This window comes from Fistularia commersonii, chromosome 17 (assembly GCF_037954325.1).
Source record: "Fistularia commersonii isolate RoL2024-O1a breed Wild chromosome 17, RoL_Fcom_v1.0, whole genome shotgun sequence".
In the NCBI taxonomy this organism is placed as follows: Eukaryota; Metazoa; Chordata; class Actinopteri; order Syngnathiformes; family Fistulariidae; genus Fistularia; species Fistularia commersonii.
Genome location: NC_141300.1, coordinates 5,213,694 through 5,274,553, shown reverse-complemented (window position 1 = coordinate 5,274,553; position 60,860 = coordinate 5,213,694). Strand labels below are relative to the sequence as shown.

Here is a 60,860-nt window from a genome sequence, read left to right as displayed (position 1 = left end):
CTACAACACTTGAAGCATTTGATACCATGAAAAACAGGATATGTTTGTAATATTACACCAATTTGTTAAATGAGTTATCCCTGTGATACAGATGATGTTGGAAAAAATGGTCAAAGCCATTTATAATGTTTCTATTGTTTGAAATTATTATAATGACTAAAGATCCCTACAATCAATAGCTAAAGTCTTATCTTTTAGGATGAATGTGCAGAAAACCAAATCATATTAAGTTAATGTAATAATAACACAGCTTTTCCTTGGCAAAAGAGGGAACCTTTTAACTTATCTTTTTCTTATAAAAGGAACAAAATGGTTTCAATACTGTTTCTTAATTATATAAATTGTTAAGACGTTTTTAATAGTTTTAATGTTTGTTTAACCTTAAATAATATTGTTTCACTGCTTCTTCCCACCCATTTTCTTGAAACAACACGGTATCGTTTATCATGGTTCATCTTCTTTGCACACATTTAGGTCATTTCTTTTCTAAATCTAAAGCTTGTGTCCTGTAGTAATATACAAACTCCCTGATAAAGCTTAAGATTATGTTTATATATATGTCTTGAATATTAAAATACATATTTTTTAATAAGAACAATAATATAATTTTGCTGGCGGAGATTTTTAAATATACAGATTTTATGAAAATAATGATACTTTTTGAAGTAATTTAATTAAGAATGAATCCAAGCTCCTGAAATGAACTTGACTAAACTGGTAATTGCACCGTACTTAGCTCCTTATCAGAATTTGCCATATATGGATAAAATACGATCGGCATGGAGAACACGCTACTCAGCTTCAAGAGTTCCACTTGACTACTGTCCTGCACTTGCAGGCGTCGATGGCTGAAGGTCATTTTGTTCCTTGACCCTAAGCGAAGTGCTCCTCCTTGGGCTGTATTTCCATGGCCTCAGCTGTGGATTCATTCGCTGCCTTCGCCCCATCATCTTCTTGCTCGTCATCTGAGCTGTCTGCCCAGCGCCCAACCCTTCTGACTCCCTCACCCACCACCGGGGCATTAACGCAGGGGTTGTGGTCATAAATGACAAGCTTCAAACCCTGCATGTGAGACAAACCTGGGAAATGGTGAATTTTGTTCCGATCGACATCAATGACAGCGAGAAAGTGCATTTCCAGTAATACTGGCGGGAACTCTGCCAGCTCATTACCAGCGAGCCAGATACTTCGTAGCTCCTCCAACCTGCTAAGTTCCCTTGGTAAACAACGCAGTTGGTTATAACCGAGGTGCAGGGTCTTGAGATTAGGCAGTTCACAGATCACCTTTGGGAAAACTGTAAAGCAGTTAGTCTCAAGCCATAGAGTGTTGAGTTCTTTGAGCTCCCTCAGTTCCTTGGGGAGCTGATAAAGTCGGTTGTTGCCCAGGTAAAGGATGTTGAGCTTGGGCAACCTGCAAACAGCTGCGGGGAGCTCTTCAAAGGAGTTAAAGTCAAGGGCAAGGAGCTGCAGCTTCCTCAGGCTCTGCAAGTCAACTGGTAAGTTACTGAGGTTGTTGTCACTCAGGTAGAGCTTCACCAGCTCATTGAAGACACATGCAGTAACTGGAAAGCGGCGCAACTGATGGCTGCTCAGGTCCAGGGTCCGGTCGAGGGGCATTTCCTTCAGGTCGCCCACTAAGAAGCGCTGGCAGCATTCGGAGGGAATGAACGCGATGACGCTTCGTATAGCGTTCCCCATTGGGCTCTCACACCAGTGGCCCTTCATATGAAATCATTGCAGGACAGTGTTTCCTTAAAGCTCATCCAGAGTAATTTTGGAATTCCTCTGATCTTTTCAATGTGCAAGAACAAGAATAGATTTGTTACAACACAACAACAATCAGATGCTAACTCAGTCAACATAATAATGAGATAAACATTTCCAATAGACATCAGTTGCAAACAAGGAAGGTCCATAATAAGTAATAAAATGATTGTAATACATATTGTCAACCACCTACTTTTCACTGTCCAGCTGCCAATATCCATGGCTTGTCAGTATCTCCTATAGTAAGAAATGTTTTTTTCCAAATTGACAAGCTGAAAACAAATTTTGGTCCCTGTCCGATTATTTCCCAGTGCAACGCTGACTCTCTCAGTTGCTCTGGGATTTGCCCTGACTTTCAACACGACAGTAACCACTGGCTGCTCTCTCCTCCCTGTTTCTGCCTAATGACTTTACCCCACTGCTCTGAGATGACAGCGGTGGGAGAGAGGGAGAGACAGGGAGGGGCAGGGTGCCATGGATGAGCATAAGAAGTGTGTTCTGATGAGAGGGATGAAGCAGAAGTCATTTAGACGTAGGCTGGATGCAGTTTTGTTGTCTGTGCCATCACAGCGAATAGCTTGACCCACACTTGGAGTGGCGTGTCAGTGCTGATGGTTTGCTCTCGCTCAGAAATATATCATATTTAAAGTAATTGATAGGTGTTAAGCATGAGATCAAGTGTTACAGGTCCCATTCAAAGTCAAGTCGGCTTCATTGTCAATTTCTTCACATGTACTAGACATACAGAGGAATCATGAAGACATTCTTTACTATCCCGCGGTGACATGAAATTAACAAAATAATAGTAATAAAGTGCACATTAAACAATAAATAATAGCAACAAATTGCTCAGCAAACATTAAACAATTAACATTAAACTATAAATTATAAAGTACATGCAGATACAATCTGCTGGTACTGAGGTGAAATGATAACAGAGTTTAGATGACATATAAAGTATACTGAAGACTGCTTGGTTGTGAAATTGGGTGTTTACAATCCCAAGTGTGTTGTCACAATCCAAATATTGTAACCAAATCCTTCAGATTCTGTGTACTTTCAGCGATGATGGAAAGAAATGTATAACATTGAGAACTATAATCAACCTTTTGCAGGGATCCAACACAACCCAAGTATGAGTAAATCAACACAGCCTGGAACTTGACCAGTACTTACACTGAGTTCATTCCATTGATCCAGCTATCATTTTTAATAGTTATTAGTAAAAATAGGTAAAAGGAAAATCAGGTCACTAATCAGAAAAAAATGTGTTTTTTTCCATTAAGGAGAAGTGCACAGTTTATCTTCCATAATAATAGCAACATCTTAATTTATTTTGCTCAGGCAAAGATTTTTTCCCGAACTGTCAGAGGTGGCGCTTCACTGCTGATCTACCCATCCTATCGAGCAGAGCTTTATTAGAGCTGCGTTGTATCCCAGATAAATGTGGGAAAGAATTTCATTTTCGTTATCAGGGGAGCCACTGGGCACCTCTTCCTGTTTTAGTTCCCTGACAGATTGTTTTTAGCACTAGTCCCTCCCCTTATCCAACTTACTGACCTTGGGCCTCTTAAAGGCCCTAAAATAAGCAGACCGTTTCACGGGATTTGAATATGCCACAGAGTTAAAAGCACAGATGAAAATATGAGTTTTATGGGGTAATTTGTGAAAACTATGTCAGTTGATGAGTCATGTTTGGACTTATTCCTGCTGTAATTTAAAATACAAGCAGTGAAAATGTCTATAAAGGCTTATTATAGCTTGACAAACATATTATCAACACATTAGGGGTTTACTTCCAGACTTGTTTCGAGACATTAAATATAATGTGATACAACAATGTGTCAGAGAGTGTTAGTACAGCACAGAAAGTACAAAATGAACAGGGAAGTGCTATTGTCAGAATAAGTAGAAAAATAAAATACATTTTGTTTGAGTGGCCAAGGGATTAAAGGTTTGACTGAATGGGGTTAAAAAAAACAGTAAAACACACGCAAAAACAGGAATAAAAAAACACCATTAAAATAAAATACTAGGATCAAGATCACTGGAGTTGGACTACAGTGTAAATTTATGTAACAGCATGTATTTTGGTTGGCAGATTAATGAAAATGCACGCAGTGTTTTTTAGGGTTTCAACAGTGATAAAGCACCTTTCTTTTGACATTTGACAGCTGTGATATTTGCAAATCCCAAAAAAATGGTAACTATCAGTGTGTTAAATGACATGGACATCTGAAACATTGGCGTCATGGTAAATACTGGTTCTTTACAAGACCACCTACTTGGAACTATGTAATGTTGGATACTGAGAGGCTTTCTAAGTAATGCAAGACTCTTAAAACTTGACCTGGGCACAAGTCTGAACAACAGGATCAAAATGAGATCCATCTCAAAACTCTTAGTTTAAGGGTGGAGGCGTAAACTGTGACACCACCCCGTTTCGTTTATTTAATACTCCAGGAGTAACTACAACTAGATTCCAGTGACATTAAAATAATATTCATCATATCCCACTTGAGGCCCATTGAGAAATGAAAGCAGGTGCAGGCTAATGTAGTTCTATTCCAACAGGATTACTGTCATCAGACTCTTTTGTATGAAACGTATATTATTATGACTATTTTCCAAAAAAGAAAAAAATGCTTCTAGTGCTGTGTTATTCCCGCAGGGTACAGAGTTGTATACGGAAGTGGTCGGCACGTTGTTAGGTCAGAGGGTAAAGGCTATTCCTCTTTCGACTGAGAGCACAGCCATCTTGGATCTAACGAAGAGAAGGAAAATTGATGCGGTGAGGGAATTTTATTGCTTTCCCGTCTTACTTTAACGGATACCCGCACATTTAGCTCATCTGAATTAGCGATTAGTCTTGCCATCCTCCAATTTTTTGGATACGGATTGGTTCTTTGGCGTTTAGCTGCAGCGGATTGGCGCTCCTGGTCCGGCTACTGCTGCTGCTACTACTGCTGCTGCTGCAAGCGGAGCGTAAACTGAGCCTACAGAACAGACAGCTGTCTGTGGATACAAGCAGACAGAGAGGGCCCTAATGTTTCCCGATTGTTACTAGTGCCTGGAAGCCCCGTTGGAATTATTTGATGAAGATGGGAAGATTTGACAAAGCGGTTGTAGCCTGTCTTGGCTAGCGGCTCGACCGCAAGCTCAGTGTTAACCTAGCTAAGCTAATAGTGATTACAAGCTCCTAGCCTGCTGACGTTACACGGGCGAGATATTCAGAACTGAAGCAGCTAACCGGCTCATTAGCATTGTTGGTATTACTTTAACATTTTTTATCACTTGAAAATAGTTCTTAAGCTACATAGTGCGTGGTAAAGACACAGTGCGAACTTTAACCTGTCGGCGGTATGTTTAAATATTCATTGTTGATCCCAGCAAAGCTAATTTGAGTGTGGCTCAACTTTATCTTAGTCCTCTAAACTTAATTATAATATCCGGATATGGTGAATATTTATAATCTGTAAAATGTGTCGTAGAGACACATCATTAAATTGCCTCAATTGGAAAGTTGCACTCCAGTGGAGTTTTTGAGATAAAAAAAGGGAAGGCGCTGTACCTCGTCAATGAAGTACTACAACATCCGGATACAGATTGAGCGGCGTCTGACGAATTGTCCTTTTCTCTTTTGCCAGTTCAAAGTCAAATTAGACACGTTGTACTTTGGGTTACCAACTGTCATTATGGGAAATGCGAAGATGCTATGCTCTTGATCAGTTGCTTTGTTTACAAACAAGTTTGATTAACAGCTGCTTTTCTGTTTGTTTGTTTCTTGGTTTTGACAGGTGACAAAAGGCATGTTTGGTTCTAGGAAGAAATTTGTAGAGTTCGTTGAGGCAGTGGATAACGACTTCACCGATGAAAGCATGTACTACAACCAGCCGTCGATGTTCCCACATCGGTCGGACAAAGACGTAAGTGTCGCTACGGTGCTTGCAGTCCTTTTTTTAATCGCCAAAGGGGAGATGTTTACCACCTGCCCTCTGTCTCACTCTCAAAATATTTCTCCTCAGGTGCTGTCCTCACCCTCGCCATCGTCGTCGGGTCAGCTATCGCAGCTCGGTGCAAGTTTGTATGGTCCACAAAGTGAGTGTTGCCTGGTCTCGCACACACAGCAAATCTCTTACATGTAGCCTACATGGCAGTGGGTTGTTTACCATATTAATGTACTAAATGCTCAATTGCCACAATGGATTCGACTTAGGATTTACGTAAGATGTCCAGAAGTAATCGGGGAGACATATGTTATTGATTTTCAGCTTTTTTTTTTTTGGGTAATGCTTAGGGAAATAACTGGTAGTTATTCACTGGTGTCCCTCTTTTGAGATAAAGCAGCCATCTTTTCTTGCTTCTTGTTTGTGGACTCTGGCCTTAAAGACTATCCGATTTTTTAACTTGCTTTCATAGTGTGTTCTGTCGTACATCTGTCCAACAAATCTAGACCTGTAGATCATTTTTTGTATGATATTTTTATCCTGATGAAGCCATACCTTCAATTTAAACAGAAACTACTTCTTCCTCTAGAGTGTCATGACATTGTTAGAAGTTCTGATTTGTTGTTTATTCATCAATGAAAGAATCCTCCACTTGTTGTGATTTTCCTGGTCTTTTAGAGTTCATCAGAGTGTTGATTTGGCAACTCCTAACGGTCGTCAGTGTTTCTCTGATCGGCTTATTTGTGCATTAATTTATCAATTCAGGCTAGCAATAGCTTGTAATATTTGCTTAGATGCCTGCTTGTCCCAGGTAAGAACTCTGGTGACAATAGTTCCAGTGGACAACTACCAACTTATCGCTCGAAGAATCAACACAGACCTTTTTAAGTATAGGATTTGTCATGAGGTAGCATGTCACGATTGAAAATTGAACTGCTTTTCCCTAATGAAGATAAGAGACTGTGAATAACAAAGTACCAACTCCTAATTGATTAATGCAATGTAATAATAACACAACTTACATCAAAGCTGACATAAAAGCCAAACAATTCTTTCACCGCCCAACAAATCACTGACCTGAATATAGAATGCACTGTGCATTTCTTGGACAAAGAAAAGACAAGGGAAAGCCGTAGTATAAATTTTCCTCTTCATCATTGCAGGTGCACTTGGCTTTTCGGTAAGAGGCATGGGGAACAATACACCTCAGCTAAACCGAAATTTAACACAAGGCAGCCAGCTTGCAAGTCATATCACCCCAACAACAGGGGTCCCTGCCATGTCCCTCCATACCCCTCCATCGCCGAGCAGGTACACATAGTTTACTGGCCCCGTTGAATACACATTGCTTTGGTGGCATAATATTTGCCTGCTTAGTAGCAGTTTATTACAACTGGGAGTAAATAGGTTACTTAACATTCAGACAATAGAAATATAAATTCACCTAAACAGATCTGATCATGTTTCAATAGAAGCACCTTGCCGATGAACACAAGGAACATACTAAACCACACTCAGGTTGGTCAAGGCATTAGCATGAGTGGCAGGACCAACAGTATGGGCAGCTCGGGTCTTGGGAGCCCCAACCGCAGCTCTCCCAGCATCATCTGTATGCCCAAACAGCAACCAGCACGGCAGCCCTTCACCGTAAACAGGTACACACACCCAGTCCACCATGTCTGCTGCCTGCAGAGCAAAGTTACCGTGATGATACCAATGTGTTTGCTTTTGGTTTTGCATGATCTTTGTAGCATGTCGGGGTTTGGAATGAACCGAAATCAGGCTTTTGGGATGAACAACTCATTATCAAGTAACATCTTCAATGGCACAGGTTAGTGTGATGGATGTTGGGGTTGTCAAGAAAGTCAAATATACTAAAAAACATTAAAATTTGTAATTTATTGTTTTAATATTCAGAGGGATAATAATCACTTTTTCTCTGTTCACCTGCTTTCACTTAAAATTATATTGAATAGTTCTTCTCTATCAGGAATCTACTGTAAAATGCAGTAAAATGTGTTTGGTTTTTTTTTAATTTTTTTTTGCAACAAATATATCACTCATGACGTATCTTAACATTTCACATTCACTAGTTAAACTGATCTTTGCTACCAACTCAAGTCCTAAACCTGGCTGTTTTTGCAGATGGGAGCAAAAATGTAACGGGACTGGATCTTTCGGACTTCCCTGCGTTAGCTGATAGAAGTCCGAGAGAAGGGACTGGAAACCCAACACCGGTGCTCAACCCTCTGGCTGGGAGGGCTCCTTATGGTAGGACACGAGGCTGGGAAAGGTCTAATTTTCTCTTTCACTAATATGAAACAAGAGGCTGAATTTTCCTGCAGCAAAAAAAATACTGATATCAGCTTCTTAATTGGAGTCTTTATATAAATGGAAGCTTAGTTTCAACGCACAAGTCATCCCGAATTCTGTCTACGTGATGTTAATTCTGAGAGGTTTTGGAGTTTGCAACCAATCACACTGAACTTTTACCGATTGAATGATGGCTACAGTATTTAAAAATAATCTAAAAATGTTCTGAGAAGCTGCTGCTAGAAGATTTGTGTTCAACGTGGACACGTTTACCCATTGCAAAAGGTTAGAGCACTTTTGGGGAACACTCACTCAAACAGCATATTAAATTCTTCCTTTCTTCCTGTGGGGCTTGGTGGTTTACAAAGACCTCAAACTTCTTGGTTCTTGGAGGTAACAACTTTTTTTTTTTGAGAAAATGGACACGTCTCGTATGATTATTACTTAATTTCTTGTCTGTCTTTGATGCTAAAGGCTCGAGAAAACCAAGGTCTACAAAGTGTCCTTCTGGTACAGAAGTGTCTACATTTTTGCGTCTCAGTTTTAAAGTGTTTAAAGTAACCCATTAAAATACGTTTATTTCCTGATGCTTGTTGTCAGCTAATTAAAACTGAGTATTTTGCCGTTGTCATTGCGCAAAAAAGTTAAGCAAATATTTGGTAATCCTTTTAATGAAAATAAAAGATTAAAAAGTTGGGGTGTCTGGCTGCGTGCATTACTGGTCAGACTTTCTATTTAGGATAAAAACAGACATGCCAAAAATTTTGATTACAAAATACTATTATTACAAGGGGTTAATATTGGATATTTATATGTGACGACTGAAATTTTCAATAATAAACATTTGACACTCAATAATCTAAACCGTATCCTTGGCATTTGAAATTGCGACATTTTCAACAGTGAGAGACACATTTCCAGCCCAGTGGCTTTTACTCTCTGAAAGGATCAGTCATATTGATTTACTGAGTTTTGGCTCAAATACAATGATACTGATACATTTATTAAAAGGTTATATCTCCTAGGTTGCCTAAGCTGTTGAACTTTTCATGGGTCTGCACAAAATGAATTTTATCATCCTATAACTACTGTTGTACTGTCAGGGCACCTTTTTTGTAACCGCATTTGAGAAGTAATATTGTTTTTTTTTTTTTTTTTGTTCTGTTTTTTTCCCTCCATCATCCAAGTTGGCATGGTAACGAAGCCATCAAGTGAACAGACACAAGATTTCTCAATCCACAACGAGGACTTCCCCGCACTGCCCGGCCCGAACTACAAGGATCCTACGTTGAACAACGATGACAGCAAGGCTGTAAGTGTGAGCTGCTGGCAGCTCTGCGGCACTGTCTTAACAGGATGGAACACCGTTATTCATTAAATATCCAACACTTCGGTCATTCAAACTGCTTTTCTGCTTGCCGTAGAACTTGAATTCAACAAACAAGAGCACATCCAATGCAGATGGGCCCAAGTTCCCCGGAGACAAGACGGCCTCGGCACAAAACAATAACCAGAAGAAAGGGATCCAGGTGTTGCCCGATGGTGAGACCTCCTAGCCAATCGTATTGCTGAGACAACCCTTCTTAATCACACAACTTGGGTGAGGCAGTCGGGCTCTCTACCCTGCGTTTCGGGTCAGATAAATACTGATAGACTAAAATGAGGATGAGAACATCATTTTTCCATTTGTAAGTTTCTTGACTGCCACTAATGAATACTTGCCTCGCTTGCTGTCAAACCTGTGCACTGTGTAGAAATACTGAGCTTACATGTTATCGGATGGATATTTGAATTTCCTGTAGTGCTCAAACCTGTCGAATTGTGTGTAATCCTGCGACTGCAGGTCGGGTGACGAACATTCCCACAGGAATGGTGACAGACCAATTTGGCATGATTGGCTTGCTGACGTTCATCCGGGCAGCAGAGACCGATCCCGGCATGGTCCATCTGGCGCTAGGAAGTGACCTCACGACACTGGGACTCAACTTGAACTCACCCGAGTAAGACACTCGTCTCACCTTGGAAGATGTATCAGAACCAAATTAGTAATCTATGTGATTTTATGACATGGTAATAAGCTAGTTTTTCTCTTGCGTTAGTCAGCAAACGTATATAAGTGTGCTTAGAACCAATAAGTAGTTAATCCATGATTAGCAGTTTGGCTTTTTGTTTGTAAGTAATAATGACATATTTATGGCCTGTTTTAAGTTTTTTTTTTGTTTGTTTTGTTTGTTTTTAACAGTATTTGTTTAAAGTTGTTACTGTCACAGATGACCGCCTTGACGAGAAGGTGCAAGAGTTATGGAAATCTGGAACTGTATCTGTTACAGCTCCCTCACTTTTAATTTAAATGCAAAAAAATAGTCACCGTACACAGTTCAATCCCGTTTAAACAGGAAAAATAAACTAACCACTAACCAGGTTTCCTTCTTGACCAGTGCATCTAGTGTCTGTGCATCTTTTGATGGTTTTTACTTTCAACCCCCCACTGTAGCCTCATTTCTGACCGCTAACCGTTGTAGCTCTGACTTACCCTCTGCTTTCGCCCTGACAGAAATCTCTACCCCAAGTTCGCGTCCCCGTGGGCTTCAGCACCCTGTCGGCCACAAGACATCGGTAAGACATTAACTTGGAGTGTGTGGTGATAAAATCGATTTCCTCTTCTAATTTGCATGACGGGCAAACATTTGGCAGACAAGAGTCTATTTAATGATTTTGGTCAGTTGCTATTAAGCCGCTTTGACGATGACAGACAGGAGGTGGAAGGACCTCTGCGCTTCTTACAGTAGTTTTTCAAAATAGCTTGAACTATTTAGTGGTGATCGACTATTCATTGCATGGTGTAATTACACTGAGCTGAGCTCATGCAAAAGGCCAACTAGATGTGTGATGGGAGGAGCACCCTAGGAGTGCCCCCACCCACCTCCAACCCCCGCAGAGGTATTAGTCAACAGATATCCAGGCTGCGGAAAGAAGACAAGAGTTTGATCAGTCCGGATTTGTTTGGCTCACATGTCAGGCATGCTTGCGGTCTGGAGGTGTCACTTAATCCCAAAAGATTAGCCGCCATGCTCCGGTGGTTTTCCGGTCTCTCCTTGACGCCGGTCTGACAGCGTTCTAACTCGAGCCGTCCAGTCTCTGACAGCTTTGTCCAAAACGGGTAGTACGGATGTGATGGCGACCCTGCGCCGTTTCGAGGGAGGATTTTGAGATTGGAATAAAGTGGTGTTTCAGTGGTTGGTACATCGATTGCCAAGAGGACCCAGTGTGGAATCTCTTTTATCCGACAGCAATAATATGGGATCTTAGTTTTCCTCAGCGCCTTTCACTGGCATGCCAAACAGGTTTGGGGAAAATCCAAACTGATTTGCCGAATGTCTGAATTTTAAAGACGACCGTTTGATAATTCTTTCACTCTCCTCCTGCTCTTTTTCCAGACTTCCATGTTCCATCGGAGTACTTGACCAATATCCACATAAGGGACAAGGTAAATCTGATTTAGAGGAAAGTGTGTGTGCGTGTGTGTTCTCCTTCGTCACTCCTCTGTGACGTCAAGTTCTCCTCTCCTCTCCCCTCCAGTTGGCTGCCATCAAACTGGCTCGCTACGGTGAAGACCTGTTGTTCTACCTGTACTACATGAATGGCGGAGACTTGCTACAGCTTCTGGCTGCAGTAGAACTGTGAGTTCATCTAGATGAAGAATCACGTTTCTCGATGACAGCCGCATTTTCTAATTCCTAGGGATGATTATTCTGGATTATAGCCATTATGCAGTGACTGATACTAATTAAGTCAAAGTATAAAAGTATGGTTTGAGGCGCTTGTACAAAGCTGGAGTATTTCTTTTTGACAACACTATAGACCGCAACTGCTGTACTTTATTTATATTTTCTGCTATTTACCTCCCTACAGTTTATATCACAGTTAGGTTACTTATTACATAAAGATTTTATGAAATGTATTTTAAAATTCTGTTGTGAGAGTTGTTTTAAAACCACTTTACAGATGTTCCCTGAAAGTGGTTTTAAACACATGCTGCACAAACACGCTTTAGTATTGCTATTTAGCTACCCATATAATATAAAGTATATAAAAACAATAGGATGCAACTTTAACATATTTACTTATACTTTTGATATCTCAGATACATGTTGCAGATAATACTTTTTTACTTCGTTTAAAGTTATCTTTTTCAAGGACCTGTAAGAGTATTTTTAGACTGCGATTTTTGAAGGATCTGAGTTCTTTGCAATTGTAGATCCCACTGATCAATAATCTAATTTAAAAATAAAAGCTGAACTGAGGAGTTCTTATCAAGATGGTGATTCAAAGTAAAAGTTACATCCTGGTCTAGATACTCTATATTTCACAATACTGATCAAATAAGGCAGCGGAAGGAAACATGTTGTTTATAGCTTTGGTAGCTTCTTATGAGGAATGCGGTCGACAAAGAGAAAACCGTCATCGTCACCCTACTATTTTTCTTTTTCTATTTGATTTATTTTCTTATATGTGTGACTTCTCTCTCCAGCTTCAACCGGGACTGGCGGTACCACAAGGAGGAGCGGGTCTGGATCACACGGGCGCCGGGCATGGAGCCCACGCTGAAGACCAACACCTATGAAAGGGGAACCTACTACTTTTTTGATTGTCTTAATTGGAGGAAAGTAGCCAAGGTACGATTGTATTTTTGAATTGAAAGAGACTTTGGGTCGCTCCTGAAAAATCTCTCTTTCCAAAAGAAATTTTGAGTTTTTAAAATCTCGTTCTTGTTTCCCCTCAGAATCAAGAGATTAATCTCATAAGTCTGCCTTTAGAATTCAGAAATCAGTGGCCCTAACCGTCTTCCGTACATCTCTGATCCATTTCCCTGGCGGATTTCCCGTCATGTTCAAATTGCTTCTGCGTCTAGGAGTTTCACCTGGAGTACGACAAGCTGGAAGAGAGGCCTCACGTGCCGACGACGTTCAACTACAACCCAGCCCAGCAGGCCTTCTAAGGCCCGACCGCTGCCATGGGCTGCAGCTGTTCCTGCACACGACGTGTTTGTCCAGGGAGGCGCTGTGCTGCACACAGCCTGGTTTTTAATTCCTCGAGGATTTGGCTGTTTGACTGCAGAGGAAGTGTCGCCGCCATCAGAACTGCCCTGCCTTTCTAAATTCCACACTGCCCGAAAAAAACACCCCCTCCCATCCCCTTAGTTTTTATTCTCTATCCCCCCTCCCCACCCCCGGTTTGTTTTTCTGTCTCGTTCCGAGCAGGGTCTGTTTGTTTACGTCTTTAAATCTGAAGCCCGAGAGCTCCTGGGGAGGAGAAGGAGGAGAAAGAGGAGGAGGAGGAAGAGAAGGAGGAAGAGGAGGACACCCCTCTTGGCACAGGATGGTGACTGAACCAAGACAACAAGTTTGTAAAAGCACCAGAAGAAACAAGGCGAGGAAAGCCAAGTTAACATCTTTGGACGCAAGTGAAAGAAATTGCAATGTTCATGGTTGCACTATATTTAGTAATAAAAGAACACAAAATTTGTTTGTGCTTTTTTTTATGTGAACACTCCCCGATTTTTTTTTTTTTTTTTTTTTTTCCTGCTATTTTTCTTTTTAGGGTCATTCTTTTTGTGCGCATGCAACATTTTCCAAATCCCGTTTCCAAGCCGGTATCAGTTTCCATATCATTCCTCCGCCCAACCAGCTGTTCCGCCTGTCCTCTCAGTCAGAGGCCTTGTGCAAACCGAAAGACGGGACACAAATCTGGGAGACGGCTCATTTCCTATGGACGTGGACAAATCCTCGCAGAGGCGCTAAACACCTGCACGATGTTGCTCCACAGCAAACAAAACACTTTCCAGTCTTTGTTACAATTTTGTATGAAATGTGTACATTTTGTTTCTTTGCATCACATAATTAGTAAATGTATTTACGAATGTGTATATATGATTGCTATATATATATATATGTATGTGTATATATATATATGACATCTATTTTGGAAGAAAATTTTGCCCTGCTTTGTACCTCGTTTTTATGAGGTGAGAGCACGGATGCAATATGTGGAAGTAAACAGGACATTTCTGGATCTGCTGGACAGGGTGTCACGTGGCACTTACATCAAATAAAGCGTATAAAATGTCATGTAATGGAAATGCCTGATTCTCAGCCAAAAATCACAAAAAGCAAACGACATCATCAGCTCGGCATTGGAGTACAAAGAAAAAGAAGGGATGTGTTTCAATTGAAGCTGTTTGAGCAGCAGGATTTCATAGGAAAAGGAAAAAAAAAGACCTTTTGTGGAGAAAAAAATCAAGACCTTTCTTGTATTTTCTGAAGCAAAGTGCTTCTTTTCTTTGTATTAAAGCAGAAAAGGCTTTCCTGAATCGTTGTGTGTATGTCTTGATTTCTGGCTCATCCAGTTTGTCATGGACATGTTTATTATTGACACAGGGATTTATTCAATCTAGCCAACTGAAATATGAATGACAGTAATAGTACAGACTCAAATGCGTACTGGTTTGGTGTTTGTTGGAAATAAGAGGAAAGGCAACATTAGGGAATTAACCTCATTAAAGAAAATAGCTACAAAATTCATAAACGTTTTGTTGAAATTAGCAGTGATTTTTAAACGCATGAATATTCTTTACAAAATGATGGCACTGACAAATTTAACAAATTCCAAGAGAGGGAGAGAGAGACAGAGTAGAAAGTTGAAATGTTTATCCATTTCTGTTAAGACAGGCATCCTGAAAAAGAATCTGCAGGAAAGAACAAGAAGTAGAACATCCTATACAAGTGTCCAACAGTCCTCAAAAACTGAAAACAGGACTTTTCGCAGAGTAAGAAAGCTTTGCAGACAAAGATTATTATATTGAATATTTTCCTCTTTTGAAAGAAATTTTGATTAGGTCTTCTTATCCAGGAGAATAACTGTCCAGGTGTTATTCTGCAGCTATGATCATCTGGACTACTCTGCAAAGTGAAGGCTCACCTTTATTCCCCATTTTTAGTCATAAGAAATACTGAATATCAAAATGTGTACATGATACAGTGCCTCGCCCCCCCGAGAAAATGTGACTCTATTGCACAACAGGTATATAATGCCTGATAAAGCAGTTTGAGCGGATATTTGAGAACTTGATTTAGATATTTTCAGTACGTTGGCCGGACCGTTGCAGTGCATCAATTCCTCCACAAGAGCTCACTGTGGGCCGATTAAGGCGCGCCTTTTTCACATAAACCCTTGTGTAAAAAGAAAAGGAACCACTGCGAGTGAAAGTGGTTTAACCTCCACATTCTTTCTTTGAAACGCTGCTCAAACACGGACTGATCAATGATGTGAGAATGCACTTTCAAATGGAATTTGTCTTTTTTCTAGTCCAGATCTTTAGTATTTGCAGCACACCTTGTTTTCTACCCTTTGTCATATATTTGTTCTTCTGTTCACCCTACAGTGAAAATATTAAAGCAATCAAAGAACTGAGGGATTCCAGAACAAAATGACATGACCAGGTCCTTTCTTTTGAAAGTGCATGTTTATTTTGTCTTTAAAGACGACACATCTCTTCAAGCAGGTTTATGCATGGAATGTCATTGAGACCAGACTGTGGCCGTTTTATTCACATGTAGCCCATGTTACTGAATATAAAATCATGTTAAAAATGTAACAGAAAAACAGGGCGCAGTGGAGTCTGAATGATTGACCAGATTTTCCAGCATGAATTAGGCAATAGAAAGTAGCATTTACAGCTCAGAAAGGCACGTTCACCTTTGTTAATATAATCTTTAAAATGACTGAAATAAGATTTGAAGGACACAGACGGAACAGAGACTGATGACTGGATGCAGAAAACATTCTCAGAAAACTCCACTAGCTTGCTACAGTGTGGAGACATTAAGAACAATCAGAATGTCACTATTAGTAAGTCAGGCAGCGACAAATTTTGATCTCACACTTTTTTACCATCATGCCTTTGCTTAAATGCTACAGATACACAACGCCTCTGTGTGTCGAGTGGAAATGAGCGGAGGAGACACTTCCTGCAGTCGCAACACTCCGACTCTGTGACTGGCTCCATTGTTGATCTCTTTCCACTCCTCTCAGCGCAGACTTAAGACGGTCTCTTCTTGATTTCTGCCGGAGAGTGTTTATTTGGACGCGGGTTCTGTGGGGGTGGAAGAAGAGCCGGCTGTTTTGGACGCTTCTTCTGGTGGGTGGGAAAGAAAAAAAAGGAAGGAGAGGTTTTCTGAGGTTTCACAAGGGATAAAGGATTGTCCAATACTATTGCAGAATGTTTTGGGATGAATTTTTCAGTTGCAATAATCACAACATTCATTGAACACCTTTGTCCTTCTTCTCCTGGGTCTCCTCAGCGGCAGTCTTGTCGGCTCTGAAGAAGATCCGGGCGCTGCTTAGGGAGAAGTGAAGCAGCTCGAACTCCTGCAGAGCAACCAGACATTTATTAAGAAATTTCATGAACTAAAAGACCCGGAGAGGTAGTTTCGGGACTTCGGTTGGGCACCTGAAGGCAGACGTCCAGCCTCTTCTGAGTAAGGTTCATAGTTTGCAGCAGCTTCTCATCCTGACCGGCCGACTGCACGCTCTGCTCCTTCATCACCGCGCTGATCTCTTTCTTGTATTTATCCCTGACGGCCTGGAACCAGTGCAGGGAGTCGAACTCCAGATACTGGTCCAGCAGCTTCAGAATGTATGCCACACCTGCCGAGGCGGGGTAGGTGGCGATCAGAAGTAGTACTGGTGGGCTGGCTGACTTCTACTGTGTATTTAAACTGTCTGCGTACAACCTCCACCTTCACTTTGTGAGTTGCACATTCCAAACTGCACTCAACTTTAACTCGCACATCGAGCCAACACTGTTTTACACTGCTAAAACTGTTCACATTTATGTGTATTTCCTGCAGTTTCATCTGGTTATGACAGTGTGTTTATTATTGCTGACACCAAAGTTGGAATTTAATTGTGCAGGGAAACATTTCCAGACTGTATACGATCGAATCGTGAATCCTGACAGGAAATGGTCGAGTAACTGCTACTTGCCCATTGCAAAGCCATCATCTGTAAAAGCAGCTCCGCTTTTATTCTTCTTGTTCAGTTTTTCTTTGCAACTGATGGAGTGCTCCACAAAGTTCACGGTCTAGGGAGATATTAAAAGATTTATTTGGTCTTGAAAAAAAAAGTACATCATAGACCGTAATGAAAACACAATGATGAATCCTAAGATCCGAGGACAGGGAAATGGCTAATGAAGGCTAATCTCAAAATCAAAATAAATAAAATAATCCAGACTGACTGACTGAGCTGTGGTGCTCTTTACCTGCCCGGCTTTCTGCTTTACCGCAATGGCAACAGTGGGAGTGTAGCTTCTCTTGTGTTACTCAGAAATTATGAAAAAGTAGTTAAAATATTCCCTCAATATTCTTAAAACAGCATTGTTGAGCAGAGCATGAAGGTTGGATTCAACAAAACCTTCCTTCCAGCAGGTTTAGATGAGAATGCTGGACTAGAGAACAGAAGGAGAATAATTCTGGACACTGACCAGCGGGGGGACGATCATGTAGAAGTTCCTCAAGTGCATGTTCTTTGCGCTGCGAAACTCTGGGGCGAAAACAGCCACCAGCATCTTGAAGTACTCCGTCCCTTCGGCAGAGTTGCTGGTCAGATCTCCCAGCACTGAATCCAGAACGCTGGGAAGGACAGACCATGTTAGCGATTCCTCATTAAAGCTAGAGGATCCTGGAGAGGCTAAGCAAAAACAAAAACTGCAGTGGAACATTAGCAGGTTTCCACCAGACACCTTCAAACATTCCACTATCTCTTGGAGACCTGAACAGATTCTCCAGATGTCTGTGGATCACCTGGCCGCTCTCTGGGTCTCCTCCGATAATCCCTCCTCTTTCACCAGCTCTTCAAAGTTGACGATGTCCTCCAGGTCAGGGACGAACCTGACCACAGAAAATACAACATCAGGTAGTTTCTTCAGTGTCTGAGACACTTATAAAACATACCAAAACATTTTTTCCTCAGGTATTTGGTCACTAAGTCAAATTGCTTAGTAATTCTCAAAATGAAATCTAATTAAAAGTTGTTTTTGTTTTAGATAGGTTATCCCTTTTATTTACCTTTCCGTTTTTTTCCCCAAACAACTAACGGGTCACCAATCATGACTTAAAACATGCGAGTAAATATTTTATTGCATTGTGTGAATGTATGCTTAAAAAGATCCTCAATTTACAAAGGAATCCCTTTAAGACCTGTAGGATTTTTCTTTCCCCGATTCTATCACTCTTTACCAGAAGGTTCCTACAGATTTTTCTATGTTCAAGAATCCGAGAGAAGACCTCAAGACCACCTTCTTAATTGCAAGCTTTTTATTCCAAGTCTTTCTTACAGTACAAGTATCAGATATATCTGGAGAGCCCGACGAGCGCACAGGAGCCCGCCTCGTGTGATCGCCCCCGATGCTCTGAAGTTCTGTCTTCTGCTGGCTTCCTTTATACCTAACTTGTTTACTCCGTACTTGCGTACTTGACCCCCACGTGATCGCGTCTTCCTCTTTTGCGTCGGGCGATGTGTCGCATGTTGTTGTCTGTTGTCTCGTGCTCTGTCTTGTAACCTTTTCTTGACACCGTGCCCGCTTTCATAAGCACATTCCGTTCCGCACTGTTGCAAGATTTTGCAGAACTGCAGAACTGCACGCATGTTGTCGCACGTACGCCACTCTTCCTATGTCTGTCTACATTGCTATACTTTACTTGGTGCACATTCATTCTGCTATATGTGTTACTTGTTTATACTGGTTAAGCTGCTTTTATACCCCATCAGACCCGAATCCCGGAAGAACCTGGACCAGCCTTTGAGCTCCCTTACCTGATGGCGCTGCTGCAGCAGTGAAGTCCTCCAGAGCGGATCATTCTCACGTAACCCATGGCGTTACCTGATATGTTAAAGCGGTTAGCCTCCAATCCAAAACCAAATGAATTTCAGGAATGATGCATGATCGCGCGTGCGTGTGTGTTTGTGTGTGTTCCTCACCTATCTGGCTGATGAGCTGCCTGAACTGGTCCAGGTAACTCTGTCCGTCAGGAGTGAGGCCCAGCTTCCGGATGCCACGGTTGAACTTCTCTGCTCGTTCAAATGGGTACTGCATCAAAATAAACAGAAACACTCATCCACTACTTGCAACCTTATGGAGAAAAAAAAAAGATTTCCTCAATAATCGGGCTTGAGATACCACAATTCTAGGTTGTAATCTAGAAAACGAACCAGTACATGATTCCTGGGATATTAAACAACCTTATCAGTGATAAGTATGAAAGAGTATAGAAGTGTAAGTATAGAAATTTCTATAAATTGCTGACATTGTGCAAGGAAATGCATACTTTTAGACTGGATAAAAGACAAGGCCCCATCCAAAACTCAGTGGCACAAAGATATACTCGAGTATTTATCATTACCTGATATGTATGCTACATGCTAAAGCATACATTTGTCACAGATGGTTGTAGGCTCTCCTGTTTTGCATATGATGGCAAAAGAATACTCCAGCAATTAATCATCAATCACTGGAAAGGTAATGTAAAATGCAATCGGTGTGATGTCTGTATTCTTTTATTTTGCTATAACTGAGTGTCTATCTATACTGATAGATTGATCATGATCATCAACTGTTAAATGTTGTTAGTTGTGAAAATGAATAAAAGAAAATACAGTCGAATTTCCAGCTGGATCCTTTTCTTACCTTCTGGTCAGACTGGTCCTTCGTCTCCCTGAAGAAGCGGATGTCCTTAATGAGCCTGGATTTGATGTGCTCGTCGTACATGAACTGACTGAAGATGTAAAACTTCTTGCGCAGGAACTGGTAGGTAAAATTCACCTGAGGAGAATAGACGTGCGCAGCATGTCAGGTGGGATGACTTTGCTGAAGGAGGTAGACACACGCACGCACGCAGGCACGCACGCAGGCACGCACGCACGCACCCGCCCTCCCTTTCAAACTCACCGTGGTGTTCATGATGCCGGTGCCGTGGGTGCGGATGGAGTTAGCCACATGACGGATATTGATGGTGTTCAAGTGCTTGTTGTTGCTTGCCTTTTCTATGAAGATCTATTAGGAGACAGTGGCACTGAAGTAAACAACATTTCATTGAAAGGTTTAAAGCATATGTGTTGAACTCTGCGGGCCACATCTGGCGTGTGAATGAATTATCCTTGGCTCCTATGATAATATTTCACTGCTATTGGAGCTGTACAGCTGGTATATTGCACGCATTACCATTAAACCTTGAGTCCCACAAAACTGAATATTTTTTACAGGCAATAATGTGTAGGTGTTAATTCCAAGCACAATATGTGCAATAAAGTCATTTCAACAAGTTTTCGATAAATATCGAACAAGTCCGATCTTCTACCTGCATCATTTTTTTTTATTTTGACACCTCTATATTAGAGTTTGGCACCCATAGTTTAAAGGATGGGGATCAATCATCAAGCCTGACCTGGTTGTTGAGATTGTAGAGGTAGCGTGAGACAAAAACATGGATGTTTCTCATGATCTCCAGAACATCCAAGCCCTAAATGAGAGCGGGGGAGAGAGAGACATCAATCCCTGCTGTTAAAACCAGCAATAACAGTCTGTCGGGCACTACACACACCTGCTCCAGGGTCTGACTGGGCAGATGTGCCTCGGTCATCGTGAGGCCATAGCGCTGGGTGGCCAGGTTCCTCATCTCGCTGTAGGTCGCCCAGTCGTGGAGCGCGACGGTGGTTAAATTGTAGAATGTTTTATCAAGGTAGTGAGTCACGAAGGCTGCGAGGAAATTCAAATGTCAGTGACACGTCTTTCAGACATACACACATAACCTTGATGAAAGATAAGCCAATCAGCCAATGACAAGTCATTTGACCAATGAACAAATTAAGATTCTATGAAAAACTTCCAAATGATCAAAGAGTCAAAGAGTTGAACACTTTTCTAAAATTTGAAAATCATTGAAATTACATTGTAAATAATAGATAAATGATTCTGCAGATCTTGGCAATAACATTATGTATCCAATAACATGATATATTGTTCCTAAGAAGGCTTCAAATCACTTTCAGTTACATTAAATCATGTGCATCTGATGTGATTTCCCACATTGTGACATGCAAAGAAAAGGGATACTGAACAATAAAACATAATTTTTCCTCAATACTGGACACCCCTTTTGCGAAACTCATAAGTAATCCTTATTTCTAAAACAAAAAAAACAAAACTTTTTATTTTATTTTTTTTTAATCAGGACTACTAATGTGTGAACCCCTGCTTTGGGCACCTTTGATGTGAATGAAGCGGTTGAAAAAACGGATGGGTTTGAGGGAGAAGAAGTGGGCCAAGTCCTTCATGCCAACTTTGAAGGGGTTCCTGTCGTCCAGCTTCAGGTGTGTGTGGACTGAGAGACGCAAGTCCTTCTCAGTCTCCTTACACAGCTTGTCCAGAAGATGCTAGAAGCCATACGAACCAGAAAACACATTAGAAACAAGGATTAGAGGTAGAGGAGTGTTACGCTATCCATTTTCTCGACGAGTATGGCTACATCGTAACACCATTAGGACCACTGTTCCGCTACCCTCACCTCGTTGAAAACATCCATGATCTCCTTGTCGTAGCTCTCCAACAGCTGGTCGCACGACTCATTGTGCTTGGCGTGCAACATGGTGGGCACGCTGTCCCTAAGCGCGCTGAACATGTACTGCTCCATCCCATCCAGGGTGACAGGAAGGCATGTAAACATTGCTTGTCTTATTAGTGACACTGAATTTGACAGCTGAGATTAAATAGTATACCGTAAAATAACATGGATGGCGAATGTTTCCAAAATGGCTGCATGAGCATCGTTTTAAAAATGAAGAACCAGCGTTTTCCTACTTACGTGTATTCGTGCCGCGTCGACTGCGTTGTCGTAAACATCATCCAGATAGATGGGAAAGACGGCTCGATGCCAGTAAAGGAAACTACAGTCACACTGGAGCCTCACCCTGAGGAGCATGTAAAAAAAAGCTCAAACTCTATTTGAATAAAGTCCTTAAAATAGCCATTATTTTGCTTCAACAGGATAAGATGACACAGTTCTCACATACCCCAAAATATCCAAATCCATATCCAAATGTGCAGGCTAAGTATCCATAAAATACTGATCAGCTAAAGGTATGAACAGCAGCACCCTGCTTATTTATTTTCATTGATTGTGTGGCAAGGAAAGTTTCCTCTGACTATTTCTCCATTTAAGTAAGAATAACCTTTAAGAACTCTTGAGAACTTTTGCCTCTGAAAAGATTAAATATTATGTGCTTGAAGAGTATTTTAAGAAGTCCTTCAATTGAGAGGATTTTTTAAAATGTCATTCAAAAGGTAGTTTCTAAAAACACAAACAATGATCTGTTGATTTCAAAACCTGTGTGACTTTAAAAACCACTGAAGCACAAAACAATACAGACAATTCAAAAGTTTGCATTACTGTATCACACTGTACTTATTAAATTATTAATTAGAAATCAAGATCACAAAGTCCCCTACCTCTCACTGAGCTCACTGATCAGATCCAGTTTCTTCAACACAAGCTGAAGTGGAAGCAGCTCCTCATCTTTGAAGGTTTTCTGAGATTATGTATCAAAACACACACAAAAAAAAATCAATTTCAACTCATGAAAAAAAGGGTAAAACAATAAATTCAGAATCATATTACATATCGACACACGATCCCCTTACATACCAACTGAGTGCCGACACAGAGAGCAAGTGAAACCACCAGGCGGCGCTCCTTGGTGCTTGGCCCGCTGAGAACGTTTTCTGCCAGCACCAGAGATGACAGCACGTCCAGCCGCTGCTCGCTGTACTTCTTGTCGGAGATTACCCTTTTCTGCAATCAGGCAAATACACCAGAGCCATGAAAGACGAATATGATACAGATTGCTAGAAAATCTTGTGACAGACAAAAAAAGCACTGCTTATTATTTGTGTGTTTAATGTGGTACCTTGGCAACGCCAATGGCATTGAGGGCCTGTGACTGTAGCTGCTGACTGATGTGAGAAACGGAGTCCGCTACTACCATGGAACGCCTGTGAAAGGTGTGCTCCACAGCCTGCGAGGAGGGGGAGTCACATGGTGTAACTTCACGGTTTTCGCTGACTCACAGAAACAAAGATGCAGACGAAATATGGATATGTCACCTTCAGCAACTCAACCAGTCGACAGAGAGCTTTGACAGATGTCTTGGTCATGGGTCGCTGCATTGACATGTACATGTTCATGGTGGTCTTAATGATGGTGCTGATGCTGTAGGCATACAGGATGCCCTTTACAGGAGGGAACCCACAGAAGCAATGTTAATCAACTATCTTTTCTACTGTTTGGATAAACTTGATTTGATGACAGCTGACATTTTTCCACCTCTTTTTAGCCTGTGTTGGTTATGGCTGTTAAATTGTAAACACTTGTTGATGTGTTTATCCTTTTTTTTTATGGCAGATTATGGCTTAAAAGATGCTAAAGATGTGGAAAAGATGTGGAATACACTGTTTAAAGACAAACACACGTTCTTGACGGCAAACTAAACCAAAGAATGATATAAAAATGTTTTTTCTCCAAATAAAAGCAAATGCATAGCTGGTATATATACCAGCCATGGTAAACGGTAAATATATTATCAACTAAATTTTTACCACCATTTTATTGTGCATGTCTTCATCAGCAGGCGTAAAAAGGATCTATGAACAAAACTGCAGTCTGCACCAACAGAACATTAACACTTTTTTTTGTCATTTTTTTCCTCACGTGTTTATTATCCTTCTACTTCTAGCCGCATCCAATGAGCCTATAAATGAACAATGTCACTTGTAAAAACTTTTTACCTAATTTGTCTTGCACTTATTACGTCATGATATGAGATGTAGTTGTGGTTGCTCAGACAGTAATAGACAATTTCACCTCTTACCTGCACAAACACATTACACCTGCTGTTAAGGTCTTCTGCCAGCTTGTCGCTTTTATGCTCTTTGCACAGGATGGATTCCATCTTCATCATCCAGGAAGTTACAAAAACATAGTAGGACTGAACATCCCTGGAGATGAATTGAGAGGTATTATATTTGAAAGTCATCCCCTTCCCCTTCTCCTCCAGAGAAAAAAATAAGACAGAGTTACAGTCCGACTGACTTGGTGAGTGTTTGCGCTCGCTGCTGCAGGTAGGTGTCTCTGTGTACTCGGAGGGCCTGAACGCTTTTCTTATCCATCAGTTTGGCAGCTGCTGGGACTTTTGTGATGAGGAAAGTGTCAGGGAACCAAATGATATTGGCTGTCAGAGTGACAGCTGGGACCTAAAAGGAAGGCCAGACAAGAACACACACGAGCAGAGATTTTTGAGTAAAATCTGAATTCCTACAGAAGAAATAAGAATGGCGGCCTGCCTGATAGTACCTTTTTACAAACATCTAGTAGAGCCTTGTAGAGCTTTTTGTCGACGCTCCGAAAGATGTGAAAGTGAAGCACGAAAAGACCGCAGACACCTGCGTACTTATCTCGCTGGTCGATCTCTGAGGGCTCACCTGTGAAAACAGACATGGATATAGTTCACCGTGAAGTTGAAACAGAGTTGGTCAATAATAAATGTATTTCCCAAGAAGAGACAGACCGATTTTCGACTCAATACTGGTGAATATGGTTCGTATGTTAAAGGCAAATTCCTCAGCAAAGGCACCGTTTTTGGCAACAAATACTCCTTCCCCGGGATCGTCGAATCTCTGCTCAACGCAGGCCTGTTATACAGGGAAAGGCATGATGGCAGTCAGAAGAGCGCAGATATTCAGTATCCAATTAGACAAAGCCTCTCCTACACATTGCAGAGAATGGGGACATATTTTCTGTCCATATCAATGGCTTCAAATACATTTTAAGGTCAAAAATATTTCCGTCCCTAATTAAACAAGTCAGCTGGGATAATTATTATGGTAACTTACCCCATATGGGGCAAAATTTTTTGTTAAGGTCAAGGATGTTAATAATAATAATAGATTTTATTTAAGCTGCCTTACTCGACACTCAAGGACAACATACAGACATTTACGAAAAATACAGATTTTAAAGAAACAATGACAATAAAAACAATAAAAGTGACAAATTGGTACCCCCCCCCCCCCCCCCCCACACACACACACACGTGTATATATAAAAATACACACACATATATTGATGCTTAAAAAATAAAATGACAGCGCTGTTGGAGGAGGTTGGACAGATATGGGGGAGTGAGGTTGTGGATGGCCTTGAATTCTAACAGGAGGATTTCGAAATAAATATGAAACTGTGCTGGGAGCCAGTGGAGAGGTTGGGGGACAGGAGTGATGTGGTGGAGGGAGGGGGGTTCAAGTGATGACAGACAGATGAATTCTGGACCAGTTGAAGTTTATGGAGGGATTGGCGAGGGAGGCAGAAGAGGGGAGAGTTGCAGTGCTCCACATGGGAAGTGACAAGGCTGTGGACAAGGATGGTGGCAGTGTAGGGGGTTTAGGGAGGGGAGAGACAATTACTCCTCCCCTGAAAAGGGGTAGATTGAAAAGGGTAGATTGGGTAATGATATTGATGTTGGATTGAGAGGACTATGTTACGGACCAAAAGCTATTTAGAAAGTTCAGGGTGCTTTGACATATTTATACGCAAACAAGCAGAGGGTTACAGTATGACTGTTCAAAGCCCTGTTATGTCTATACCTCACTTCAGACTTAAGAATAAGGAACTATGAGCATGTAAGGGAGGGATAGTGTAACTTGGTTTCTTAATCTTTTGTTTGGACACTCAGGGTTTGAAGAGCTGTTTTCTAGGTGAGCCATCTGGTTTCCTGTGGGAAGGGTCTGAGTCACAACAAAATGTCTGCTGCGTGAGCCATAACAGCAGCAGAACGAAAACATGTTCCATAAGCACAAGATGTCCACATGCATTCATTAAAGTTTTCCATTACATTGAAAGCTAATCATGTTTTTCTCCCCTCCTCTGTTCAGACAACATTGTAAAAAGGGAAGCACATGGTTTATAAGAAGATGCTGATAATTCCTGAAAAGACAGTCATACTACAAGCAATCCGCTGCACTTGCAGTGATTTATGTTCTTGCAGTTGCTAAAACTGTTCAGAAATTAAATAATCAACATTAAACCATGGACCCCATTAAATGTTTTGATTACTAAAAGTCTCTAATATCTATGAGCACATTAACTCCCGGTAATCTTTCTGTGAATATAAACCAGACCACCAGTGTGACTGATGAGCTTCGAGGAACCAATCCAATATGACTAGGCACACATAAAAGAAATGAAATGGAAATTATGGAAGAGCTTGATGACGGTGATGAAATACTGAAGTAGATGGTCAGAACCAGGAATAGTAAACTAATGACTAATTATTCCATGGAATAAAGTACAATACAATACTATGAAAATAAAACCGTTAAATATGGCAATCAAAAATTCCATTACAAATAACTATTTGTGATGTAAAGCTAAAAGCTGACTTGTACTAAACTCGATTGATTGGCTGAGACATAATGCCGTATTAGTTTAAAACTGCAAACAGTTTGGTTCTTTCAAATTGATTTCTGAGTCAATTCAGCGTTGTGTTCCATCCAGCTCTGACTGCATGTTGAGCCGCATTTCGTAATAACGGTGCATTTTGTAATAAACGTCCAAAACATAATAACTTTTTCTTTTCATTTTGTAATAAACTGCCACATTTTGTAATAAACTGCCCCAACGCATTTTGTAATAAATGTTGCCGCATTATGTAATAAGTTGTTAAATTTTGAGAAGATTATTACAAAATGCACTTGCAACTTTTTTATTCTCTAGGAAATGTAATAACACGGTGCATTATGTAATAACAATTCTAAAGCATAGTTTATTTGTTTGTTAATTTTATTTTATTTTACTTTAAAGTATTTATAAAAGCTAGGCCTATTATTAGTATCAGTGAATTAGCCGAGAAGCTGTACTTAGCAATTACTATCAGTACACTATTCAAAGGTTGCATTAACAGAGAATATTCTATAAATTCCATGTTATTACATTTCCTAGAGAATAAAAAAGTTGCAAGTGCATTTTGTAATAATCTTCTCAAAATGTAATAACTCATTACATAATGTGGCAAAATTTATTACAAAATGCGTTGGGGCAGTTTATTACAAAATGCGTCTTTATAACAAAATGAAATGAAAAAGTTATAATGTTTTGGACATTTATAACAAAATGCACCGTTATTACAAAATGCGGCTCAACACAGTAGATGAGGCTATGAGAAAAGCCAATAGAGGATACGTTTGGTATTTTTTTGTCCAATATGTACAAACGTACGCCCTTATTAGACATCATTTTTACAGCCCAGAACATACATGTGTAAAAGGATGAGTAGAATTTCAACAGTCGAACAATGTCAAGGGAGTTAAAGGCTCATTGTTGAGTGACTATTGTCTTGGCTCTTAACACAGTGAGGATTTCAGACCCAAAACAAAAAAAAAAAAAAAACATTGTCCCTAATGTTAGTTTTCACTCTATATTCATACCTATGTACTCTGAATGTATTATAATATATTATTTCGATTACTCAAATGATGACAACCAGACAATTTTTTTTATCTTGGAGCACAGTTATCCTTGAACTGGATCATATCATTCTTGAACATAATTTTTATCTTTGAGCACACTTATCCTTGAACAGGAACACATCATCCTTGGACAACATATCACAAATCACACAAGAACTGTATGAAAAAACTATGCACGTGTGCAGCATGAGCTGACCACGCTCCTGTATGACTATGCATGAACTGTATTATCCAATGAAAGCTGTTATGTAAATAAACACACTCTCACATTAAAAGGCTGAGCAAAGAGGAACTCAGTGGGATTCTCTGGATTTGCCTCCAAAGAGCGCACTGAGTCTCCCCTTCTGCAAAGCACAAAATAATAATCACTTGTTTGTATTATTTCTTATGATAACCTCAGTCTCCTCTTTATAGGTTTCAACTTAGACCAGCATAAGTTAGAATTACTCCCTATACCTAAGGTGGTGGAAAACTAAACCTTTGTAGCCCACTGACACTGACTCTTGTCTAGCCGACTTATCTATATGACCTATCTAATCTCCAGTCATCATTTTGACAGATTTTGTGTTTCCTCTCTCTTTCTCAAAATCAGCCTGAAATACAAATTGTGCAAAAAGCATAAGGGTAAAAGATCACCTGCAGTATCATGCCATCCAGTAGTTGGCCCTCCAGCTTTAGCAGCAGCTTCTCAAATGGTTTCAATTTCTCCTCAGGAATGGAGAATTTCCCTGGGTTATGGTGAACAGACTTTAGCAACCTGCAATAGAAGGATGCCTTTAGAGAAAACACACTGACATAAGCTATAGAAGTTCAAACTTAAGATGTAAATTCCACTTTTCACCATCCTAGTTTGAAAAATGGTTTTGCTGCTGCCTCAATATTAATTTTTCCCAGTACTTCCAGCCCTGCATATTAGTACCAGTGTGTATTCACCTTTTATACATCTTCCAGTGATCTTTTAGCGTGCCATGATTTTCCATAATCTCATCCAGCGTGAGCAGCACTACTAACAGCTCCCCGAGGTGTTCATATACTATCTGACATGGGAAAAATACACGTTTAAAGAAATAACAGCAGAAAATCAACTTGAATTCAATCAAATTAGAAACGTTGAAATTAAAACTAATGAAGTGCTAAATCTCACCTGGAAATGGACACCTGAGGACTCAATGATTTTTGTTGCTCCCCTGAAGTAGGAGGAGACAAAATAAATCAGCAATCTGTTGTAAATAATATACAAAATAATCACAGCATGTCAGTGAATTTAAGTTTCCTCTGAACACTGTTCGCGCGTGGGCCAATTACTGTAGATTGTCAAAGATACAATCTGTGGTTACTGAGGAAATATATGGTCTCACTATCTTTAGAGATCCTGTCTCTCTAAGCAATGTTCACATATAAACCTTTATTTTCCCAAATGAGACAATTGAGACTCTTGCACCGATTCTGCTCCAAATGTGCTTGTATTGCTTATGTGACACAAGAACACAATATGATGCTGTGCTGTATGCACAGAACAGCATCAGCAAAATTTGACCACTAATGCAGTGGTCAAATTATAACCCATCATGGATGAACCATGAGCAAAAAGCAACCACTAAGCAGCGGCAGGGAGCAGTTGAGGGTTCAGTGTCTTGCACAACAACACTTCAAGGGGCTAGAAGGAGCACGGGAATCAAACCAGGAATGTTCGATTCTAAGGACGGCCTCTGTATGTATATATACAAATAACATATACATACATAAATACACAGACACCAAAAAAAATGATAAAGTTACATAGCAGTTGGTGTCAGATGGAATAGGCTGCTTTAAACAGATGTGTTTGATTTGAAGTGAGGGAATGAATGGACGTGTCTGAGCCACAGGTGGTGGTGAATTCCAGATATGGGGAGCTGAGCGGTTGAATGCTCTGCGCTGAGAGGAGGGGACAAAGAGGTGTATGAAGAAAGAGGATTTGAGGGAGCGGGAGGGAGAGGAAACATGGTTGAGGTCGGACAGACATTGGGGAGTGAGGATGTGGATGGCCTTGAAGATTAACAGGAGGTTTATGAATTGAATACGGAACTGAACTGGGAGTAAGTGGGAGTGTTGGAGGACAGGGGGTGAAGGAGGGGCGGAGATGATTGTTTCGAAGGCGGATGTAGGCAAACCGGGTAATTTTATATGGGATTGACAGGATAGTGTTCGGTCAAGAATGACAACCAAACTCTAATCCAGATGGGAGGGGAAAACTGAGGAGATATCAATGGTGAGAGAAAAGCTGATGGTTTTGGATAAGGAGGATTAATTACCAAATAGGAAAATCCCGGCATTGTGGGATAGGCGAGAATGGAGTTGGGAGACAACTGATGTGTCAAAGATTTTGGAAATTAAGGGTAGATTGGAGATGGAATGGGAGTTGCTGAAGTTGTATGAGTCGGTACTAGGCTTTTTTTTTTCCAAAATTGGGGTAATGACAGCAGTTTTGAAGGATGTAGGGACAGCTCCAGTCATAAGAGAGGAGTGGATGATGGCAGAGAATGAGGAGGACCAGAGAGGGGAGGCATTGTTTAACAAGTTGTGTGGGGAGGGGATCCAGTTGACAGGTGAAAGTCTGGAAGACTTCTACGAGATCAGAGTGAGTGGGGTGGTGGAAGGAGAATGAATGTGTGGATGGGTAAAAGTCAGCTGAGATGCTGAGGTCTGGGTTTGAGCCAAGGTGCTGGTGAATAACAACTGAGTTGCAGGAGGAGGTTGTGTGCAATTTAAGGGGGTAAGAAACCTTGGATTGGGCGATCTTGTTGAGTAGGGAGAACAGTATCCTTTATTTTCAATGATGATCCTGGAGTAGTAGTAGCTTTTGTTGTTGGTAATGGAGTCCTAATTAAACAGATAATGTTATGACACTACAATGAGAAATTAAATAGTCTTTCAATTATCAGTTTTCATCCCTGAATCAAAAGAAATGCCCTTTGGTTTGTTTGAGTGATTTTTTTTTTTAAGAAAAAACTGTTTTCCTATCACCATTTCAATTACTTTATAAAGTGCAACCGCTAGAGATACACTCCCAAGTGTGCATAAACTGCACTCTGGGAAACCCAAATATGTATTCGATTTGGGAATGTGTTTGTGGCAGTATATCTTTGCTCATTACACTTTTTTTGTGGACTTAAAAGGATATGAACATGAAACTATGCTTTGCTTTGTCAGAAAGAGAAAACAGGTATAATAGGAAAAAACTTAGCCCCTTGACAATCATAACAATTTTATGTCTTATACTAAATTCTTACAAAATACAGCACACAGAAGCTTGGAGTTAATAAAGTCAGAGGGAAAAAGGAAGACACTGGCACCAGGGGAACAGATAGCACTTATGTGTAAGAGTAAATAATGATGGGGCAGAACTTTAATAAAGCTTTGAATATAGTGCAATATCAGAGTTCTGCAAATACCAAGTAAATGCACTCTTAAGGGTGTCCCCTGAGTATGTGGCCAACTCAAATATATTAAGCCAATCCAATAGGGTCAGTATTAGGGGTAAAAAATATAAGGGGAAGATGACGAGGAGGGGTATTCGCAGGAGACTAAGAGGCCGAATTTCGGCCAACGTTGGGAATATACTAAGTTTTGCGAAGGAGACCTCATGTAGGCGTTCATTAATACACCGGACAAGGTTTTACTGTCCCTTGTGCCAAAATCCTTGGTAAAAACGTGTCTTGACGCCCAATTCAGGCTTTAGGGAAGCAATCAAAAACAAACAACAAGCCAGCTACCAGCAGGCTACCACCCCACTAGCCAGATACCACTTACCTATACTAACCAGCAACAGCCTGAAGCATATCATCTGGGTTTTCAAGAGGAAACCTTCCATCGTAATTGTTTCGTCGCGTTAGGCCCACGACACCTCAAGAGGGCTTGACAGTGAAAGCCAGCATCCTGGAACCCCCCTCTCCATGCCACATAGCTGTTCCACAAGCTAACTATCTTTCTTTAGCAACCTCCCAGGCTACCATGCCTCCTCCTCAGCCACAACCATTCACTAGCTCGTTTTGCTGCCCCAGACATGTTACTGACCGCAAGTTTCGGGCTCCGTCCGTGAATACCCAACTCGGTCAGGCAGGCAACGACAGACTTTCCCACAAACCCACGACAGCCCACCTCTACAGGCCGTGTCTGAGCCGTCCAACCTCGCTGCTCTGCCTCTGCTGCCAACTCAGCACACCAATCTTTTTTACGCTCACTAGCCCCGTCAACTCGATCCTCTCAGGTCCATAAGGGGACCATAAGTTTGGTGAAATATACTATCCTCTCTACCACAGAAAACAAATCTGTCTGTAGCCGGGTGCTAACTATATCTGCTGGTACCACCAGCTGCTCGTTAGGATCAGTCATCAGCTCTCAGGCCCCACCTACACTTAGCTGCCCTGCACAGAGCCTGTGTTGGAGAGTAATTCTAATTCATGCTGGTCTAAGTTAAAGCCTGTAAAGAGGAGACTGAGGTTATCATAAGAAATAACACAGACAAGCAACTATTCTTTTGTGCTATGCAGAGGGGGAGACTCAGTGCGCTCTTTGGGCGCAAGATCCAGAGAATCCCACCGAGTTCCTCCTTGCCCGGCTTTTTAATGTGTGAAAGTGTTTATTTACATAACAACATTCATTGGATAGTATAGTTCATCCATATGTTAAGTTGTCCAGGATGATATACAGGGGTGGCAGGTTTCTGTCCAGAAGTGTTTATCCTCGTTAGATTTACGTTTACGGGGGGTAGGTTCTTATCTAAAGATGTTTATGACCATTGGCAGTGTAAGCACAAAAGTCTTTTGTGCTCTAGCATGTCTGGCTAACTTCAAGTGAGTAGTCGAAATAACAGAGTTATAGAAATAGAGAAAACTCTAACAGCCTGGTCCTAAATGATCAAACCTTTTCTCCCTCATGTTCAAATTTAATCTGCCTAACCTTCCTATTACCAACTACAGAAATTATTTCTAAATGTTTTTCTTCCATTGCTGCTACCAAACATTTCAAGACCTGGTTATGATTCCATGTGGGAAAGACTAACCTTATACCCTGTAAATATTTGTCGAAGCGTGCCCACCCCAGACCACAATGGACAGGCAGAGTCCTCATCCAACCATTGCTTTAAGTTCTGGGGTCTGTGGAGATGGCAACATATCATATGTAGCCCCTGTGATGAACCTAATTCTATTAGCCTCCATGCTCCACAACGCTCTCCACTTCAGGGTTCCTCTTTTCACATTCTCCCAATTCACCCACTGTCCTGGCTTTGCCTGCGACACGGCTCTAGTATGTCTTACTACCGCCTCTTGCCAATGTATCTCATCAACCATCAACTTTCTCTTTTCTGAAACCGTTGCCTTACTCCACACCTGTTTTCCTACCCCCAACCCTAAGTCACCACACCCAGGCTGCACCCAGCCTATGATATCCCTATGACTAAGGACTGCCTGTCCTTGCTACACTGCCTCCTTTGGGTTCCACTTCCTCCCTGTTCTGACTATGGGTGTCCCATCCTAACCACTGAGTGAGAGTTATTTCTAGTCTAACCTTTACACACTTGTACTCTTCTGACAAGCTAGAAACTGGCAACTCCAATAGGCCTTTCCCATACAAGGCTGTGCTGATTAGGTAGCGCGGGACCCTGAGCCTCTACCTTTGACAGGGGAACCTCATACATTGTCAGCGGCCACATCAGCCGAAGCAACAGCCCAAATTGCAAACACTACAACTTCAACTTCCCTGGGAGCCCTGACTTATCTACACTTAAAATGCCTTGACTCATTTCCTGCCTTAACTGCTCAAATGGTCCCTTATCACTAAGTCTTGCATCAAACCATCTACCCAAACTCTTCACCAGTTTCTCTAATATTGTAGGCTCCACCTCACCATTTTTCACTAAATTCTTTACACTGCCAGGCACTCTAAAGAAATCAAAAGCCTCTCATGACAGCCTATGTGGATATGTGGCTCAAAGCAATGGCCATGTCTAAAAACACTACATGTAAATCCCTCTCATGCCTAGCTGACTGGATTTGGTGCCAAATCATGCTGCTGTGCACTAAGCTCCCGGAAAAGCCGGGAATTCCAGCCTTTTGCACTGAAGTATCAATTAGTCAATTCTTTCCGAGGTAACTAGACCGCCTCTGTGCCACCACAGCCACCAGCAAGCTGATTGGTTTAAACTGACTTATTTCTACTGAATCCCTCTCCTTTGGAATGAAGATTCCCCCTGCTCTGCACCAAGCCTTGGGAATAACCCGCTTCTTCCAAACTACCTTCATCAGTTTCCACAGAAACCTCAACACATTTGGTGTACTCTTATACAGCCGGCAGGGCACTCCAGTATGTCCCGGGGCTGAAGAGGCCCTTGGTCGGCGCGCTATTTCCTGAACCTCTTTCCGCCTTGATGGACTATCATCACACAAACTATCTACCTCCCCAATATAATACCTCATGTCGGTATTTACTTCTGGCCTGATATATTGTTTCTAATGGTGTAATTGTAAAGCTAGGCTGGATTATTCAATTCAGCCAGCCACACCTTCGTGAGATATATTCTACTAGTGTTTCTTCAGGTGTAATTGAAACATATTTGACATGTGCACAACACAATTCATGTTCCTCCTTGTATCATTGTAGGTTTTACACATTAAGTCTGTTTACAGACAATAGCTCCTGGTATTGACTTTTACCACTGATAGGCTTCTCTATGCTGATTTTTTGTCAGGTTCTGACGGATAATAGGATTGTGATAGTGGTCTACGGATTTACAATGTTATTATCTACTGCAAAAAAGGTGTACATTTTTAAAATGTGATAAATATGAAGTGAAAACAGCTTCATTGGAATTGTGATGTAATTTTATTCATGGATCTTACTTGTTGCTGTTGTAGAGGGCAGCAAGCTGATGAATAATGTTAACCACCACTTCATAACATCTTGACACAAAACAGGATAAATCCTAGGACAATGAGTAGAGTAGAACAGAATAGAATGTGCTTTTAATCAATGAAGTCACTTATCAATATGTTTGGAGTTTATTCAACAACATTGTCAGATGACAGATTTTATTAACAAATTACCTGTAGGAAGGAGATGAATCTGCCCATCTGAATTTGAGATTCTCCCTCAACAACACTGCAGTCTGACACTAGCATAAAAAATGTTTGCACTGTTATCATGAATGTAATTTAACGAATCAATTTACCATGTGAGCAAATAAAAGTAATCCAGGGATAAAAAAATGCTCCTTACCACCCTCTCCATAGTACAAAAGGCCATTGTAGAACTTGGTTTCTGCCTACAGGGAAACATAATGTCTATAGTAAACTCACTGAACAGAGACAGAATATGAGTATCATGGGAAAACATTAACAATAAGTGGAATTTTTCATGTCGAACAATGTACTTCAACAAAAACTGCCGTTGTGACAGTCACTCCTTCTGACCTCTCAATAGTGGAGTATTGACTGTGCTTACCTCATACTTGAGCTTCTTCACCTCACTACAAAGTGCAGCGTATACTGTGATGACTTTGTTCAGAACCTGCCGGCCGAAGCCACAATTTAGATTCATTAATTCAGAGAAAGCAAAAGTAAATGTCAGATTTGTGAAAATGTTCCATCTCCATTCACCTTGTTGTCTGTTTTAATTAACTCCAAAAGAGAAGACTGCTCATATGGAAGAAGCTAGAAGAGGGAAAACAGTATTTGGAAGGAAATGACAAAACATCAAATTATACACAACTGGAGCCAAGGTACCAAATTGTGGTGCAGTTTACCTTGAGGGCGATGGGGTCCAGAGTGAAGTCCCACACATCTCCAATTGAATCATCTAAAGCCTCCTCGATGCCCCTCAGCTGGGAGGTGTACTCCTCCAGAAACTTGCTGTAGCTCTTCAGCTGAACCTCTGTATGTATTTCTGTCAGGTGGATGGGTTGATAGAGTCAGCTAGACAAATGACACTTGAAAAGAACTGTCTGGGGAGGTACAGTGGGTCTATATGTATTCCTGGTGTAAATAATGAGTCAGATTTGCTGATAAGGGGTTGTCATTTTGTGCTAAAGTAAGCTAACTAGTATTAGCTTATCGGGATCTACTTTCTCAGTGTGTGTTCAATTTGTTGTTGACTTGAAAACTTACTTTTCTGCCTGAATTCATAGAAATTGTCCAATAATGTTGTCAAGAATATATTTTACTTTAACATGAGACCAGTAATAAAAATGAGTACTATGGTGTTCTGGTGTTCTCATAACCCTTACTCAATACTTAACAGCACATTGTGTAAATTAACAAGAATGCTTTTTAGGTAAACCTGCTATTTTAAGGTGCCTAGCAAATCAACAACAAAAAAATTAAACAAACAATAAATTGATAACATGTTTAACTATTAACTATGGTTTTAAAGGTTTTTTAAGTAAAATAGACGATTGTGAAGTAGTCATATTCTTGCAAGCCTGAGGTTGATGGACGCTAGTTGAAATAACTGTTGGCACAAACTGCCAGTAGAGCCAGAGAAATAGAAACTAACAAGTTACACTTTCACGAATACAACTAATGACACCCGAAGCGCCAGAATACTACGGGATTTTAATTATTATACCACATTCTGACAGTTGGTATTAACGAGTAGGAGTGATAACAAAGGGAAATCACTTCTTCGGTAGTATGTTGTCAGAGGACAGTCAGCTGATCTGCTCTATCCCATCCGACAAAGGTGGCATTAACAATGGCAAACTTGTCACTCTTATTGATATCTTTTTTACTCATTGTACATGCATATAAACAAGCTGTATGAAGATGAAAAGACTAAATATAGTGGTTAAAGGCGCTCCGTTAACAAACTGTCATTGCAGTTACGTGTAAAAGTTGTTCCATTTCAGCTAATACACTGAGCCTCTTCGGTAGCCTCTAGCTAGTAGCGTTAGCTACTGCTGTTAGCTAAAGCGCTCCATGTCTGCGGTCGGCCGCTGAGACTTACTTTGTGAACCATCGTCAAAGCGATCAAACTCCCAGTCAGGTGCTATGGTTTCGACAGCCATCGTGGCAGTAAATGTGACCCGACACAATCGTGGTAAACACTGGAGTTACGGGAGACTCATGCTTGGCCTCACGATGTTGTGATGGATCGCTGCAAGTGCTCATGGGAGAAGAAGTCCGGAAGCGCAGTTAGTAGTCAAAAACATGTACATTTTGACACTTGTGCTCCAATTAATACAGAGAACGGAGAAGGACGTTGTTTATCTTATTGTAATTGGCATTTAACATCCGATTTAGGCCTCAAAGTAGTGTGAAAATGTCTATTATTGACAGATTTTACAGTTACGACACGCTCTCCTTTCCGAGTCGATGGATAATAAGTATAGGGATTGACTTTATTGGCCCCCAAGACCGGAAACTTAATATTCACCGCAGCATCGAAGAATGTCAGGAAATGGGTACAAAAGCATAACCTAATAGATTATGCACTATATATACAGTCCAGCACTTTGTTTAAAAACAGGTGCCTTGCATGGGAAAATGTGGGAGATGTAACCTTGAGAGAAAATGTATAGTAATATAAATATAGATATTATATAAGTAGAAATATTACAACCTGGTGAGAGGTTACTATAGGAGGTAGAATTGGGTGGTGCAAAAGGTGCAAAAAACTAGTATTTTGGTGATGCTATGGGGCAGCATCTACACTGTGCAATTATTCAAACAAATGCTCATGACTTTATACAGTTAAACAGTCTGATAGCAAATGGAATGAAGAACCTGTGCTAGCATTCTTTCTGGTGGCAGCAGTGTGTAAGAGCCCCCTTGCAGATTGTGAATTTGTGTAATAATCGTTTATCCATTTTAATCCCTGTGGGGAATTAGCCCATCCCAATTATCCCATCATGGATGATGGGTTAATGAGGCTGCTGTCCACCAGCTCCAAGGGAGCAGTTAGGGGTTTGACACCATCCGGCCACCCCTTGTGTGTGTGTGTGTGTGTGTGTGTGTGTGTGTGTGTGTGTGTGTGTGTGTGTGTGTGTGTGTGTGCGTGTGTGTGTGTGTGTGTGTGTGTGTGTGTGTGTGTGCGTGTGTGTGTGTGTGTTGGATAAAGTACTCACTGTGGAAATGCTCCGCTCAGAGTAAGACTGATGCCACCAGGGAGAATGATCATGGTCAGCAGTGGAGTTTGAGATCATACAGCTCTTCTTTTTTCCTTTGTAATTTGCCAATAAGGTAAGGAACTGATATATTTAATATCTTTTCAACAAAGGGTGTCGACCTAACATTTAAGTCATAGAATTTTGAAATACATTCTTGAGGACTGGTTCATCCCAAGTACCAGTGTTTGTGGAGAGGCTAGGGGACTCGCCAGTTGGAATTCAGCAACTCAAATCGATTGGTTTTGTAAATTAAAACTCATTTCAAGGTCTTATTTTAGCCTCAACCATGTGGTTGAGATCTTATATGCCTCTTAGTATCATGGAAGAAAGAAAATGCTATTTAGGTTTCATATAGCTTGTCATTTAAAAGGAATACATTTGCAGGTTTTTATTTCAATTCTTTTGACTTTTTGATATCATAAAACAAGTCGATTCAATATTTCCAAAATTTTATGAATGATTCACAATAGAGGCCGGCATGATGGACCCTGGTTCGATTCCGGATTCTCTGGTTTCCTCCTACAGTCTAGAAACATGCAGTTGGTTAATTGGAAGAAAATTTGGAAAAATTGCCCCCAATGGGTGAGAGAATAATTATTGTCTGTATATGTGGCCCTGTGATTGACTGGCAACCTGTGCAGGGTGTACCCCGTCTCTTGCCGATGAGATAGGATCCAGCATCCCCCGCGACCCTGAGTGTGGGAGAAGCGGCAGATGATTGATAGAGGGATTCATAATAGAGACTTTTTTGTGTGGTTCAGCATTGTGGCATTTTGCTGTAACTGCAGGTCATCTCTCAGGAATTTCCATCGAAGCCCATGGTACCATCAGACAACACAGCTTCAGTGCTTAAGTCAGGAAACAAGCATGAAGAATGATAATGCACCCAGTCTACACTGTCAGATGACTCCAAATTGGTCAATAGCATCACCTACAAGGACCTATTATTTGCCAGATACAGAGGTCATCCTCATGAACCGGCTGCTTTTGCACAGCACTGCTTTCGCTACTCTCATCCATACAAGAATCTTTCCCGTAGTACACCTTGGCTAACTGATTTAGGTCTATTCTTTAGAGAAAAACAAAGTTCCTTAGCCATTTATCTTGAGATATGGCAATATAGCATGGATTCATTGATTTTGTTGTTTTTAACCAGTCCTGTTATCGCAATCATAACCCACTGTATATTTTGATTTCCCTTCAGGCCAGCCGTTCGGGACAAGCGTGGTGTCACTATTTCCAAGGAGCCCAAAAAGCAGGGTATCTCCCTGCTGAAAATGAACACCATGATCCCAGAGCTGTCCCCAAGTGGCTCAGAGGGAGGGACGGCGAGCCAAACACTCAAACTGAACCAGTCCTTTCCTAAAAACTCTGGAAACCTCAGACATTTTCAGGATGATCAGAAGATTTCCCCTCACAAATCCACTTCTGATTATGTGCAACATGAATACACCGAGACGGATACGCTCCTCTCCAATGAACACCGTAGTGGATCACGATTCAATGGATCCTCAGCAGCAAGAGATCCAAATGCTGGGGGTGTATCTGCTGAGTCCGTTTGTTCCATGTTCTTGCAGGTACTGGTGCCATTTCTGATGGCAGGATTTGGAACAGTCTCTGCTGGGATGCTACTAGATGTGGTTCAGGTGAGGAAACATGGCATAGCTCAAAGGGGGTCATTAGTTTTTGTCTTATCAGGAGCCTGATTGTGCGGTAAAGTCTACAGTTAATCATTGAAAATGTCCCATCAGCAAATCAATATTTTCAACAGAGTTCAATCAGAGGAGAAGGCTTCACATTATGAAAATGAATTTCAAAAAAGTTTCATTTCACTGATTTCTATAAATTTCACACAGATAAAAAGAACATTTGCGTGATAGTTTTGAGCATATTTTGAGTTGTGTGTTTACTGTGATATCAGAACTGGGATGTGTTCCAAGCAATCACCGAGCTGTTTATTCTGGTTCCTGCGGTACTGGGCATGAAGGGGAACCTGGAAATGACCATGGCCTCGAGACTTTCAACAGCTGTGAGTTTGGAGCACATGAAGACAGATACGTGTACTTCATTCACATCAAGGATTTAACAAAACTAGGGGTGTCACGATATTGAGGACAAAATTTAGGATTTAATGTGCACATGTATTCTTTGCATTTAAAATATTGAAATAAAGTATTCTAATATAATCAAGTAATATTTTATTCATTCAAACAATGAACGATAAGATAAAATAATACTTTAGTAATCTCCATATCGAAAATTCGGGTGTGGCGGCAGCACAAAATATTTTCAAATCCATTTTGATTGGCTTGATTACATGGAAAACTTGCCAATTTAGCTAGCGAGTCTGTCTTACAACATTGGCTCATTAGCTCACACTACAGTGTCCTCTGTGTCAAGTATGCTAACAAAGTTCCAGTCCTAAAGTTTCTGTTTTATTGAAAGATGAATGCTGTAATGATTGTTATTAAATTATTCGCTGGTTTTGTTAATCATTCTTCAATCATTCTTCATCTTCAACATATGTTGAAGAAAAAAACAATCTCATTCTAGTTCCAAGTTTGCTAAAGTGATACAAGTTTATTGGAGTTCCAGGTCATGGTGAGCCTACCGACACAGAATGGGTCTGAGACTAGAGACTGACCCAGAATGCAGGGCCACAGAACTTGCCCTGTACTTGGGTATAGTTGCAGATGGTTCTTGAACAGATCGGATGTATTTTGAGCTCAGAATGGGGCCCCCAGACACGGTCAGAGACAAAGGAACAAAAGGACACTCAGGTAGTATGATCAAGGGCCTCGATAGGGGGAGAGGTGACGGGGAGAGAAAACAAAGGAGTATGATCAGGAAACTCAGATCAGCAGGGGGACGGAGACAGGAGAAAACAACACCATATGGCTGGATCTGCCATAGACGTGTCAGCCCAAATGTCCCTCCAGAAACAATCTATGTGTCAGGATCTCCTCTCGGCAGCCGAGAGGAGACACGGCTGGGTTCAAGTCGTAATTGGCGCCAGCTGCAGCAGCGGCCGCTAATCAAGAGCCCTATAAAGGGCAGCGGCACGCTCTGCCTGGCGCCGGGGGATTGTGGTTGTCCAGCAACCCTGACCACTGCGGATCCCTGTCATGTCCGGACCACTACCCTGCGTGGGCCCCCTCTGGACCTCCTGCCCTGACCCGCCTTGACCCTGCCTGGGGCCCATCCTGGTGAGACCCAGCCTTGTGTGACTCTGTCTCGGGGCCAGGGAATTGCCAGCGACACCCTACCTACCTGCCTGTTTAGCTAAATAAAGCGCTTCAACCCTGATTCCTGCCTTGAAGGTGTGGTTCCCTGCCCGAGTCCGCCCCTGCGCCTCATGAAACGATGTTGTGTAATGATTAAGAGAGAATGTCACTCAAACCAAGTCAATCCATTTGGTTACCCTGTAATCCATTTATTTTTTAAACATTTGAACCACGATAAATGGTTTATATTAGATGGCCAATAATGTGGATTTTCAGGCCGGACGGTGGACTGGGTCAAGGGCTTGCTGGAGACTGACTATGGCCTTTCCTAAGCCTCGATACATTAGTCTATCATTCGCTGAGTCTTTTTTCTCAAAAAGTGTTTAAAGTTTCTGAGAAAAATGAAAACTCAAACCAGCCCTGGGGTCCAGTAGTGTTTAGGTCAGAGAGCTATATTTGTTGTTCTGGAGTACAGAGTTATCCTGTACAAGACCTTAGTTTTCATTAACAGAATATCGCTTTTTATAATGCAAGATGTTGGTGTATATGGGCATGGAGGCATGTTTTCCCATCCCTGATTTCCTCCTTTCTCATGCCTTGGGGGTGGCTTTTCACACTTTTATGCAATGATCTCATCCTACCTTTTGTTTAACAAAACCTAATTCTAATTGGGTCCTGGTTTTATCTTGTCCTACCTTCAAGCTAAACTTCCTGTCTCTAGGTTAGACCTCTCACCTTTTGGTTATATTTGATTCTGCTTTTATGTTAAACTTCATGCCCCTAGGTTAGACTTGATTCTAATGGAGTCCGGATGTCCATTAGCTGCTTTTTTAGAAATATCCAAACTGGCCTTCTATTGAAACTGTCCCTTGATATTCTCCAATGTCATTTTAGCATCTTAGCAACACATGTTAATGTTATGATATGATTATTTACTTTTCTGACGTCTTAGTGTGTAAGACCTACCAAAGGAATATGAACAAAAGTTTTCATATGTTTTTAGGTGAATGCAGGGAAAATGGATGTACCCAGAGAAAAATGGATGCTGATTCTTGGGAATCTGGCACTCAAACAGGTAACACCTGCTATATAAAGAATTTGGCTATTCATATGGATTAAAAATCTCTAAATGAGCCAGTTCCCCTGTGAAGCAACATTTGAGTGCTCCTGATTTTGCAGCTACAAGCTACGATACTGGGCCTATTAGCTTCTCTAATGGCAGTTTTGTTGGGTTGGATGGCAGATGAAGGGATGCCCTTTAACCATGTGATACTTCTGAGCTCAGCCAGTGTCTCGACTGCATTTATGGCTTCATTGCTCCAAGGTAATCTATTTAAAAATATTCACAGACAGAAATTATATTGTCTTTCACACCTCCTTATCTTTTCACTTTCAGTCCCAGGTTTACTAAGCTTGTCCCATTGTTCAATCCTGCGCAGCCACTGAAACAACGCCATTGCAGCTAGAAGTGCTGCAGCACAGTTTGAACGATATAGTGTAAATTAGTATATAATCAAATTATTGTTTAAAATTGATCATGGACTATACTGTATCTTTGCTTTCGTTTAATTTCCAATAATGATCGATAATAGATTTAGGATCGCTTCACGTCTCAATTTTGGTCTTGTTTTAATCACTTGTTGTATCATAATGTCAGGTTGCCCTTGGTATGAATCTATTCATGGATAATTCTGCCTCAAGTTAACCATTTTCATGTAATTCAAATAAAATCAGGTTTTATTTAAGTTTTGTCAACATAAGCATAGTAAATGTAATACTGAAACACCTCTATGCTTTTCTGTCTCTATGCACCAGGCGGTCCAGTGACAAAACAACCATACCTTGTTCTTGTGTTTATTTCCGAATTACTTTGTTCAAGAAAAATACTGATGAGGGAGAAAAAAAAAACATCAAGACTGGTTTAGTGTAACCTCAGGGATAAAGAACTTTTCATGTCTATTACTCTGCCCAGGTATTTTAATGGTGGGAGTGATTATCGGCTCCAAGCAACTGGGAATCAACCCGGACAATGTAGCCACACCATTGGCAGCGAGCGCTGGGGATCTTATCACTCTGGCCATGCTGGCCTGTTTTAGCCAGTGGTTTTACACCATCATAGGTAAACGATCTGCATGCAAAAATACTTGGATGACACATTAGGTGTGAGACAATTTCAATGTTATCGTTTACGAACCTTGAGCTAAATTTAGGCACTTTGGTGGATTGATGGTAATAGAACTGTGTCAGTGAAAAATACTGCGAAAACTAATTCTAATAGAAATTATAATATTACTCCTTGGTCTGTGGTAGAGTGGAGACATTAAGGTGTAAAATGGGAGTTCTCTATGGACAAATAGCTCAAGACTGTTTTAACTGCACTCCTTGAGTTATATTATCAAATCAATTTTCATTAATTACATAGAATAGAATAGAATAAGAATCCTTGTATAGTGCAAGATAATGAAATGATGCATGTCCAGTCTGTGGTGGCTGCTAACATGCTCACACTCACACAGCTCAGTCATTAAAACTAACTATATTCACAGTGAATCAAATCTACATAAGTAAATGGACAGTAACAGTAAACAGTAACATTGCTCTATGATCCCGTGGTCGTTTCTGGCCAACAAAAGAAATATTAAGGACCAAAACTTTAACTTCCAGAGCGATTCTTGGCTTATGCTGCAGAAGTAATATAATATAAAAAAATATGAAATGTAATGTATCTTTTTATTCTCCCTTCCTAACAGAACTATACCCGTATGTATTGTACCTGGTGGATTTGTTGTTTCTGTGCCTGATCCCAGTCTGGGTCATCATCTCCTCCAAACACCCAGCGAGTCACATCCTGCTTCGCACAGGCTGGGAACCAATCATAACAGCAATGGCCATCAGCAGGTATTCACCTCTATATTCACCATTATAACATACTCACAAATGAGGTTGCATTCTTTTACGAAATACTTGCTTTGCACTGTTTGCCTTGCTGTACATAACATTGTCCCATGCATACATTATAATTGCACGCCCTTCAATCGCAACAAAGGTCTTAGCTCAAGTATCAAAGATATTTCTTCAATCACTTATCGAAATTGAAAATAGGAGGGGTATGTATCACACAATGTACGGTGTGCAGCATGTGGTGATAATGATGATAAGAAGTCTGCACCTTGATTAGGATGTAATCTGTATTTAAAGAAGTGATGATGAGGTAGAGATGTTATTGTTTGCGGAAGAAATGGAATGTAAGGTGTTGTCGGGATTTATGTGTTTAGCGGGAGGGTATGTCTTGTGAGAAAAATCTGTCCCTATGTTTGGCTGTGCTACTATACAGTGATCTGTACCCCATTCCACATGGGGCTATCGTGGAAGAAAAAAACCCTTATCAAAAAAATGAAAGCCGATTTAAGTGCAAACGGTCTTTTCGAAAATCCATAGGGTATACCCCTAGCAGTGGGTAGCCTTTCATGCCAAACTTCTTGAAATCTTTTCTTTATAAAACTTGTTAACACAATTTTTTCCATTCCACGACTTGAATTGCCTGGAGCACACTACCTTGGTCTGTTCCAAAATAATTGGCCAAACCCGAAGACCTTGTCCCGCTTCCATGACAGCCAAACTTTAGAAAAATCCTTGCAGATCCGTCCCACATCTTACATCCGGCCTTGAGTGGCTCCCCTCAGGTGTGTTTATTATATAAATGTAGAGCGCAGCTTACCTCTCAGTCTCTTACCAATGGCACAATTTGCACAGTTCTGTACAGTAATTCATTATACTTTATTATGATCTTCATAATTTGATGCTGCTACCCCATGTGACCCCCAATTGCCCCTCAGGGGTCAATAAAGTTTATTCTGATTCTGATTCTGACATTTTCTTGGCTGTACATCTTCACAAACAAGACTGACCCTGCAATCAAATTGTAGAATTGATCTCAAAAAGAAAACATCGCTCTCTTGAAATTATGGTGTTTTGCCACAACACAGAGGAGGGAGAATAGGATGTTTCTGAGGTGTGATTGATCTGCAGTAATGTTTACTACTTGGTTCCCACTCCTGTTTAAGGCCTGGTTGCCAATGCCTGATGGATAAGTCCTCAGTAGACGACACTTTGGCACCTGTGACTCTCTTACCAGTCCGAATTGACTCTTCCAGTCTGTTCCCGTCCTGTTGGGTGGCTAAATCAAACAAGATGAGCACAGAGGTGCAATACTCTTATCAGGCTTAAAAAAATCAACAATATCAAATGGAGAACTTCGAGTGGACTTGGAGTGAGGTATCAGAACTGCCTCACAGGCTGGGAATATTGATATCAATCTTAGTCAACTCAGAGGTATTTCTTCAAGATACAAACCATTTTCAGCACTTGCCAATTACATTGGCTGAATGCTTGCTAGGCACACCATGGCGCCTGTTTGGTGCCATGCTTTTTTAAAAATAAAATCTTTTTAAATAAATTATATTGTACATCTCCTGTGGAAAATATTTTCAAATGCTTTAAATTTTTGTCAAGAACTTCTAAAGTTGGTATTTTACATGGTGAACAAGTATTTATTTACTTAACCTCTATGCTGCCCCCTCTTACAATAATATCTCCAGGGGCTTAATTGCAGCATTTCTTCTGAAAAATATGCAAAACTGCCCATCAGGTGTTTTAATTCTATGGTGAACTCCTTTCACTTCACTTCATTCACATATAACTATTTTGAAATGTCAAAGTCAAATTAAGTGAACTAAAAACTTGTTTTGACCTTTCTTTTAGCATTGGTGGACTAATTCTGGACAAATCTGTGTCTGATCCAAACTTGGTGGGAATCGTAGTTTACGCTCCAGTCATTAATGGTGAGTTGTTTACATCACAATTTAAGTTTAGCGTTGGCACAGTGAGCATACTAACATGTTTTAATATAAACAGAACAAATAGAAAAAAACTAAATTTATTTAATAATTTTGCTCATAGATCTGAATTTTTGGTGAATACAAGGAGTGTAAAAGTACTATTACAGTACTTTTCAGTTTTAAGTAAGTAGTTTGTCATATTGATCCCTGTATTGTTTTACTGAATTCTCCGCACAAAGACACAGACACACACACACACACACTGGCAGCTCTGATCGGCCAAAACTTATGTTCTTGAGAAAGGAGAAACGGAGACAGAACAGGTTTCTTGCTCGCGAGGAGAGCAAACGATGTCACGCTCTGTAACAATCCTTTATACTCTGGCTATGATTTGCTGCACCCTCTCTTTTTATTATCCTTTGGGCGTTTCTTGATTACATGCGACATTCATTGTCTGGAACATTTTGCACAATCATATGAAACAGGAACAACCCAGTTCCACTCAGCGTTTTTCGATCTCGGAAGGGAAGTATAACAGTCTTTGTCCAGACAGGCTTATACTCACATGCAGATAACAAAAGCAGATTATATGTTTTCAACACACAAACACACACTAACATATGCAAACACACACAAAGGTGATGCTGCAGGGATGCTGAAGCCTATCCCAGCTGTCATCGGGCAAGGGGCGGGGTACACCCTGGACTGGGCGCCAGTCTATCACCTGTTTGGTCTCTGTCTTGGTCTCAGCAAGTTATTGTTAATAGGTGAGGTTCCCAAGTCAATCAGAACCTCAGTCAGTATTCTTTCGTTTGGGTCCTGAGTAAGTGTACAGTCGGTGTTATGGATCCAGTAACTCAGTCTGTCATCAACTAATCTTTTCACAATGAGAAGTAGCTTCAACTACCTTGTTTCTAGGAGAGGACCAACTGAGTTTGTTGACCTTCCTTAGAACCCAATTACCCGCCTTAACAGGAGAGGTGTCATGGTCCTGCACCTTGGTGACTATCTGTTACCCGCTGACAGATACTCATCACTGAGTTAGTCAGTTGTTTCACTTATGCACATAGGTTTTCATACTGCAACAGAATTATGTGGTCTGTTGGTGCAGTAGTGAATGGAAAAGACATTTTCCTTCCAGTCAAAGTATGAGGCTTTGACATGAAGGAAAATGTCCTTTGGGCTGACTTTCATGGTGGCGATTAGGGTAGCCCTTAGATTAAATAATACAATAGTTGGGGTTTGTGTCCACACAGACTTTTGCTAGGCCTTCTTTGATAGTTTGATTTGCCCTCTCTACCAGTCCTTCTGGGGCTTGGTAATGGACTCCTTCTTCCTTTCCTTCCAGCTTCTCCCTTCAGGGGTCACAAAGTGAATCATTCTCTTCCATCTAACTCTATTCTCTGTATCCTTTTCTCTCACACTTCATGGGCTCTTTCAATACAACCATAAATATTCTCTTTGGTCTTCCTCTCAATCTCCTGCCTGGCAGTTCCAGCCTCAGCATCATTCTACCAATATATTCACTATCCCTCCTGTGTACATGACCCAACCATCTCAGTCTGGCTTCTCTGACCTTCTCCTCAAAACACCTAACATGCGCTGTCCCTCTGATGGAGTCATTCCTGATTCCATCCATCATCGTTGCTTCCAAAGGGAAGGTCAACATATTAATCTCTGCTACCTCCAGCCCTGCTTCCTGTCTTTTCCTTAATCCTGTCTCTAAACCATACAGCTTTGTTGATCTCAATCTCACTGTACTCGCTGTACAAGTTTGAGCAGCAGCAGATAGATACACAGGTTCATTCACTATCTGTTGCTTTTTAGTGGAAGAGAATTCCAGTGTTCGATCTGGCACTGCATTCTGACCACATATAGAGATGTATGAAGACATTATTGTGGTGAATAAATCATTTTTGGACCAGTCAGGTGAAAGTGGCCATTTTTCCACAGCACACCCTCCAAACATCTTTTTACCTTGCATTTCCCTTTTCCACTCTACGAATCTATGAATTCCCTTCTTTTCTTCTCCCTTCAGAATATTTTTCTGCCATCTAGTAAAGAATCGAGTAGTACCAACCCCAAAGAGCTGGGTTTACAATCCTTTCATTTATCATGAATGCACAATTAAGTCATGAGAATAGATAATTTTCATGTGCTACTCCAGTTAATTCAACAATAGCATCACTCAGGTGAGCCAATCAAATGGTGTGTTTACACTGTGAGCGTGAAGCGCCACTATGAGACAAAGCACAGTATTTTTGAGACAAGTTATCCCCTGAAGTCTGAGCTGAGGGTGTGAAAAATAACCAACCTGAAAGTACAGTGTGTACTATTATATGATATAATAAATTGAAAAGAACAATAACAAGAGAAAAGGAGGTTTGCATTTTTCCCTAAAACAGCCACAATCCTAGGCAATAAGCCGTACTGCTGCTCACAAATTATGACTTCTGCTCTCAGTCTAGTTTCCCCTACTCTTTCCCATAACTTAATTATATGGCTCATCAACTTTATCCCTCTATAGTGACCGCAATTCTGTATATCCCTCTAATTCTTAAAAATGGGCACCATCACACTTCTCCATTCCTCATATATCTTCTGAATCTTAAAGTTTAGTAATGGGTCATAAATCATGTGACGTGATGACAAAGTGACAGAAAGTGTGTTTAATTATTCTCTTGAAGCTTATTCTCTTGAGCCTACCACTGACCCCCCCAATTGGGGCAACTGTCCAGGCTGAAATTATCCCCAAAAAATTTGGACAGCTGACAAGTAGAACAGAAATTGGTCTGGCGCAGGAGGTAGAGTAATAGTCTTTGGACCCAAACATTCCTGGATCGATAACCAGAAAGGTTATAACCTAATGTATTGAAGTGTTGTTGAGCAAGACATGGAACCCCTCACTGCTCCCCTGGTGCTGATGGATAGCAGCCGACTGCTCATGGTTCATCCATGATGGAGAGAATGAATTTCCCCACGAGGGATAATAAAGGATAAATGATTGTTATTACCCCTGGGTGATTCTCTTAATCCAAGGAGGAAAAAAGGCAAAGCACGGAGACGAAAAAAATCAGGTTTTGTCTAATACTGAATAAATAAGAAGACGATAATTGTTGAGGATGTTCTTGAGGCGCGGTAATGGTGGCGACCCCCAGGAACCGCAGTGGGCCCTCCTCATCCTCTCAGTCCAAATACGCCGGATGCCCTTCCTGACGCAACCCTCTACATTTATGCGGAATTAGGACCTGCTCAGGGAGACACTGGTTTGTACACTGTCGTGTAAATTTCCCCAACCCGAGAAATTCTTAAACAACAGAGGAGTCAGGACACTCAAGAAATAGCGCAACGTTGCTTTTATCTTGCACGCAAGAAGGGAAAAGCATAAAACAGAGTTCTTTAGGAAGTCAGCATGCAAATCTTGCTAGTGAGAGTGACAGGTCACTCGTTTATAGTCCTTCGAGGAGTCAGTTGTCCGGGGGGGCAGTCTTCTTCAGCCAATCACATTCTTTCCTCAGTTTAGGGGGGTGACTTCTTCCCTAGTCGGGTGATTGGAGGTCACAGATGGGGAGGGAGCAACCGCCCCCTCTCTCCCTCCCTCCCCAGGGCATGATAAGTCAGCCAGGGCGCCGTGACATTGTCTTGCATGCAGCTGGGTACAGAACTTTTTCAAAACATTCTGCAGTTTCTTCTTCGTATGTTCTCCGCATGTCATGATATCTTATATAGATACGCACCTGAGACACACGCACAATTCAACAGTCCATCAGTAAATATTTTTCCATTCTACATGTCATAAAGGAAGATGGTTGAGTGAGATACAAACAATTTAGCAGTAAATAATTTTCCCATTACAACCCTCCTGAGGCTGCATTACTCAGATCGTAGACAAAGCACTTTATTATCGACTGTACCCAGGAGAAGCCATGCCGTGCATTTACGGACTCCCGAAAATTCACAAAGAGGGAGCCCCTCTCAAACCCATCATCAGCAGCATTAACTCTGTCACCTACAACATCACCAAACACGTGGCAGGGATTCTGGCACTTCTGGTTGGTGACACTCCATCCAAATATCACATGCCACCAAGGTTGATAGATCAAATTGGACCCAGATGAAACCATGGTGTTGTTTGATGTAACCTCTCTGTTCACATATAATCCCCATAACGGCAGTGAGGGAACACCCAAGAAAGGACAACACCTTGATAAACAAAAGACTTACCGCAGACCAGATCTGCACCCCATTGTACTTCTGAGTACAAACTATATATTTTCAATACAAGAGTGGTCTCTATCATCAAAAGTCTCAATGTGCCATGGGCTCACTTGGACTCACTTGTGTTCCTCATAGTGGCAAACACAGCTGGGATATTGGTTCAACCCCCTTTTTTCCGAATTTGCTTACGTCCCAAGCATTTTTATCTTCCCTTTTCCTCTTATATAAGAGGCAACCCTGATTCTAATGGAGTCTAAAGTTCTGCCTTTTTCTTTCTAACCAATCAGATTGCTCAGGATTATCATTAAGTTTGTGTCTATTGTTCTAACCACTCACCCAAAAAGTAACTGCGGCTCCCAGTGTTTTTTTTTCCGTGGAAATGGCGTTCAAATGGCTCTTTGGATGTTAAAGGTTGCTGACCCCTGGTCTAGTAAAACTGAAGGAGCCTCTCGAATGACAGGTAAAACATCTTCAAGTGAAAAAAATCAAGTCCAGTTGCCATGACAAAATAGTTTATTCCCACTTAACATCAGTTTACTGTTAATCTGAACTGTATTGTTTTCTCTTTAGGTGTCGGAGGAAACCTTGTCTCAGTTCAATCCAGTCGTATTTCTACGATACTGCATATGAACTACTCACCTGGAGAAATTCCTTGTGATCGCAGGGGGTGCTACAACCCTTGCAGAACTTTCTTTGGCTCAGGTAAACTGGGATGCTGTTTATCACTCACTCATTCCCCGCATGTGGCAGCTTTTTGTAAGGAGAGCCAGGAGAAAAATGAAGATCTTTAATTCGATGAGCTTTAGAGCATCATCCTCACTCTCTTTGCAAATCCTTCAGTCTGATCATCCAAAAGAATCTGCTTCTGCATGAGTGGATATGCTGATTGACACTATATCTCCAAGAGAAAATAAATATGATATGGAATTATTCCATTACATGCATAGTATTACATATTACAGATCAATGTGTGAATTTGAAAACTCCTATTTCTGATATGTCAGAGATACAGAGGGGGTTTTATCTGAGTGGCTACAGTCTCATATCTGTTGTCTTATATCTGTTGCTCCAATCAAAGAAGATTCAAGTGATTCTTCCTAATATAAGATGCTGTTATTCCATGACAAATGCATGTTCATTTGGTGATTAAGTAGATTCTAATACTTTACTGTATGAACTCATCTCTATTCTTCCTCTTTGAGACTGAAATTAAGATTGTAAGGGAAAAGATTGTCTTTACAGCTTTAGTATACAACTCAGTGGGTTGAAGGTTCATTCTTTAACGGTGGAGGAGGGGGGGTCAAGCTTTTAGGGGGGGGGTGTTCGGAGGACCACAGGTCAAAGGTTAAGATACGGTCAACCTCTGTAGACAAGAAGAGAATGTTACACTGATGGGGAGAACAAGCATTCTTGTTGTACACAAACACTATGGTCAGTGTACTAACAAGAGAATATTAGACCCACTTTCTGTCACTTTGTGTCATAACATCACATAATTTAGGACCCTTGGTAATTAGGTCATATTAGGTCATAGGTCACACTCACGTAAGTTTATTTCCCAACATCATGGGAGTGTCGTAGCTGTGGTGACCTCTGAAAGGAAAAGCCGAAAGGGGAAGAAGATGAAGAAGGTGTGAGGGTCGTAGCTCAAAGCTTTGCATTATGTGCTTGCAACGTATGCAAGATCATGTGTGTCCAAAGATGTGCATGACATAACTTAGACATTTCTATTCCCACATCTCATGACAACTTCAGACCCACACTATGGGTCCGGCACAATGCATACCTTTGGACACACATGATCCACATGCATACATTTTAAGCGCATGATGAACACACATAAAGTACAGCTTTGAGCTACGACACTCACATGATGTTGGGGAAAAAAACATATAACTATGACCTATGTCCTAATACGACCTATTGACCTATGACCTAATTACCCAGGATCATAGATTATGTGACGTCATGACACAAAGTGACAGAAAGTGACAGAAAGTGGGTCTAATACTCTCTCTCATCACTTTGACTGCTGTCTCTCTGTGTGTGATTCAGTAATTGTCTCTTCACACACACGTGCGCATTCACAATCTGATATTTGACTGTGTTGTGACAGGACAAAATCGCAGGTCTGCCCAGGTTCTGCTTCTCTTGGTCATCCCTGGTCAGTTTATCTTCTTGTACACTATTTACCTGCTGAAAGGAGGACAGACGTTGCCCAGTCCTCTCTTCACTTTAACCTTCTTGTCGGTTTCTCTGATTCAGGTGAGTCAACCATAAAATCAAAGTTGTAACTGACTGGTAAAAATGCCAACTGTGTGTTTACATCTCTGCCTCTCAGGTCTTCTGCCTACTTTGCATGGCTGACTGCATGGTCCACTGTCTCTGGCAGAGGGGTAAAGACCCCGACAGTTATTCAATACCCTACCTCACAGCGCTCGGAGACCTGCTGGGAAGTGCTCTTCTTTCTCTTGCCTTATTCTTGCTTTGGTGCAGTGGGGACTCAGGCAGTGTGTAGGTTCAAAATGAATTAAAAATCAACATATACAGTGTAAATATTTGGAAACTCTGAAATTAGCATTTTTAAAATATTTTTTAAAACATGATTTGTTGCGATTTTCTTTTGCAAATATATAGATTTTCCACAGTTTGGGGTAGTATGTACAATGCTGAATGTCCTCACTTTCATGGATGTTTTTCAGACGCAAAAGCAAAAAAAGAATTTTTAGATTGTGCACATCAGCTATGGAGAATCAGGAAAATACTGTGTATAAATGGAATACCAGCTCTGGGTGAGATGTAACTCTGGGTTTCTTATTGTACATCAGCGTAGCGAAGAGACTTCTTTAAAATACTCGGATGTGCTTGTTGCAGAAATGTGAGGTTTCATAATAAAAAATCTTGGATGAGAGAATAGTCTTTTATTGTCTCTTCTCATGAGAAGAGAGAACACAGATACATGTGAGGTGCACACCGGTAGTCTCTAAGGCTTGGGCATAAGCGACCTTCTTTAAAAGAGAAAAGTTTGGATGGTTACACAAAGTTCTTTAGGGAACGGGCTGAGTCTGCTCATTTCCCATTATTTTTGATAGCATATGGTTACTTCTTACCCGTGCTATTGCATGTTGAAGACGGTCTTGAGGCAAGGTGGTGCTGACGGCCCCTGGGAGCTGCACTGGGTCCCCCTCGCCCTCTCAGTCCAAGGCCAGAGTCTGGATCTCCTAGCCGATGGTGGATGGGGCCTATTGTATCAGAGGAGAGGTTAGTACGTAGCCATGGGGAGCGGAGAGAAACAAAGATAGAGGTGGTTTCTGCTTTTCTTCCAGCAGGACTCCGATTTGTTGGTTATAGGGAGTCCCTTTTATGTGAAGGTTTAAAGTTCAAACCTTTGTATAGAGGGGACTCATGTCTGTCTTGTTTAAACTTTAAATAATATGGACATTGAGTGGTATGATGTTGCACACAAAACAGGTGGCGAAATAGATAGAAATGGAATGTGAGACGGTAACTATTTTCAAGGCCGTCGCAGGACCTTGAGAGCATCTATGGGATTGTGCCTCACGGGAAAGAAATGGAAAAGTACAGGAGTGGGAGTACGTCTCAAAGAGAGAGTGGAAAAGTACAGGGAATCTCAGAAAATAGAATGGTAACAAAAAATTGTCTAATATCGCAGACTTGCACGAAGCCTTGATTCACTGGGAACAGAGAGTGCGGCTCCTGTTATGTAAGATAAGAGGGAAGCAACAAGGACGGTCTCACGGGAAACCGTGTTAATCCCAAGAAAAGACGCTGACAATGGAATTTTTCAACAACAGCGCGCAATGAACCTCATATACCACATATATAGACAAACAACCATGTACTCTTTAGTGGCAATTTTACCGCATATTTCTGATTAACCTTCTGCCTGTTTTTGGACTATGGGAGGAAACAGAAGAACCCACGCAGACACGGGGAGAACATGCAAACTCCCCACAGAAAGCTCCACTTGCTAAAATCGAACCAGAGCTATGATGCCGAAGTGCTAACCACAGCATTACTGCGCCGCCCTGCACAATCTTTTATACCATAAAATTCTACCCACTCTTTTCAACTCATGGCACATCTTCTCTTGGGCAATCATTTTTCCTATAAGGCAACTGCTAATGGTGCCTGGATATACTGTATCCTAACATGTCCCTTATCTCACTGTGACATCTGGGGTCATAGTCTATTGGTGTCACACATTTTTGGGTTTAAGCCCCTTTTGTGCCAGCTTGAACAATCGCCATAGAGACTGTGCATCTGCTTAGCTGGGTCCCCTTCCTGTTCCAACGCCACCATCACCCAGACCAGAGGAGCTGGTCCTTACAGATTAGCTCCGGCATCACACAGAGGTCAGATTGTTCTGTTATGTTTATTCGTTTGATCAATTTATGCATCAGTTGTGCACAATATCATAAAAATGGTAGGTTACTGATCACCTTAGGATCCTGTGTTGAGGAGCACTATGGCAGATGGTAGATCATCCGGAGGTGGTCACAGGAGGCAGAACTGACTCTTCAGGGATGCTTTGAGACGACTGACTGTGCTCTGTGAAGTTCAGGGAGAGGACATCAAAAAACTTCCCAACTGCATTACGGACTATGTGAACTTCTGCACTGACAACATCATCCCCACCAAGACGGTGCGTTGTTTCTCAAACAACAAACCACGGGTGACTAAGGACATAAAGGACACGCGGAACAGGAAGAAGGCGGCATTCAGGAGCGGAGACAAAGAGGAGCTGAAGAAGGTACAGACTGAGCTGAGGGAGAAGATCGCAGAGGGCAAGGACAGTTATAGGAGAAAGCTGGAGAGCAAACTCCAGCAGAACAACATGAGGAAGGTGTGGAGTGGGTTAAAACCCATCACTGGCCATGGAAAACAGGCGAGCCAGGTGATGGAAGGACACCTGCATGAGGCCAATGAACTAAACCTGTTTTTTAACAGATTTGATGAAAGAGCCTCTGCCCACCCTCCCCCAAGGTCCGCTCAGGTATTTCTTCCCCCTGTGCCCTCACCTCTCACTTCGAAGACTTTTCCCCCTCCCCCACGCACCTCTCCTGCTCCCCTGTATGACGTCTCATCGACACCTCAGCCCTCCTGCCTCCCACTGGGACTCTCTCCACCCCCTCCTGTCACCTTCACCGCTGAGGAGGTGAGAAGAGAGTTCAATCCCCTTTGTCTTAGGAAAGCTGCTGGCCTTGACTGCCTTAACCCCAGTGCTGAAAGGATGTGCCTCTTAGCTGTGTGGGATCTTCAAACATCTCTTCAACCTGAGCCTGATCCAGATGGTTGTCCCTGACCAGTGGAAAACCTCATGCCTGGTCTCAGTGCCCAAGAAGAAGCATCCCAGCACACACAGCGACTACAGATCAGTGGCCCAGACATCACACGTCATGAAGTCACTGGAGAGGGTTGTTCTGAGGCACCTTCGCACAGTCGTCGGACCTTACGCTAGACCCCCTGCTGTTTGCATACCAGCCCCGTTAGGAGTGGAAGACGCCATCATCTTCCTGCTTCACAGAGTTGACACCCACCTGGAGGAGGCAGGAAGCACTCTGAGAGTCATGTTCTTTGACTTCTCCAGTGCTTTTAACACTATTCGACGTACCCTGCTGAACAGGAAGCTTCGTGACATGCAGGTGGATGCTCCACTCGGGGCCTGGATCAACAACTACCTCACAGGGCAGCCACAGTACGTGAGGCTGGGAAACATCACATCGGACACCATTGTGAGCAGCACGGGGGCGCCACAGGGGACGGTCCTGTCTCCCTTCCTGTTTACACTCTACTCCTCGGACTTCAGGTTCTCCTCACAGTCCTGCCACCTGCAGAAATTCTCAGATGACTCTGCCATCATGGGCTGCATCAACGGAGGCCAGGAGGAGGAGTACAGGAGCTTGGTGGACAGGTTTTTTGGAGTGGTGTGGACTGAACCACCTGCTGCTCAATGTGACAAAGACAAAGGAGCTAGTGGTGCACTCCTTATCTTCCACTTGTTACTGAAGACACTTTATAGTTTTCACTTGTTACTTAAGAAACTTCATAGTTTATTTGTATTTCTTATTCTCCCTTTTCCACTTTTTTTTTCCTGTTTATACAATGTTCTACTATTATTTATCATTGCTATATTTTTCTTGTAACTCTAGCACAACAATTTGCTTCGGGATAAATAAAGTTGTTCTTATTCTTATTCTTAAATTCAGTTGTCAAAATAAAATATACAGAGCTCTTGGTCTGATACTCTTTTCCCTATCACAGTGTGTCAGTTCACGAAGTCTGACTGACTATGCTTTCCTGACCCAGTGTTTTAGACAAAAAATGGAATGTGCAGTTGTAGGTGTCTTCTTGTCATCGGTTGTTGACCGTTTTTATGGCCTTCTCCCCAAGATGTAGCTTCCACGGACTGGCCCGATGTTATCTGATTCCTTACGTCTTTGCATTCCTCAGATAGGCGCTGCAACTTAAAGGTTATGTTCACGTCACTCACCTCCTCTATCTAAATAACCCACAGAACCAACTTGTTTGTCTTTGTTTATCATATATGGAGTTGTTATCAATTTTGTTATCCATTATCAACGGCCATTTTGATAATTTTTCATTAGGGCCCCTATTTGTAGTTTTTCTGAGGCCGCCGCCATTTTTGCAGTCCTCTCACACACACCCAAACACACATATACACCTTTCGGGTGTCGATGACGGTCTTAAGGCGAGGTAGTGTTGGCGACCACCAGGAACCGCTGTGGGCCCCCCTCGTCCTTTCAGTCCAAGGCCAGGGTCCGGATCTCCTAGCTGATGGTGGATGAGGCCTATCGTATCAGAGGTTAGTGCGTAGCTACGGAGAGAAACAGAGACCGTGTCTGCTTTTCTTCCAGGAGGACTCTGATTTATTGGTTATAGTGAGTGAACTATGCAAGCATTGAGAATTACAGAGATGCACGTACATACTGGGTGGTACAGATAAGAAAAGGAATGTGGAACAGTAGCTATCTTTAAGACTGTGTAAGGAGGTACCCGTCTCCAAGTCAGTTGCAGGGCCCTAGAATGATATTAAGGAAGTGAGAGCATGGATTGGAGTGTGTCTTAGAGAGAAGTGGTAAAGTACAAGGAAATCGTCAAACAGTAGGATTGTAACAAAGAATTGTCTAACCTCGGGATGTTAAATAAACACTATATTTTAAAAGGGGAGTTTCCTATTATTTTGTGTGCGCATATTGTGAGAAGACTGTGTGACAGAATCAGTGCTTGAATTTACACCTTATCAATCAAAAATATCATTACTGTTGAATATTGACATTTTTAGATAAATACCTTTTCTTGAGACTGTATTTCATTGGTTGGTTATTATTTTCCGTCTTTGCTGATGGTGCCCCAATTGGAGGTTAGTATCATTGTTCAGTTAATGATATTCGGATAAATTTTATAAATAACTAATAACCATCATTGATAATTATTAGTTATTACTAAAACTCATTCTAGCCCCATTTACTACACAACAAATGGTGCACCGTGAGAGGCGAGAGCAGAACAACGACATGGCTATCCATGTCTTCTCGGCATGACATGTTTGTTTGGTAAAACCCCTTTATACTTGGCTTCAATTGTTTTTATTGGTTTCATTATTGTTAGATAAGTTTCTGTTACCATTCTATTTTCTGAGATTTCCTGCACTATTCCACATTCCTTCTTTATCTGTAACATCTCTTATTTATGGGCAGCTCTGGACTTCTCAATACCTGTATTGGTCACTCTCTGTACAAAAGAGATTTACTATAGGCAATAAAGCAGAGTCCTGTGTGAAGAAAACCAGAAACAGCCTCTGTTTCTCTCTGCTCCCCATATACGAACTAACCTCTGCTACAATAGGCATTGAGCACCATCGGCAAGGAGATCTGGACCCCAGTCTTGGACTGAGTGGACGAGGAGGGACCACTGGGGTTTTACTGTCTTCTTTTTTATTTCATATTAGACATATCCTGATTTTCAGGGTCGCCATGCTTTACCTGTTTTCCTCTTTAGATTAAATAAATTACCCAGGGGCGACTCATTTCTATTGGTGTAATTTTCTGTTCGACTTGTCAGCTGTTTTCAATTTTTTTGTGTATATTTCAGGCTGCACAGTTGACTATGGTATGGGATGAAGTTGATGAGCAATACAATTAAGTTATGGGAAAAGAGTAGTGGAAACTAGACTGCGACCAGAAGTCAGCATTTATGAGCAGTAGTGTGGCTTCATGCCTAGAAAGAGTACTACAGATGCAGTATTGTTCATTGTTAATAGCTAGTAATGCTAATAGAGAAGTGCAGAGAAGGTCAGAGGGAGCTGCATTGCTCTTTTGTAGACCTAGAAAAAGCATATGGTGGCGTACCGAGAGAGGAACTCTGGTATTGTATGAGGAATCTGTCCGTTTCTGAGGCTCCTGCCACGGGACCGGTCTTTGTTGTCCCGGTGTGTTCAGATTATCATTCAGGGAAAAATGTCACAATGGCTAGGAACTAATCAAGCAAGAATGATTTATTCGAAGTCAGGAAAATTCACTCATGAGATACCCACGGGGGGTGTCACTGGAAAAGCACAGGGTATTGCATTCCTTGACATCACATGATGGGGTCTCGCAGTTACATTTTAACACTTTGCAATTGATTGTGAAATAATGGTGTGAGGTTGGAGATTCTACAATTCGAGATAGGGGATTTTGGAAGTCCCTCTCTTGACGTGAGTATCCTTACGTCACACATGTACTACAATCAAAACAAATAGTAAATACAATGAATGCATGGAAACATAGTGCATTACAATTATGACACAAAATCCTTACAAATCTGGAGTGGCAGAAAAGTATGTTAGACTGGTGCAAGACATGTATGCCAGCTGTGAGAATGTGGTGTGGTGTGCTGGAGGGGTAACAGAGAACTTCAAAAAGCAGGTGGGACTCCATTAGAGATCAGCTCTGAGCCTCTTCTTGTTTGCAGTGGTGATGGACAGGCTGACAGATGAGTTTAGACAGGAATCTCCATGGAACATGATGTTTGCAGATGAGATTGTGAGAAGTGACGATGATGGATGGAATCAGGAATGAGTCCATCTGAGGGACTGCACATGTTAGATGTTTTGGAGAGAAGGTCAGAGCGGCCAGAGTGAGATGGTTTGGTCATGTACAGATGAGGGATAGTGAATATGTTGGTAGACGGATGCTGGGGCAGGAACTGCCAGGCAGAAGGTTGAGAGGAAAACCAAAGAGAAGATTTATGGATGTAGTGAGAGAGGATATGAAGTTAGTGCTTGTTAGCACAAGTACTGTCAATGCCGAATTGCATCATATCATATGATTGGCTGGACACCTGTCACTCACTGACTTACACAGCAAAATGATAAAGAAAAAAATGTTATATAAACCTAATTCATTTGCAGTGCGCTCACTGCACTGGATAGGTTTTCTTGTGCGCTGAATGTGTGAGCAGTTGCGCAGCTTCGAGGGAACATTGGTCATAGCTCGTAGTTCATAGTCCAATAAGTTTTCTCTGAAACATCATATGAGTGTCGTAGCTCAAAGCTGTGAATTCTGTGTGTCCATCATATGCTTGAACCTCATGCATGTGGATGATAGGTGTCAAAAGGTCTGCATTGTGTGGGACTCATAATGAAGGGCTTGGGGGTTTTCATGATGTGGGGGGAAAGAAATGTCAGAGTCATGTCACCTTGCATTTTTATAGACCTGTTAATTCAGTTTCCTTCAGATGATAATCTACACTCTGTTCTACACATGTACAGATATCCTTCAACCGATCCATCACGGTCAGACATGGCGTCATCCCCGAGCGATCATGGATTGGACGAACCATGGAGTCCAGAAGGCAGACTTTGTTTTGAAGCCTTTCAGATGGTTGAGAGAACTCATCACTGGGGAGGTTGTGGAGATGTGAGGGGAGACAATGTGGAGGGAGAAGAGCATGAACTAAGAGAGGCTAATAACATTCAGACTGACAACAATCAGCTACCATGTATGGAGGCGAACAATGACAGCGTGAACATTGATGTGTCACGTTGTACCAGCAGTGGTGACATGCGTATCATAAATGTTTAATCATATTGATTTAATCATCGCACTTTCCTTCGCTTTCCCCCACCAATGCCTACTCCCAATATTCTTGAATTTTATCTGAATGTCATCAATGGTTTGCGGGACAGGATTTCAAGCATTATTCAGAGAGCCAGAGTCTAGTGAAATGACCTTATCCAGGTTAATTGCACACCGATATTTGCAGTACGATGTCTAAATGACTGTGCACTATGGGGTTGGCTCAGTGTCAGAATTCCAGGAACTTTTAGACAGATAAGTCCAGAGTAACGTCCGTTTTTACTGACATTTCCCTTGAGCTATTTGTCAATTTTGTTAGGGTCAGCACAGGGGTGGTGGGGTTGGTTTTCTGTAAACACTGTCCCACAGGATATCAGTGTCAGTACAAGCACTTCTTTGAAAAAAACTGCACCGACTGTAAAAAGGCGCTGATTCAAAAAACCTAGCGTCCTGACTGCAATAGAATCAGTGCAAATAGTCTGTTAAAAACAACAATGGGAGTTAAATCTGAGTGCCACAAAAGCAGCCAGCAATTGTCAGATTATTAAAAAATGCTCGAGATGTAAAATAATTTACTACACTTCAAGGACAGTGCTGCACAGAGGGGTGGTACATATAAGGAAAGGAATGTGGTATGGTACCTATCTTCAAGACCGGTGTGAGGAGGCACCTA

At 41.4% G+C, this 60,860-nt stretch overlaps 4 protein-coding genes across 6 annotated transcripts; 2 read left to right on the top strand and 2 right to left on the bottom strand.

Annotated features, from left to right (window-relative positions):
* Positions 1-732: 732 nt before the first annotated feature.
* lrrc10 (leucine rich repeat containing 10) lies at positions 733-2,097 on the bottom strand. The gene is made up of 2 exons (XM_086162586.1): positions 1,961-2,097; positions 733-1,790 (listed from the first exon to the last, which is right to left on the bottom strand). The coding sequence occupies exon 2, from the start codon at positions 1,723-1,725 to the stop codon at positions 874-876; it is 852 nt and encodes a 283-aa protein (XP_086018712.1). The 5' UTR covers positions 1,726-1,790; positions 1,961-2,097; the 3' UTR covers positions 733-873.
* Positions 2,098-4,514: 2,417 nt separating this feature from the next.
* cnot2 (CCR4-NOT transcription complex, subunit 2) lies at positions 4,515-14,397 on the top strand. 2 transcript variants are annotated; one of them, XM_086162581.1, is made up of 15 exons: positions 4,515-4,558; positions 5,565-5,693; positions 5,793-5,865; positions 6,878-7,025; positions 7,187-7,369; positions 7,466-7,545; positions 7,860-7,985; positions 9,215-9,339; positions 9,452-9,569; positions 9,871-10,027; positions 10,582-10,643; positions 11,465-11,514; positions 11,607-11,707; positions 12,559-12,703; positions 12,940-14,397. In XM_086162581.1, the coding sequence occupies exons 2-15, from the start codon at positions 5,577-5,579 to the stop codon at positions 13,024-13,026; spliced, it is 1,572 nt and encodes a 523-aa protein (XP_086018707.1). In that variant the 5' UTR covers positions 4,515-4,558; positions 5,565-5,576; the 3' UTR covers positions 13,027-14,397. The 2 variants fall into 2 exon arrangements, with proteins under 2 accessions (XP_086018707.1, XP_086018708.1); XM_086162582.1 differs by lacking the exon at positions 12,940-14,397 and adding an exon at positions 12,811-12,934.
* A 1,133-nt stretch (positions 14,398-15,530) lies between these two features.
* washc4 (WASH complex subunit 4) lies at positions 15,531-36,787 on the bottom strand. Of its 2 annotated transcripts, none has more exons than XM_086162976.1 (33): positions 36,643-36,787; positions 35,444-35,583; positions 35,298-35,351; positions 35,143-35,208; positions 34,918-34,963; positions 34,746-34,813; positions 34,542-34,624; positions 28,805-28,847; positions 28,594-28,697; positions 28,297-28,417; positions 24,705-24,828; positions 24,491-24,618; positions 24,230-24,390; positions 24,009-24,135; positions 23,245-23,370; positions 23,049-23,156; positions 22,787-22,933; positions 22,591-22,670; positions 21,947-22,052; positions 21,650-21,766; positions 21,350-21,518; positions 20,687-20,841; positions 20,531-20,605; positions 20,035-20,139; positions 19,774-19,908; positions 19,068-19,176; positions 18,903-18,969; positions 17,891-17,977; positions 17,572-17,719; positions 17,073-17,169; positions 16,537-16,733; positions 16,358-16,454; positions 15,531-16,221 (listed from the first exon to the last, which is right to left on the bottom strand). In XM_086162976.1, the coding sequence occupies exons 1-33, from the start codon at positions 36,701-36,703 to the stop codon at positions 16,163-16,165; spliced, it is 3,510 nt and encodes a 1,169-aa protein (XP_086019102.1). In that variant the 5' UTR covers positions 36,704-36,787; the 3' UTR covers positions 15,531-16,162. The 2 variants fall into 2 exon arrangements, with proteins under 2 accessions (XP_086019102.1, XP_086019103.1); XM_086162977.1 differs by having other exon boundaries at positions 16,014-16,218.
* A 984-nt stretch (positions 36,788-37,771) lies between these two features.
* slc41a2a (solute carrier family 41 member 2a) lies at positions 37,772-52,936 on the top strand. Its single transcript, XM_086163291.1, has 11 exons — positions 37,772-37,877; positions 39,009-39,450; positions 39,726-39,833; positions 42,032-42,103; positions 42,208-42,352; positions 43,001-43,147; positions 43,779-43,926; positions 45,790-45,869; positions 50,655-50,786; positions 52,201-52,349; positions 52,426-52,936. The coding sequence occupies exons 2-11, from the start codon at positions 39,082-39,084 to the stop codon at positions 52,600-52,602; spliced, it is 1,527 nt and encodes a 508-aa protein (XP_086019417.1). The 5' UTR covers positions 37,772-37,877; positions 39,009-39,081; the 3' UTR covers positions 52,603-52,936.
* The last annotated feature ends 7,924 nt before the right edge of the window (positions 52,937-60,860 follow it).

What these genes read in the sequence shown, in the direction of transcription:
- slc41a2a (XM_086163291.1), top strand. Translation starts at nt 39,082, where the DNA reads ATGAACACCATGATCCCAGAGCTGTCCCCAAGTGGCTCAGAGGGAGGG. An exon ending in TATGGCTTCATTGCTCCAAG is followed by an intron (nt 42,353 to 43,000) that starts GTAATCTATTTA and finishes TACTCTGCCCAG; the next exon opens with GTATTTTAATGGTGGGAGTG. An exon ending in GTGGTTTTACACCATCATAG is followed by an intron (nt 43,148 to 43,778) that starts GTAAACGATCTG and finishes CCTTCCTAACAG; the next exon opens with AACTATACCCGTATGTATTG.
- washc4 (XM_086162976.1), bottom strand. Translation starts at nt 36,703, where the DNA reads ATGGCTGTCGAAACCATAGCACCTGACTGGGAGTTTGATCGCTTTGAC. An exon ending in CACTGGAAGATGTATAAAAG is followed by an intron (nt 28,418 to 28,593) that starts GTGAATACACAC and finishes CTTCTATTGCAG; the next exon opens with GTTGCTAAAGTCTGTTCACC. An exon ending in TGGATGGCATGATACTGCAG is followed by an intron (nt 24,829 to 28,296) that starts GTGATCTTTTAC and finishes CCTGTATAACAG; the next exon opens with GCCTGCGTTGAGCAGAGATT.
- cnot2 (XM_086162581.1), top strand. Translation starts at nt 5,577, where the DNA reads ATGTTTGGTTCTAGGAAGAAATTTGTAGAGTTCGTTGAGGCAGTGGAT. An exon ending in GGCTGGGAGGGCTCCTTATG is followed by an intron (nt 7,986 to 9,214) that starts GTAGGACACGAG and finishes CCATCATCCAAG; the next exon opens with TTGGCATGGTAACGAAGCCA. An exon ending in GATCCAGGTGTTGCCCGATG is followed by an intron (nt 9,570 to 9,870) that starts GTGAGACCTCCT and finishes CTGCGACTGCAG; the next exon opens with GTCGGGTGACGAACATTCCC.
- lrrc10 (XM_086162586.1), bottom strand. Translation starts at nt 1,725, where the DNA reads ATGAAGGGCCACTGGTGTGAGAGCCCAATGGGGAACGCTATACGAAGC.